Source organism: Carettochelys insculpta, chromosome 14 (genome assembly GCF_033958435.1).
Source record: "Carettochelys insculpta isolate YL-2023 chromosome 14, ASM3395843v1, whole genome shotgun sequence".
NCBI classification, from domain to species: Eukaryota; Metazoa; Chordata; order Testudines; family Carettochelyidae; genus Carettochelys; species Carettochelys insculpta.
The window spans coordinates 1,306,927-1,373,329 of NC_134150.1; the positions used below are offsets into that span (position 1 = coordinate 1,306,927).

A 66,403-nucleotide genomic window follows, 5' to 3' on the forward strand; every position below is an offset into this window, starting at 1 on the left:
TGAATTTGCCTATACAAATTCACAAAGTCCAGGAAGCTCTGAAGTTCTCAGAGGGTGTAGGCTGCTGTTCCCTCCTTCCTTCTGCAGGCTCACAGGACTGCCCTTCGGGCAGATGATGTAGCCTAAAAATTCAGGGCTGGCCTGGCAAAAGGGGTACTTCTCTAGTTCCTTACTCAGTCCCTGGGAAAATAATGGAAGGGATCCTCAAGGAATCCATTTTGGAGCACTTGGAAGAGGGGAAAGTGATCAAGAGTAGTCAACATGGATTCACCCATCTGACCAATCTGATTCATGCCTGACCAATCTGATTAGCTTCTCTGATGAGGTAACTGGCTCTGTGGACGTGGGGAAGTCAGTGGATGTGATACACCTTGACTTTCCCAAAGCTTTTGATACATTCTCCCACAACATTCTTGCCCATAAGTTAAGGAAGTATGAATTGGATACATGGACTGTGAGATGGATAGAAAGCTGGCTAGATGGTCAGGCCCAATGGGTAGTGGTCAATGGCTCAATATCTGGATGGTGGTTGGTTTCAAGCCGAGTGCCGCAAGGCTCGGTTCTGGGGCCGATGTTGTTCAACATTTTTATTAATGACCTGGATGAGGGACTGGATTGCAACCTCAGCAAGTTTGCAGATGACGTTAAGCTAGTGGGAGAGGCAGATACGTTGGAGGGTAGAGATGGGATCCAGAATGACCTGGATAAATTGGAGGATTGGGCCAAAAGAAATCTGAGGCAGTTCAATAAGAACTGCAGAGTCCTGCACTTGGAAAGGAAGAATCCCAAGCATTGTTGTGGGCTGGGGACTGACTGGCTAAGCAGCAGGACAGCAGAAAGGGACCTGGGATTATAGTGGATGGGAGGCTGGATATGAGCAAATAGTGTGCTCTTGTAGCCAAGAAAACCAATGGCACACTGGGGTGCGTTAGGAGGAGCATTTTGAGCAGATCTAAAGAGGTTGTTGTTCCCCTCTATTCTGCACTGGTGAGGCCACATATGGAGTATTGCATCCAGTTTTGGGCCCCCCAGTACAGAAAGGATGTGGATGTGCTCGAGCAGGTTTAGCGGAGGGCAATGAAAATGATCAGGGGGCTGGAGCACATGACCTACGAGGAGAGACTGAGGGATTTGGGCTTATTTAGTTTGCAGAAGAGAAGACTGAGGGGTGACTTAATAGCAGCCTTCAACTTCTTGAAGGGTTGCCCTAAAAGGGATGGAGAGAGGCTGTTCTCAGTGGTGACAAACGGCAGAACAAGGGGTAATGGTCTGAAGTTACAGCGGGGGAGGTGTAGGTTGGATATTAGGAAAAACTTCTTCACCAGGAGGGTGGTGAAGCATTGGAATGCATTGCCTAGAAAGGTGGTGGAATCTCCTTCCCTAGAGGTTTTTAAGTCCCAGCTTGACAAGGTCCTGGCTGAGATGACTTAGTTGGGGTTGATCCTGCTTGGGGTGGGGGGCTGGACTCAATGACCTCTTGAGGTCCCTTCCAGCTCTGTGATTCTGTGATTGTATAAATACATCACGGGGATAGACACCAGGCAGACAGCAACGTTTTGAAGTGATGGCACAAGAACACAGGGCTATAAACTGGCTGTCAACCAATTTAGGCTTGATGTTAGAAGCAGGTTCTAACCATCAGAGGAGGGAGCTTCTGGAGCTGCCTTCAACCTTTGGTAGTGGGGAAAACCCCGCCCCCCACCCCCGGCCCCGCATCTTGATAGGGTTCTGGAGGCAATGGGATGATGAGGTTTCCTACCACGGCTTATGGCCCACGTGTGGTGGCTCTGAGCAACTCTCTCCACTAGCCAGAGATGAGAGGCGAGGTGGGGACCTCTCTGAGCTATGGGAGAAAATCTTTGCCCAGGTGTCTGCATCTTACCCACATGCTCGGGGTCTCACCAATCACCCTAGCTGCCCCCAGCTCCGAAGGCGTGTCCCTGGGCACTCTCTGCCTTCCTCTGCACAGTGGGCCGTGGGTCGCTCGCTGGTTTGGAACCTGGACTGAATGGATGCCTGTAATCTAAGGGCTCCAGGAGCTCAGCCACAGGTGGTCGCTCTTGGGCTACGCTGGTCCGGGGAGAAGGGGACCACCCCTCACTCCCACGCTGGGGGGCGGCACTTCTGGAGGCAGAGGGTGGGGATGGGGAGGGGGAGGAGAGTGACCGCTGCGGGAGGTCCCACCGGACCCGGCATGCTAGGAGTTGAAGTGCCAGAGCCCCAGCTGGTGTGAACTGGGGGCTCTCCTCTGGCGCCAATGGGGCCAGTCACTCTTGGTGTTTCTGGAGCACCATGGATTACACCAGCTGAGGGGCTGGCCCTTCGCTCCTCTGTTGTTCCCCCTCTTGTCCCATTTCTATTGTTGGTTTCTTCACTTCCTCGGGAGCACCCTGTATTTCTGGTTACAGGTGCCCGGCTCCGCGCAGAGTGACAGTGGGATAAGGCCGACCCTTGGCGGCGTGTGGACCAGGCTGCTGGATTCCCGTGTACCGGACTGGGCTTGGCAAAATCAGGGCGAGTCTGGGATTGAATTCAGAGCCTAGGGCAGTGTGGGAGCCAGTGGTTCTCCTTGGAGTTAGATCCCAGTGGGAGAAGCAAAGGAGACAGTTCCCTAGCCCCCTCTTCCTTACCCGGGCTGTAGCGGGTGATGGGCACAGATCTACAGCAATGAAGCCCCTCTACCTGGTAGGTTAACACAGTCATGTGGCTGGAGTACTTAATTACAGAGAGCCAATATAAGCCAGGAGCGGAGGGGAGTCGAGACACAAAGGCACAGCATCTCGCCCAGTGAGATCAGCAGAGCAGAGCACGGTAAGCCCCGGGACGGGGCCACAAGAGCTGAGTTTCGGGCGGGGGAGGATAGCGGGTGGAGGGGTACTCCAGCGCCAGGGGACCGGGCTGTGGGTGCTGTGGTGTGACACTCCCAGGGATATGGTGTGCAGGGTGTGTAAGCACTTCAGGGGGTTGGGTGCTGCTCCCTGGGGGGGCCTTTGCACAGATGGTCCCGAGTGGGGGGTTCCTGGAGGCGGTGCCCAGCGCTGGATGGTCTACAGTGAATGAGGTGGGGGAATTCCAAGAGAACGGGTGAAGTAGCTCTCAGAGCCCTGGGCGCCCCGTGGGAGTCGCATTCCAGCGCTCCTCACCCAGCTAGTAAAACCAGCCCGATCCGCCAGCTCCGTGGGGCTCGGCTGCGGCGGCCGAAGAGCTGGCTGGGTTGTGGTGCCCCACGTGTTTGGCAGCGTTCTCTTTGCACTGCTCATCTGCAGAGACCCGGGGACAAGCCAATCCCTGCCCCCAGAGCCCAGGGTCTAGCGAGCACAACGCGATGCAACCCATGAGTGAGGGGAGCCCTCGGGTGGCAGATGGGGCAGGGTCCCTCTAATTTTCCCCACCCCTGTGCAGTATAAATTTGTTCTGTGCACCAAGGCATGTGGTGATCCACACCCCCAACACAAACGCACGCTGCTGGCTGGGGCGCCTTGCTAATCAGCTGGGGAGCACCCACTGTGCTCCCGTCCCTCTGGCACCTAGGTCATCCGCTGCCCTGCCCTGAGGCGCCTGTCCCTTGGCCTACTGCCCGAACTCACCGACACCAGCCTGGGGGCCGTTGCCAGGGCTTGGCCCAGCCTGGAGCAGCTGTCCATGAGTCACACGCTGCCAGCTGGGGGTTCCCTGCTAATCCGCTGGGTGGTACCTGAATCTCTCTGGTTGGCTGCCCCAGAGCTCAGCTTAGAGGGAACACTGGGCCTGGGATCAAACCAGCATTGCCACTGCTGGGTGCAGATCTCACATCCCAAGTACCTTCCCATTGCACTGAGCAATCCAGGCCTCCCTGTTGGGTCAAGTGCAGACATGCTGACCAACACTGGGGCTCGCCTGTTTGCAGTGCCGCTAGGCAGCCTCCCTCCTCACTCTGCACCGTGTCCACATGCAGTTCAGTGCTTCATGCACCAGCCACTGGTGCGCGTCTAACCCACATGGGAGCCTTCAGCCTGCAGAGCAGCCGTTTTGAACTTTGGCCCTTGTGACCTTCTTGTGCAGGTTCCCAGGGGAATCATGCTGACTATGCTGCTGCTGAGCTGGGGGGTGCTGCAGGGAATTCAGGCCCTCCTCGCCACTGACCTCAGCAGCAGTCACCTGCCAGAGATGCACCCCGGTCTGGAAGGGCCAGACAGGTCCAGCTACCCCAGCCTTCTGCGGGAAATCAAGGAGGTGCCCATAGGGCCTGCAGGTGAGCGTTTCCCTCCAGCCGGCTGTCCCGTCTCCCCGAAGAGCTCAACGAGCTGTGATCTAAGGGGCACATGGCAGAGGCTTTGTACCATTCTGCAAGTGGGGGGGTTCAGACAACATGATCACAATGGTCCCGTCTGACTGTAGTCTAGGAGTCTATGTGATGGGGTGGACTGAGCCATGAAGCCCCCTGATGGAGGTGCGTGGCCTTGCCACACCCTGCCCCCGTAACCACAGAGACTTTCTCCAAAGGAAAATGGAGTGTTGGCCAAATGAAGTGGGCCCTACACGAAGAGCTGAAAGACCAGAGCTAGCTCAGTGGGGTGGGAGTCCTCCAGGAGAGAGGACCTGTGGGACTGGCTGCTGGAGCAAGCTACAGCACCATGGAGAACTCTGAGTGCAGAGCCAGTGAGAGGCACAAAGGGATTCCCATCCTATGGGTTGCCATTAGGTTTTCTAAGGATCACCAGCCTGGGTGGCTCCAAGCTGCATGTGGCTCTTTAAGAAGCCATTTGCAGCTCCCGTCTGCCACCGCTCACTCCTCCGGCTCCCAGTCCCTGCTCTGACGCGCTGAAATGGAACGCGATTTAATTGGCAGGGGGGATCCAGCCATTCAGCCAATTAAATTGAGCCCCATTTCAGCACGGCAGAGCAGGGAACTGCCTGTGCTGCAGGTGGAGGGAGGGAGTAGGAGGGCTGGGGGAGCCATGCCGGAGGGGGGAGCAGCGTTGCTTGTGTGAAATAGGTGGGGGGGCAGTTTGAGGCTGCGAGGGGTTTAAGCCGGGGAAAGGGGTGAATCAAGTTTGTAAAAAGGTTTTCCTGGGGAGCACCCCCACTGGTTTTGAATTGCCTTGGGTCACAACGTCTTACTGAATTGCCAAAGTTGGGAACTGCTGCAGAACTCTTGCTAAGTGTTGTGGGCTGGCAGCAGAGCCCTGGTCCCAGGGCAAGAGCTCTGCCTTCAGGAGGGGAGTCCTTGCAGGCCTCACCCCCTGCCCGCCAGAGGGAGCAGAGTGCAGAGAGACCTGCCTGAGGGCCTTGGGGGGCCCCTGTTCGATGGTTACCCCAGAAGGTTTTGAGTGCTGTGTTCTGTGCGTGACTGAGCCAGAGGGCGGAGTTGCCAAAGAGCCGTTTGTAGAGAAGCAGTGCAGGCACACGCATCAGATCAGACAGAGCCACTGGTGTGAGCTGGGAGCCTCTGTGGTGGCCCCTGTTACAGGCTAAGGAAGGAGAAACCCCTGGAGGAAAGGCAGCCCCTGGGTCTGAGAGCGCCCACCTTCCATCCAGGGTCTGCCGTGCCAGGAGCGCAGGCTCTCCCATTGCTCCTGCCCCAGGGCTTAGCCATTCCCATGGCAGCACTGTATCTGCTAATTAGCATAGCCACGCCCAGACATCTCACTTGATGCCTGCCTGACTCTGCCAGCTTACTGCATGCTGTCCTATGGGATGGACACAGCCCCTGCTGGCTGGTGAGGGAGGTCCCCTTCTCCCGTGCAGCATCTCGCTGGGTCCGTGCCTCCCGATAACCAGAGTGACAGAATTAGGCTCCTTCTCCCTTGCTTGGTTGTGCTGCTCCCGAGTGCGGCGGTTCTGTGCAAGGCAGAGGTCTTGGAGGCATTTTTCCTATGGGACTCAGCCTGGGGCACTGAGCTCTGCAGGCCCCTGCTGGTGAAGGGCAGATGGGAGCTGCTCCAGATGCATCTCAGGCTGGTGAGTCCTTTGCACTTGCAGGCACATCTCTTTGACCAGTCTTCCACCCATGAGGGGATAAATGTTGTTCTGTGCCCGGCGGCGTGTGCACCGCTCGTAGACTCACAGGCGGCCAGCTGGGGACGCTCTGCTAATCAGCTGGGCTTCACCTGCATCGCTCCTGGGCAGCCGCCCGGCGCTCAGCCTGCAGGGAACGCTGCCTGAGACCCTTTAATCTCTCCCTGTCCCCTTCGCTCTGCTTTGCAGAGAAGTGTGTGTATGTGGGGCGGGGGGCCGAGTTCGGCTCCTGGGGGTTGGCTTAGCCAGCGCCCATCAGCAGCTCCTGCCCCGGCTGTATCCACAGGGACTCTTCCCCGGCCTGGGTCTGACAGGATGGCTGTGCAGCTCCGCAAAGCGGGCGAGGACCTCATCCAGGAAGCCAGCGTACTGGAGCCTGAGGTAACCACCAGTGGCCCCCCCAGGGGGCTACCCCCGTCCTCTCCCCAGCTAAGCATATGCCGTCTGTGTCACAGAATCAGGAGGGACCCCTGAGACCGCAGTGCGCGGGCCACTGGTGCACCACTGAGGAAGTCTCTTGTAGCTGCGCTTTTGTGCTCCAGAAGCTGGGGCTCTGCTGCTGCTTTCCATGGGCTTGAAGAAAATCTTCCACACGATTCTCGTGCAGCGGGGCCCAGCCAGGTTTGAAGCAGTAGCCACGGTGATAGCAAACTAGCCACATTATTCTAAAAATATATTTATTGTGCAAGCCAACGAGCCACGCTCAACTGGCCACAGCCCCCCGTGGCTGGCATGTCGCACACCTCGGTTCTAGTGTAACAGACGCACTGTTCTCCGCCTGAGTCACAGAGAGAAGAGTTGTGAGGGGCCGCCCTCTCCACGATGGGTTCATTTCTCACTAAATGCCAGTCCTGCTCCCTGCTGACCCTCTTAGCAGACACACCCAGTGCGGGACTCCCCACCCTCTCCTTGGCCCTGGCATGCCCTGAGGCCAAAACCCTGCAGCTCTCCCAGGCTCGGCAGCTGCCAAGATGTGTTAGGGACTGTCAGCACAAAAGTGCGCAGCACATGGAAAACTAAACTGTGAGGAGAACGGGCGGGCGGGTGGAAGGGGCAGGTGCTCCAGAGCCCAGAGTTTCAAAGGGGCTGGAACCTCAGGCCCTTTTGAAGTGTCATGATGGTGCTGCTCTACCACTGCATGTGGCCTGGGGGCAGCACCACAGCTCCGGTGGTGTTAAAGGCAATTTGCAAGCTCCCGCTGCAGTGCAGACTAGGAGAGGTGGAGAAGAGGAAAAGAGAGTGAAAAACTGCCCCGCGCCCCTCCAGCAGCTACCAACACCTGCCCCTTCTGTGACAAGACCTGCAGCTCCACAATCAGGACCACAGCCATTAACGCACTCACAAATAGGAGGGTGACATGAAGACGTCCTACTTGTTATCAAGTGACAGCCAAGAATTGAAGGAAACATGGTTAACTTATTACATACCTATTACTTGAAACAACCACCCAATGTGCCCGGAAGCACATATCCAGGAGCTTTGCTGCTGAGAACTCAGGGCCTGGGCTTTTAGGCCAGACCCACCTGGTTTATGGGCTCCACCTGGAGACATGGGCAGACCTGGCAGAGTAGCTCAGCCCCTCTGGAAATGGGTATCATTGTCAAGGAATACTTCTTTTCCATGCAGTCTGTGCCGGCATGTGTTTGTGCATGTGCTTCACATCTGGAGATTGGAAGAAGCCCAAGGGCAGTATCTCTAAATCAATCCAAATTGAGTGCAAATGCAGCAAAGGTTGAGTCCTCTACCTGCACAGAGCATGCCGGGGTGGTGGGGCTCCAGGAATAGATGGCTCTCCCCTGAGCAGTTCCCCATTCCTGTGCATCATGGTCCTTTCTGAAACCTCTGTCCTTCTGCTCCTCCTGCAGGTGTGGTCTGCTGCACTGGAGACTCAGGGCCGAGAGGAACGCTCGCCACGCAGGTGCGTCCGCCTGCTGGAGTCATGCCTCGGGCACCAGCTCCCCTGCTGTGATCCTTGTGCCACCTGCTACTGCCGCTTCTTCAATGCCTTTTGCTACTGCAGGAAAATCAATGCCACATTCCCCTGTGGCAAGCACTAGCTTTGGCTCCTTCCCCAGCACCCCATTTTTAGCTCCTTGGGTTAGTAACTGGTTTTCCTTACATCCCTGTGCCCTTTGCACTTCCAATAAACCATCAACTAGTAAATTCTGTTGCTGAGTTCAGTCGTTCCACCCCTGACTTTTTCAGTGCATCTCCTGGGGATAGTCTCCTTTTGCAGGAAACAGCAAAGATCGTTACCTCCCTTATAAGGAGCACCCTACAGAAACTTTCCTGCATCTCATTTAGGGAGAGCTATCTCAGGGTGGTGACTGCCAGTGTTCTCTGTAAGCTGAGCTCTTGGGCAGCTGCCTAGGAGAGACTCAGGTGCTGCCCAGCTGATTAGCGAGTGCCCACGTGGCTCACAGTGGGCAGCATGTGTTTCCGTTGGTCATGCACAGGCTCTGGTTCACAAAACAAAATTTATTCCACCCATGGATACAATAAATTAAAGGGATGCTCAGGCCCATTGACGGGGAAACAAAGGGGACATTTGCACCAGCCCCTTTGAAACACCACAGCTTTTTGAGTGGCACTAAGGGTTGACTGACCGAGGTCCTTGCTTCCACCCTGAGACTCGCCCCTTCTGGGTAGATGGAGTTGGCTGTTCTCCTACATTGCCCAGGGCCCCCGTGGTGGCTGTCAGCCCCTCTGGGGATGCTGGTGACTGCTGGGGAAGGTAGAGGTGATCAATCTTACTGGCGTGCTCAGGGCCATGCCTGTCACACCTGGCATGGGATTTGATGGCATTGCTCAAAGCACTCTCCACACACTGCGGTGGTGTGGCTGGAAACAGCTACCCCACGGCACACAGACAGTCCCATATGGTAATATTTGAAATTAGGCGGCCCGAGAAAACCCTCGCAAGGCCAGCTGGTCTCATAGACAAGAACCTTGCAGGGCACAGAAGCCCACCCTACCACTCCTGACAGAGACCCTGAACCGCTGGCCGGGTTCCTGACATCTTCAAATTGTGGGTCAAAAGCTTCAGATTGCAGAGAACCCACCATTTAATCCAGTTTAAACCTGCGAGTGACCTGGGCCCCCTCAGGCTCACCCAGGGGCAGAGCGGGGGAGTGCACAGGGTCCTGATGGACTTAAGGGGGCCCCGGGCTGGAGCTGTTCGTACAGCTGGTACGGCTCTTCCCAGGGCGCTCCTTTTAAATAGTGCTGGTGTAAGGGCATGGTAGGAGAGTGGGGAGCCCTGGAGCTGGGCTCTGTGGTGCTGCAGGGCAGGAGGGGCCCGGAGGTCGTAACTGTGTGAGTGAGCCGGGCGCTCGGGGTGTCCCTGGGCAGGGGGTGGCTGGTGGCTCTGCCCCAGGGAAGGGAACAACGGGATGGGCGTGGGGGACAGTGAGCTCTAACCCTGGGGAAACACGCTCCGCAGACATTTTTCCCACCAAAAGTTTTCACTGGTTGTTTGAAAAGATGAAGCCAGGGTTATAAATAGCTTCTTAAATGAGATTTCCCTCTTCCGCACAGCTCTGGGCACTACGGGTGTTACAGCCTGGCCGGGAGGCTCCCGGCCTGCAGGACAGCAGCGCTCCTGTGCTCGGCGCTGTACACCTAACACATCGCCCCGCCCCCAGGCTCCCGCCGGGCTGCGCCAGACAGGCCCCGCCTTCGGCCAGCCGATGCGAAAGGCGCAGAGTAACCCGGGTACGAGGGAGGCGGGGGTCACGTGACCCCACGGGGCGCCCCCTATGGCCCGGCAGCAGCGTGCACCCGCCCTCCTGGCAACAGCGGGGGCCACGAGCGGCCCCGCCCCCGCCTCGCCCCGCCCCTCCGCGGCCCGTGACTTTCGCCGGCGCGGTGCATGCCGGGACGCGGCGCGGCGGCGTCTCGCGCTGTGACGTGCGGCGGGGGCCGGGCGGGGGAGCCGGAGCCGGAGCCGGAGCCGGAGCCATGTCGGGCTTCCCCGAGCTCTACTTCAACGCGGACAGCGGCTACCTCGAGGGGCTGGTGCGGGGCTTCAAGGCGGGCGTGCTGCGGCGGGCGGACTACCTCAACCTGGTGCAGTGCGAGAGCCTGGAGGGTGAGCCCGGCCCCGCCCCCCGTACCGGCCCCGCCCCCCGCCGGCCACCGCCCCGCCCCCCGGCACCACCTCAACCTGGTGCAGTGCGAGAGCCTGGAGGGTGAGCCCGGCCCCGCCCCCCGGCACCCCTGTACCCCCCCGCCCCGCCCCCCGCCGGGCCCCGCCCCGCCCCCCCGGTACCGGCCCCGCCCCCCGCCGGCCACCGCCCCGCCCCCCGACACCGCCCCCCGGCACCGCTCCCCGGCACCACCTCAACCCGGTGCAGTGCGAGAGCCTGGAGGGTGAGCCCGGCCCCGCCCCCCGGTACCGGCCCCGCCCCCCGCCGGCCACCGCCCCGCCCCCCGGCACCTCCCCCCGGCACCACCTCAACCCGGTGCAGTGCGAGAGCCTGGAGGGTGAGCCCGGCCCCGCCCCCCGGCACCCCTGTACCCCCCCCCCTGCCGGGCCCCGCCCCGCCCTCTGCCCAGCAGCTTTCCCCTGTTACCCCCTTACCTCTCTGCCCGCCCAGCACCTTCACCCCACTGCCCCCCTCCCGTCTGGCCCTGTTACCCCCTTCGCCCACTCGCCCGGCACAGCTCCGTTGCCCCCTTTTCTCCTCCGCCCAGCTCGGCCCCCTCCCCCGTGCTGCCCCCTCACCTTCCCGCCGCTGTCGACGCGCTCCCTTCGCAAAGCTGGTGGGCAGCAGGTCAGCTTCGTTCGCTCTGCTTCGTGTGAAGCTGGAGAGTCGGACCCCGACAGAGAGCGTGTGGGGAGCAGGGGGTGAGAGACCCCTTCTGCAGCAGCCAAGAGCCGGATTCCTGCCAGCTCTTTCCACCTGTGCGCATCATAAATTTTGTTATACGCACCAGCTCTGCTCCCCGCTTCCCCTACCTGCGGCGCAGGCAGTTCCCTGCCCTGCCACGCTGAAATGAAAATCTAATGGTGACCCATGTTTGGATCCCGACCCGTAGGTTGTGAAGCCCTGGCTTACAGGGATCCCTGTCCGGCAGCATTTGGGGTGGTGGGAGAAAGAGAACCCACCTTCCTTGGCTCGACCAGATGGTTTAGGCAGTGCGGAGGACGGTGTGCTGCAGAAGTGGGACTGGGAGTACCTGGAAGCTGGTGAAATACGCAGACCTCTGAACAGGCTCCAGGAGCAGTGTGCTGAAATGTTGGCTCTTTTTAAAAACTACCCCGCCTTATTCCAGCTTCTGGCAGAAATTCTGCAGGCGGTGTACCCAGGAGTTTGGACCTGATGGTCTTAGCAGTTTCTTCTGGCCCTAGGGTCTGAAGTTGGGAAGAAAAAGCAGAAGAGGCGAAAGAGATGGTGCAGGAAGTGGAACTTCTGGAGTAGCATTTGTCAGAGACAATGTCTGTTGGACTTCCCCAGTGCCTGCTCCGTAATTCATTCAGCGGCCCTCTGGGCAATCGTTTTTACTGATGGATTTATTATGCATCAAATGAGGGAGAAACTTAGCAGATTTATGCAGCGAATGTCTGTCTGACTAGCCCTTTAGCGAGATACCAGGCAGCACCCAGATACGTTACAGAGAATATGGCATTGGGCAGGACATATCCATCCTCCTCCACTCCCATAACTTTGTCAGGGTGTTTGCTTCCCAGGATAGCCCCATGCTGTAAGTTTAGCCCCGGCTTTGGTTCCTAGGGGTGTACGTTCACACTGAGCTGCCTTAAAACACCTGCTCACCAGGATGCCCTCTAATTTTGCCCTCTGTGGGTGGAATACACTTCATTATGGACACGCAGGCATGTGCAGATGGCACCACCAGTAGACACACACGCTGCCCGCTGTGGGCGCTCTGCTGATCAACTGGGCGGTGCCGGACTCTCTCCTGGTTGGCCGCCCAGGAGCTCAGCTCCAGGGAACGCTGACGACGAAGTGGTCGCAATACTCCCTTCCGGCCATTACACCTGCGTGTTAGTGTGTGTGTTTCCATCATGGCCTGCAAAGGGATTCACTTGCTGCAGGACTGCCTGCTACTAACGGCGTCTTTCAGTCCAGTGCCTGCCAGTTAACCAATTAACAGGGATTTTACATTCCTAATCAAATGGCAACAGGAAAATGGTGTTGCTTGGATCTGCGTGTTTGGAGAGTAAGGGACATAGTGAATCCTTTAAGGTGCTACAGGATTCCTCATAGACTCTGCAGCCCGTGAAAGCTTATGTGCTAATAGATTGGTTAGTCTGTAAGATGCTACAGGACTCCTTTTTTTACTGCAGTAGACCAACATGGCGAGCTCCCGAAATCTCGGCCGGTTAAGCGATGCTCCAAGGCGCTCGCTAACGAGTACAGGTGCTTGCAGTGATGCCCATGGAGTCGCTCACAGGAGGGTGAACCCTTGCAGTGCAGAAACAGGGCACTCCAAAGCGGTGATTCTAGGAGGCAGACTCCCCAACCCACGTTAGGGCGCGTTGGAGTGGACATGAGTGGGCTTGTGGGTCTGAAGTGTTACGTGGCTTTGTTTTTGAATGCAGTTGTGTAACGGAGTAGCTAGCTGCACTCTCGGGGCAGAGGCTGCGTTATGGTGCTTCTGTGAGACGAACTGAGGACACTTGGGGGGTTTTGGAGTGCAGGTAACTAATATAAAGTGTGCGCAGTGCGCTTTGCATTCTGTTTTGTGTGTGGAAAGACCTCCAAAATATTTCACCCGTTTCTGTTTTGGACTTGGATCACACTGTGATTAAAATGGCAACTGCATTTTTTGAGTTAATCGCATGAGTTAACTGCGATTACTTGACAGCCCCACAGAAAATCTGCTGTTGGGATCAGTTACTTGTCCATCCAGAGATCTGTTTTGGTGGGTCTGAGGTTGAGCTGGCAGCTGAACTATGGAGAACGGGGTCAGTGGGTTTGCATGTGATGAAGGTTGGTATCAGGGGTAGCCGTGTTAGTCTGTATCTGCAAAAACGAGAAGTCCTGTGACGCATTATAGACCAACAGATATTTTTGGAGCGTAAGTTTTCATGGGCAAAGACCCGGTTCTTCTGGTCCGTGTGTGGAGCAAGACAGTTTGTTTTTTCAGGTTGTTAAGCAAACAAACACCCCTGCATGAAAATAACAGGAACGTTTCAAAGGTGAGCGCTCGGAAGTGGGAGATGTCGGAATTCCGGTTGCCTTTGCTGTTGTAACTCAGTCCCCTTGCACCTTATGGCACAGCTGAGCTACTAGATCGCATGCTGTTTTCACAGGACCTGTGCGCCATTCAGTGCCCAGGTTGGCGCTGCAGTGGGAATCAGGCTGTGTGGGAAAAGACAGGGTCATCTGTAAGACTCCTGCCTCATTTGAGGCTGGGGTTGCAGGACGGAAGGATTGTCTCCTTGTTAATGCAACCGAAGGAGGCTCTGTGGAAGTAGATTCTGCTCTTGGCAGATTTTCGTGACTCTTGTGCGTGGCCTCCCTCCCTAAGAAATGCAGGTGTTTGCTGTTCTGTGGTTTGAGTTGCGCAATAGAAGAGCAGAGGCACGTATCTGAACGGCAGGTGTCACTGTTTGCCATTGTAAGTGGGGGGTAAGGGCTGAGACCAAACCACCGTGTGCTGGATCTTTACCTGTCCGCAATAGGTTAAAAACCAAAACTCACCCAACGAACCTGAATAGCGGTTTCTGTTTCTAGATCTGAAGCTGCACCTCCAGAGCACGGACTATGGGAACTTCCTGGCCAATGAAGCCTCCCCACTGACTGTGTCCGTCATAGACGACAAGCTGAAGGAGAAGATGGTGGTTGAGTTTCGTCACATGAGGAACCACGCGTACGAGCCGCTAGCGAGTTTTCTGGACTTCATCACGTGAGTACGAGCTGCTCCTCAGCAGGCTTTGCTGAGCCTCCCAGCTTAGAAGGGCCTTTCCCATGTGATGGGCACAGCAGCCTCGGGCTAGCAAACGTGAGAGTGAAATAGCTGTGGGACCTCCAACTGTATCCTCGTTGGCTGCCAGCAACGCCGCCTGCTCTGAACTCCCCCCCGCCCCCAGCCCAGCCTTTGTGTCCCTTGCCTGTAATCTGAGTGCTGTTTTGGCCTGGATGCGAAGGCAGAGCTGCACCTCAGTGTTGCCAAATCTTGGTCATTGTTTCTGCACAAGGTCTTCAAGATCCTATCCATCCCTACAGCTAAACCTCTTGTTCAGGTTCTCCTCTTGTCTTTTGATGCACTGCTAGCCTCCTATCTCTCTGGTTTTGACAAATGTCCTGTTGCCTGCTCCCTGCAGAATGCTGCTGCAAAGGTCTGTTTTAACCTGGTGGCTTTAGCTACAGCTCCTGCTGTTTGAATCCGACCACTTGCTCCTGCTGTCCTACTGCATCCAACATAAGTTGCTTCTTATCACTTTCCAGGCCCTGCACCTACCTATAACTTCTGGGGTGTTAACTCCCACCTCCTATTGGCCCAGGGTGTCAGCCTCCGTCACCCCCTTGTTGCATTATCCTGATGTTTTCCCCTCGCTGCCTCTCCTGCTGGAAGAGACCTACCAAAGCGACCTCATTCTGACTAAATCTCTCCAGAGGAAGACCTGTAAGAAGCTTGAGCACTGCCTGTCCTGCTGGCCAAGATTAGACTCTTCAGCAGCACAGAAATAAGTGTGTTTGAAGCAAATTTTAAACTAAGGTCCTGTTGACTAACGCAGAACATTTAGAAACTGGCAGTATATACCTGGGGTTAGCGAATTTCAGTAAAGTGGCTCCGTTACCATTTGAATGGTTCTTTCACAGGTTCAGTTAAAAACAAAAACAAATGAGCAGTCCTGTAGCACCTTAAAGGCGATCAGTTTTCATTATTAGGTAATGAGCTTTCATGGGTAAGACTCACTTTGTCAGGTTCAAGTATCGGAGGTAGCCAAGTTAGTCTGTATCTTCAAAAACAGCAAGAAGTCCTGTGGCACCTTATAGGCTAAGAGAGATTTTGGAGTATAAGCTTTCATGAGCAAAGACCTGCTCCTATACTCCAAAGTATCTGTTGGTCTATAAGGTGCCACAGGACGACTTGTTGTTTTCATCAGGTTCAGCATTTTGCCAAGAGTTCTGACAGGCTTTTACTTTTTAACTAGGTCCCCTCAGGTGGCAGCAAAGCCACAGAACAGTGATAGGAAGCCAGTGGATGGGTGGATAGTATCATGAGTGGTGCAGCAGCGTAGTTTGCATATGGGTAGGATGGCTCTGCAAATATGGGTAATGAATATTTATTTATTGAGCACTTTGGTCTTCCCTGCTTTATTACTGGCAATTTACTATCTAACTAGGAAAGGACTCGTACTAGATTTCATTCTGTGGGTTTTTTGGACTCTACAGGCCAAATATTTTTCACAGAAAACTTTGTGGCTTCCTTTATTAGCTGCCAATGCTGCTTATAATTTATATCCACTGTCCGTTGACTCTTGGTAGCTACAATTTTCCATAATGCTTTGTAATGTGAAGTGCGGGAGAGCAGTTTTGTGACATTGACAAGATGCCAGTTAGAATTTAAAGGTGTGTCATTTGGTAGTGTTATAACCAATATCAAAATGAATCCTCCAAGATAACCCTTTCTACTGAGTCCTGGAAGCATTAGCTTAAGTTCAAAACCAGGTTCTCTTCAGGTGAACTTGGACTTGAAGAGCATTTCTTAAATCAGGACATGTTGTTAACCAATCAGCAACGTGTTAGTGCCTCCAAGCCATGTCAGCACACCGTCATCAACTGAAGTGTAGACCGAACGAAAGGTTTAGGTGTGTAGCGATGGGGAGCACATAGATTGGCGATCAGTTGTCCCACAGTGCCATTGAGACCCAGCTGTTATACCAAGGAGCAATGCACATCACCAAGCATTCTTACTATGTTGGTTACAATAAACCCGCTGATGGTCAGGACTTATTCCGTGCCCACTTTCACTCCAAGGAGTCAGGATGTACATGTGTTTGGTTCACATGTGGACGTGACTATCTGAATGCGTTGGCCCCTGACAAAGGAAAACCCACTCATTTGGGGGGGTGGAAGTATTTGGTCAGCAAAAGTGCCCACAAAAAGGGTTCTCTCTCACTCACACACACACACGCACACACTGATGTTTAGGGACAGGGCTGTGTTGTTGTGTAGACACACCTCACCAATGTAACACTTAATCTTTTCCATCCATGTGGGGAATAAATTTTTTTTGTGCGCTGAGGCGTGTGGTATTTTGCACCACCAGTAGAAACAAGAACCTAGCTGTGGGCATTCTGCCAATCAGGTGGGTGGCCTTTGAATCTCTCCGGGTGGCCACACAAGCGCACAGCTTACGGGGAACTCTGGTCTTCACCGCTGGCATAACTACTGCACCATAAACCAAATGCCATAACCTTACTTTTAGGGATGCCAGCTTCCCAGCACTGCTGTAGTTGCTAATAGCCCTCTGTCAAGCTGCCCTCTTCTGACATGACCAAGTGCAGTACCGAACGTCCATCTCTGCCAGTCCTGAGGAAGAGTAATGCAGAGGAGGGGTGGATTGAGGTGGGTGGAGTTACTAGATTTATGGTTTAAGGCCAGAGGGGATCATTAGGTCATCTGACCTCCTCTCTGTCACAGGGCAGAGAATTTCACCTGCCTCTTCCTGTATCGAGCCCAGTAACTTGCATCTGACTAAAGCATCTACCTGAAAGGCATCCCCTCTGGGTGAGAGGATCTCTTGAGGAGCAGAGTGCACCGCTTCCCTTAGTAGTTGGTTCCCGTGATTGCCATCCTCACTGTTTAAAAGCGACGGCCTCCATTCTTATGTGAATGGATCTGTCTTAAGCTGGCAGTACAGGGGCTGGGGCTGTAAAAATGGGGAGAGATGGAGGAATAGGGGGGTGACCTGCGAGATGGCTTAAAGGTACACTTACCTGCTTCTGCCAGTGTCTCAGGTGTATTGTGTGGGAGCTGGAACTGTTCTGCAGTAGAGTTGTGTGTGTGTGTGTGTGTGTGTGTATATATATATATTACTGTCTAGGTTTCTGTTGACACACAACAAATATAACCAAGTCTTAGTCACCCCTGCTGAGGTGACCCCTGATGTTTAGGGTAGCAATCAGTGTATTGGGAGATGTCAGAACGGGGTTTGATCTTGAGTTGCCCTGTGTTACAAACAGTTTACTTCTGTTAGCAAACTTACCTGGCGTTTGCAGGCACTAGAAGGCCCTGGTGCTGGTGGCAGTGTCTAGGTCTCCAGCGTGTGCCCTGCCTGAAGGCCCCCGAGATTTGCCATTTGCCTTTAAGCACGCGAGATGGCGAGCTCCTCTTCCGTCCCTGCAGGTGGCAGTGGAGTAACGTGCGCTGGTATTTTCCATCTCCAGGACAGCTTACACCTAGGCCATCCCTGGTGGGTGTGTGTTCAGCCTGTTCTGAAAACCCCCCACTGTGGGAGAGTCCACAGCCTCCTGTGGAAGCCTGTTCCAATGCGTAACCAGCCTGAGGGTTAGAGGGTTCCCCCAGGACCTAAGTGAACTCTCCCCTGCTGCAGATGGAGCCTGTCGCTCCTTTTCTGAAGGCTAAGCAGGCCCAGTTTTTAGCCTCTCCTCTGAAGTCACCTGTTCTAACCCGGCTGGGATGTGCAATGCTCTCCTCTGATGCTCTTCTGTTTGGTCCACGTCCTCCCGAGCCTGCAGTGCCCAGACTTCGGCACAGTACTCGAGCTGATGCCTTGCCCCTGCCAAGTAGGGCAGCACAGCTGCCTCCTGTGTCCTTCTGGGGACACCCCTGTCAGTACGCTCCAGAACAGGAGATTCTGCACGGCTGCGACCCATTGTTGGTTCACTCCGTGCGTGATCTACTCTAGCCCCCAATCCCGTAGAGTTGTGACTCTGCCTGGTTGCTTACTTCCCATTATGCCATTTACGTCCAAAATGCAGTAAGTTGCCATTGTCTCTGCTGAATTTGGGCTTGTTGGTTTCAGACCAGTTCTCCAATTTGGGGTGGTTTGAATTCTAATCTCATCCCCAAAGAGCTTGCAACCCCTGTGGCTGTGGGGTCACCCACAGAGGTCGGAAGCATCCTCTCAAGTATCCAAGTCCTTTAATGAAAACGTTAGGTAGGATGAGAATCAGGGCTGACCTGTGTGGGATGGGCCTAATACGACCTCCCAGTTAGACAGTGAACCATTAACTCCTCTGAGTACACCAAAAAACAAGCTGTCCTGTAGCACCTTGGAGACTAATATGTATTAGGTCATGAGCTTTAGTGGGTAAGACCCTGTTAGCCAGTGGCCAGGTAATGTGCGGTGAGGTACCAACTATGCCCTTGTTACCATCCAAGTCTTTAACTGCTAGAGCGCTGGGCTTCTTCGCTGCGGGCAGCCTGGGCAAGGCTCACGGATGCCCCAGGGTCCTAAACTCCCAAGTCTTCAGCTGCTAGGACGCACTGTCCCTTTGCAGCAGGCAGCCAGGATTGGCTGATGGGTGCCCCAGGAGTCTGCCCCATGGAGGTGGCACAACTCTACGCTAGGCTCTTAGCGCACTCACCTATGGCCAGGCTGTGGTAACCAAACGGTTAAAGTTCTTTTGATTGTGCCGGCTGTGTTGCAGTGACAAACAGTAACAGCAGTCAGGCTTAGATGTTAACTAGTTACAAGTTTATTAAGCTACAGTTATAAGCGTGGGGTTACAAAAGGCTATTGTCTACTTCTTATATTCTAGCAGAGTACAGGTGTTAACAGGTTACATTACAATCCAATCCAACGACATCTTAATACAATGACATCTATCTATAGAGCTCTAATTCTTTAACTGTGTACACCAAAAGGAGACCTTAATGTGGGTACACCTTACCCTCCTTAATATGGGTATATCTTACCCTCCTTGCGTCTCTCAATACCAGCGTAGCCAAGCCAGGATTGGTCACTCAATTCCGCGGAAAGACGAATACGAGGTTGGGCGTCCCCAGTTGTGGACCTCGGGAGGCAATCACCTGACCCGACCAGCAGGTAGTTGGTGGGAATGCGCTCAGAATCAGTGTGCTGCTGGGGCCATCTTTATACCCCCTGGGTCACGTATTCTCTTTCTTATCTATGGTGCCAGATCGTACTGGTCTGTCTTTTGTGATGCCAGTTTTTACAAGGAAGAATTCAAGAATTAAGAGTTACTTAATTTGCACTTGTAAGACAGGAGATAAAGAATTTGGGAGTACAGGACATTCTTTAACAAGGGCGGAGATTTTTCTTCTGGGATAGCTGTGTGGGTGCATCACTCCATCAATGCCAGCCAAGGGCAGTTCTCTGAAGCCCTTCGTTAACGGTTAGCCTGCTAGCCCTCTCTCTGTGTTTTCTATTTCTTAGGGTCATGATGAGCCAGCACATCTGGGCCCCTTTAGGAAGGCATCAAAGACTGTGCTGTTTAACTGCTGTTTAGTGCCCTGTGTGCTCTGAGGCACCTTAGAAGGGAGACAAAAGCTGGTCTGTAGTGGGGAGATTTTGTCTGGCTACAGACCCACTTCGGATGACTGGAACAGACCCTTAGAATGCAGGGTTTATACAGTAGGTGTTGGGGTGGGGGGGGCGGGCAGAAGGCAGGAGGGGGAATGGGAAGATTGCCTGTCACTAATAGGACCCGCAGATTAAGTGAATTCTGGTGAGTAGGGTGTGTCCCTTTCCTGAGAACATCAAAGGTGGGGAATTGCCATAAGATAGTGGAGATCTCTGTTAAGGCCTAATGTAAGTGTCAGCTTTGCAAATGAATTCCCATTCAGATATCTCCCTCTGTAACCTTGTGGTAAAGTTCTTTTGTAGAAGAACGGCTCCTTTTAAATCCATCAGTGATGGTCCAGGGAGGTTAAAATGTTCCCCTCTAGGTTTGTGTGTGCTCCACTTCCAGATGTCTGATTGATACTGGCTGAATACTCACCAGCAGCTGTACCACAGAAACAACCCAGGAGCCTGTCCCCGCAGCAAACCCTCTTGCCAGCTCTGTCCACGTGTCTACACTAGAGACACCATCACTGGACCTAACCACATCCGCCACACCATGAGGGGCTCATCCACCTGTACGTCCACTAGTGTGATCTATGCCAACGTGTGCCAGCCATGCTCCTCTTCCCTATGTGTTGGACAAAGCAGACCGTCTGCACCAGAGCATGAATGGACACAGATCTGACATCAGCAGTTGAGATGCACACGCTCCTATAGGGGAATGCTTCAACAGTTTCCCCACCTTTGGTATCTGTAGGAACGGGGCACATTCTACTTAACTTACTATGCTTCATCTGCTAGTAACAGCTAATCCCCTCCTTCCTTTCACCCCTCCCTGCTACGCAAAGCTTGGGTTCTATGGGTCTGTTCCAGTCATCTGAAGAAGTAGGTCTTTACGCGTGAAAGCTCATGGCCTAATACATTTGTTAGTCTTTAGGGTGCCGTGGGACTGCTTGTTGTTGGTGAAGCTACAGACTGGCACAGCTACCCCTCTGAGTAGAGTCTTTCACTCTCCTTATAGCGATCACATCCAGATCACATTTCTCTCGCATGCTTAGGAGAGTGTCACATTGGGCTGTGTCAAAAGTCTTACTCAAATCAAGATACAGCTCATCTACTGCTTCCCCTGTGGCCCCTGGCCCCACCACTGAGCCCGTAGCCCCGTCACGGAAGGAAGTTAGGTTAGTTTGGTCTGATTTGCTCTTGACAGATGGATGCTGGCCAAAGGGGAAAAGCTTGAAAAAGCTTGATGGCATTGCTGATTTTATTTTAATGGCTCTTCTTTATAACCTGTTTATCTTCTAGATGCTTACAGATTTTGTTACCTAGAAAGCTAATGTGTTGCAATCAGACTAATTGGCCTGTAATTTCCTGGGTTCTCTTTGTTCCTTTTTTTAAGACAGGTTTGCCCTTTTCCAGTCCTCTGGGACCTGACCTATTTCCCACGAGTTCTCAGAGATAAGAAATTACTATTCTTTCCTGTTCTGGCTTTGCTTCTCCTTTCTGCCCTTCCCTTCTCCGAACCCGGAGGTAGCGTTCGGAGGGCGTTGTCACCCTTCGTGTGTACGGCGAAGAAAGCAAACTAGGCACTGCGCGCCTCAGCCTTCATGGGGCCATCCGCTGCTGTTCTCTTCCTGCCGAAGTAGAGGACCTGTCCTCCAGTCCTGTCTCTGGCCCCTCACGTATGTAGAGAACCTCTGCTTATTGCCTTTTGTCTCGTGCAAGGCATAACCCATTTCGTGCCTGGCCCTTTTAGAAATGAGCCTGGTGCAGTCCGGATCAGGCCTGATAGTTCCAGATTTTGTTTGCCAAAGAACATTGCAGAGTGTTTCTTTGCCTGGCGGTTGGCTCTTTATTGCTGTTTTGCCTGGGGCGGCTGCTGTGAAAACAAACAGTTCTGCAGTGAAAACATTTGACACTTGACTGCCAGTAGATGTGAAGACAGTAAAACCCATCTCTTTTGAAAGTGAGTTTGCCTTCTCGCCCTGCCTGGCTTTCGTCCCCAGGCCTGCCAGCTGGTGAGCTTGGGAGTGAGTTGGGACAGGAGTGCTGCTGGCCTGCCGCTTTCGACAGGTTTTATCCTGCCCTTGTTGGCAGGGAATTGGACAGCCATCCAGTTGTGTGTGAAGTGCTGCTCGTGCCCTAGGGAGAGAACCGTGCACACACCGCAAGGGTTGCTTTTGGTAGAGCGTCGCTTTGCGGGATGACTTAAAACGTTCATGTTGCTCTTCGTCAGAGTGGAGCAGCTGGAGAGGGGCGTCTGGCGCTCCCAGGAGGAGGTGTGGAGGCTTGGCATGGTCCACAGGTGGTTTGTTCCCCAGACTAACTGCTGGCTCCCCGAAGAAAGCTCTGTCTCTTGCCTAGTTGTGTTTCGCCAGGATGGTCAGTAGGCCCTGAGGTGCCTGAGGAGCAGACATACCAGCCGTGCTCCTCATTTGCTTGCTAAAGAGACAAGGGGGGAAGCTGGGTCACTGATTAGCATATCAGTATGGCCAGCAGAGTGGTGTGTGGCCAAGGATGCTGCCACTGGTCTCCCACATGAGCACTGCATGGTGCAGACACACAGGAACGGGAGAAGCTTCCTGGCAGCAGAACGCTGCAACGTGTTGTTGCAGAGAGTTTTTAGCCAGCAGAAGGCGCTGAGGGAGCAGCGCGCTTTGTACAGCCACTTCTCAGTAAGCTTGGCCCCATGACGCAGCGTGTGGCACTTGAGAGTTGATACCTGGTGGACCTGGCTGGAAGAGCTGAGCCTCTGAGCAGACCACCCTGGCTGGCACCGGGGTGAGTGGGAAGGAAGGCGTGTTTGTTGGACAGGAGATGGTGATGTGACCAGGGAGAGGTGCAGAGCGCAGTGTGGTGAGCGGGTGTGAAGTGCTCTGAAGGAGAGGGCTTGGAGCCTGGGAGCAGGAGCAGGGAGAGGTGCAGAAGTAGCAGGGGAAGAGGCAGACTTGAAAGTCACTCAAAGTGCAGCGCGTCCGTGGGTGGTGCCTGAGCTCCAGTTGTGCCCACGAGGTGAGGAGAAGGGGTGACTGCTCATGCCAGCGTTAAGGGTGCATGGCTGTGGTCAAGCCAAAACCAGCCTTGTTAACAGTACGGTGCGCCCCCGACGAAGCGGAGCCCAGTTCTAGGGACATCAGGAAGAAGGCACGTCCGCAGCCGCCGCCTCTATCCCAAAGTGCCGTATCTGAGGTGGGGCTGCCACTGCGGCTGGGTCCCTGGAGTGGCTGGAGGAGCCCCTGGGACTGCGGCTGTAGCTGAAGGACTCTGGGATTGCCACAGCGACTGCATGCACCACCGCAGCTGGAGGAGCCTGCAGGGCCGGAGAATCCCCTGGCGGTCCCTGTCGCTGCTGGATGCATCTCAAGCTGGCGGAGCTACTGCACCCTGTCCTGAGCGCTGGCGGCTCAGAGCCAGGAGGAGCCACCATGCCCAGGACAGAGCATGGGCGACTCCATGCATCGTCGTACTGTAGAGTAAACCCTCTGATTTAACGCATTTTGGGAGTAATGGGCACCCCCTCCCTGAGTCTGTTAAATGGAGGGTTTACTGTAATTAGGCAGAAGGTGTAAACATCTGGTGTCGCTCGGGGCCCTTTTTCAAACCCTGGCTCTTGCCCATCCAGCAGTAGTTCCCTCCTCCCCCACATCTGGGAGTAGTAGTGATGTGTTTGCGTCTCTCTGACGTGCCCACCTCGGCTGTTTATAGCCGTGTGGCAGGTGGGTCGCTGTCAGCTGTGACGGCCTTTCAGCATGCGGCACACTGGAAAGGTGAGGGAGGTCTGAGGCGAAGAGGACAACAGGAGTGGCAGTCTCTGTTTCGTCCCTTTTTTTTCCCAGAAGGCATTTGACAGTATAGATCAGAAAGTAACTTGGGCGGTGTTGGAGTCGTACGGGGTGAATAGCGGATGGGTAAGGTTGTTGAAGGGTGTCAGTGACAATGCGGAAGCAGCTGAGAGAACGTGTGGAGAGCTGGGAAGGTGGTTTAGAACGCGTAGAGGTACGAGACAGGTCCGATATCACAGAGTATCTTCATCACGCATCGAGAGGGAGCGACAGACAAGATGAAGAAAGAGGTAGAAGGGATATCTGTGTGCGGAATGAGGATTAACTTGAGGTTCACAAATTCCGTAGTTATCACTGGGGAGGTTGAGGAGAAGCTAGTGAGAACGGTGCAGGTGCTAAAAGAGGAAGGGAAGCAGGAAGGACTGATGAGGAACATGGATAAAATGAAACCAGTGGTATTTGGCAATAAGGAAGTAGGAAGGAAGATCAGCGTAGATGGGCTTGAACTTGAGAATGTAGAGAAGTTGATGTGTCTGGGGAGCAACATCATGTAGGATCTAGCCTGGAAGAAGGAAATAGCAACTAGAATAGCGAAAGCAAGAGTGAGTTTGAAGGCGATGGCTAAAATCTTGAAAAGCAAAGCGATTAGCTTAGGAGTGAGGGAAATGGAAGAGTTTTAATTCAGAATGCCGAAGGGAGAAAGAGAAGCGGGAGACTGAACAAACTGTAAAATCAAGCCTCTGAAAGGTCAGGACCAGTTTAATCTGATTAAAAAAAAAACAAAACAAAACAACCGTCTGGGGGAACTAACCGCAAGATTGCGCTAATGCTACTGACAGCTTTATAACCATAAAAGGCAGACCATAAATAAGAGGAAGGGGAGATGTAAACAGGGGCGGAGCAGCACGGGGTTATAAAGGCGAAACGGATAGGCTGTAAACTCCAAGGACCCTAACCAATGGGGGCCTAGGAGGAGGGCTTCTGCGGTCGGGTCAGGGAATAAATATGTATGTGGCTTATGCTGGGGGTGTGCCCATACGGACACCCTTCTCTTGCAATTGAAGTAAAAAAACTCTCTCTGTTCTTGCTGCCTCGGGTAATTAATCCCTTGGAAAAGGGAAATATTTAGTTTATCCAAATTGTTTCTAACAGGAGCGAAGCTGAGCATCTTGAAAACGTGTGTATTCAGCGGCATGTACAGATGTGAGACATGGGTCGTAACGAAAGATTTGCAGAGACGGATGTTAGTGTTCAAGAGGAGTTGTTACAGAAAGATCCTGAGAATAGGATGGATGCAGACGGTCACCAACAAGGAATTACATAGGAAGATACAGCCGGAAGAGAACCTACTGCAGAAGGTTATACAATGGAAGTTACAGCTGTTCGGGCATCTCTGCAGAATGAATGGTGAATGAAAAATGAAGACCCTGGTGTTCAGCATAATGAACTATTTGAATAGGAGAGGCAGACCCCAGGGACAATGGGTAGATGATAGAGTAGACTGGTGTGGAGCTAGTCTACAGAAACAAAGCCACTCCACACTGGACAGAGAAAGATGGAAGGAAACAGTGAGATGGGCTCAGCTGGAAGTTGCCTGTTGCTGAGAGCCCTATGTAATGGAGTGGGGGGGGGTGCATGTGTGAGTCAGGCTGGATGTCTGAGGCAAGCAGCAGCTCCCAGTGGCTAAGGATGACCCTGGGGCTACAACTGGCAGGTGACACCTCTGCCTGAACAAAGAGCAGGGAGGAGCTGAGCTGGGTTTTGAATCGGAGGCGGGAGTTAGAGGCTAGGAAAAGGGAGAGCTGGAAGGCAGCCAGCTGGAGGAGGGGGAAGCTACACCCCAGAGGGGCACCCCTCGGGGTCTTCCCCCCAGGACAGGTTGGAAGGACTGTCTCTGGCTGCTATGCTGTTGCTTCTGTGAGAAACTGGACATCTGTTGCCTAATAAACCTGCTGTTGTACCTGCTGAGTGAGAGTCTCTCCTGCCAGCGGACGGGGTGCAGTGCAGGGGGACCCCTGAACCCCATCACACCCTCGTTCCCATGGCTGGTAGAAGAAGCGTAAACTCCCTTCCCGGCTTCTCTGCGCTGTATTTCACCTTTGTGTTGGGCTTGCAGGTGTGAGCCTCGGAGCCTGGACAGCAGAGAGGAAGGCATTGCCAAGCAGGCAGCTGCCTCTGTGGGGAGTTACTGTATGGACAACGTGGAGTTCGTAGCCTGTAGCGAGCTCTGCTCACGGAGATCCCTGGAAGCTGAGCTCTTGTGTGGCTGCCCAGGAGAGATTCAGCTGCTGCCTGGTTGATTAGCAGGGTGTCTGCCGACAGCCTGTGTTCCTGTGGGTGGTGCACGTCCACACAAGGCTTGGTGCATGGAACAAAATTCATTCTGCCCATGGAGCTGGGGAAATCCAGTAGAAATGCTGGCTCTCTAGCAGGCCTGGTTCCCGCTGCCAGCTGCAGGCGGCCATGGGACGGAGGGAAAAGAACATGCCTTCTGGGCAGGAGGGGGACAAGGCTTTCCCCTGCTGATGCAGGGAGGGCAGGGGTGGGAGTGGGAAGCTAGGGGTAGCAATGAGGCTTTGAAGTTCACCCTGGTAGCAGTTCGTGGGGCGGGGGATGGGGGCGGTGAGAGCACGCAGAGAGCCTGTGGAACCTGCAGAACAGATCTTGGTTGATGGATTGCTGAGAAGCCAGAAGTGGATGCTGGGTCTCCACACTGCCTCTGCAATGATCTTGCACACCTGGGCCAGGAGTGCAGCGGGCCCACACCCACGCAGAATTTCAGCACGTGGCTAGAGCGGCTGCAGCTGGCAGAACTGCAGTTTGTTGGCTCTGTGTCTGCTGCATGCAGAAAGGTGCGTTAGCTGGGCTGGGGAGAGATGAACGAGTTGCTGTCCATGTTGCAAGTGCCTGGCCCACCTTTCTTCCATGTCATACTTGCTTTTAACAAGGTCTTCTCAGGTGGCCCTGCCCTTGGCGGTGGAGTTGAAGTTCCTGAAACGCCACATACCAGGTCTCTTGGCTGAGGTTCTCCAAGGTTGGCTGGAACAGCGATTCCTCTGTGTTTCTGTGGATTCTTGGCTGCCTGCCCAGAAGATGAAAGTGAAGTGGAGATGTGCTTTCCAGTTAGTGCTGTCAACAACATTCGTTGCAACAGTAGAGCTTTACCAGCCAGCAGCGCTGAAAAAGGGCTGCTGCAAGGGGGTGGCGCCCCAGGGCTAACAGGCTGTACTTTGAACAGCCGTGGGAAACCCGGGCTGCAGCAGCAGAGTTGTGTGGCTCCTCTGGCTGCAGGAGTGCGGTGCTCTGCTCATCTTCGAGCTTGAAGCAAAAGCTGCTGTATAAAGTTCACCCTCTCATGCAGGCTTCAGCTCACGCCAGGACTCAGGGTTCATGGTCTGTGCCCATCAGCATGTATGGGATAATGCCTCTCTTAGACTGCATGTCACTGCAGCAGCATTGAAACCTGTGAGTACAGATGTCAATTAAATCCTAGGGCCTCCACCCAGCCCCTCTGTTGCAGCCTTTGTGTTAACACCGGCCCTAGGAAGAGAGGCGCTGCTGTACTGCAAGAGCCGGAGTAGTCTGATTTAATCCATGGGTAACGTTTCACTGGGGGGCTGCACTGAATTGGTTCTCTTGCATAATTGGAGCTGACTCGGGGGTTTGTCCCGCGTTACCATGAGGAAATGTTAGCAGACCACCGCAGTCTGCTAGCAGATGGGCAGTCTTCCTGCATCGTGCCTCCCGCTCCTCCACCTGTGCGACCTGGGGGGAGGGAGGAGGGTCCCACCTCTTCCAGGAGCAAAGGAAGGCTGAAGCTGCAGGCGGCCATGGGCTGAAGCGATACCTCTAAGCTGAGAGATGGCAGGTCTGTGGATGCCTTTTGTGTTCTGTAAGGTAGGGGTGGGGTGTCTGCTGCTGGGGGTGCAGGTGACTCCATCTCAGAGCTTGGCGCCCGGGCCGGGCTCCTGCTCTGTTGACAGTCTTGGCTGCGGGCCGGTGGGTGGGCTCCTGTTGTGTGCTATGGGAATCCCCTTAGGCAAAGGTTCGCTCTGGATTTCTGGAAGGGAAGCGATTTAAATCACGAGCTTCTCTTGGGTCTAGAGTCCTATTCCGTAGTCCCCATCACAGCCCTCCCCCCATAGGGATTCCCGGTGCGCCACAGTACGACATCAGAGCTGAGCCATCGTCTAACAGTCTCTGCGATTTCTTGCTGCTTGTTTGTTTCCCTTTATTTGTGTTCCCTGACTAACTCCTGGTGCCTGTTCCTGTTTCCCTGGGGCCGGGGAGGGGGTGAGGGTCTGTCTTGTAGCTGCCCCATCCCCTTGTCTGCGATTGCTTTCCTGGTTTGTGTCCGTTTGTAGGGAGTGTCTCAAGGCAGCGATCCACTTGCCAGCTCAGGCGGGGGCGGGAGCCTTCCCTCCAAGCCACTGTTAGCCTTGCCGGTTCCGAGCCTCGGTGCCCCTGAACTGCTCCTGCGGAGGCACAGTGTGGTGGGCGTTGTGGAAGGGGAGGCTGGAGGGACTAGTCGTGTGAGACTCTAACGTGCTGCTTCACGTGAGGAAAGGGGAAGGATTACCCTCCCGTTGCAGTTCTCGGGCAGTGTCGAGGCAAAGGTGTGAGCCGCGGTCAGCTCTGTGAAGCCTCGGCGGCAGGAGGGTGGTTGTGTAACGTCCTTCGGGACCTGTGCGTGCCTCTCACCAGGCTTGTGGCAGTGTGGGCTGGAAACCTTCCTCTTCCCCAGAGGTGACCTGAGCCTGACCCGAACATGACACCTGTGCAGGCCCTGAGGGAGCTGGGGGAAGTGGAGTGAGGCTAAACGTGTACACCCGGTTCGATGGGCGCTTGGGCGAGGCAAAGGTGGTGCTGCTGCTTCCCTTCCTCGCTGGAACTGGCGTAAGAAAAGCAGCTGTGTTCATGCCAGAGTCCTGCCCAGGTGGCTCCAGGCACGGCGGGGGAGAGGCTTTGCTGACTGCGTCCCAAGCACTGGGTCAGTGTGATCTGGCTTCGCTGGCTTGTTCAGTCATCACCCTACCTGGAAAGGGAGCCCCTCGGCGCGGCGCCTGGCCTGACATTGGCACGCTCGGGCCAGGAGAAACCCTCCGTGGGCTGGCTAAAAGGGGAGCTGCAGCTCAGCATGAGTGTGCTCAGGGTTGGCCTCCACCAGCTGAGTGGGACCCCACCCCGCTCACGCATCTGATGAAGTGGGACTTCGCCCACGAAAGCTCATGCTTCAAAATACCTGTTGGTCTGTAAGGTGCCACGGGGCTTCTTGTTGCTCTTCCAGATTGTTACCTGAGGTCCCCTACAGGGTGCGGCTTGTCTTGTCTTGGGGCCATGTACTCCCCCGGGAGAGCTGCAGACAAACAGGCGAGTCCCTCTCCCAGCTGCGCTGCTTTACCCCCACTGGGTCGATAGCCACCCTGTACTGTAGTGGTGGATCGGAACAATCGGCTGCTAAGAAGGTTGCCCTCTTTGTGTGAGCCGGCCCCTTGTCGCCCGTGCTCTTTCCCTGCGCCGAGGTGAATCTCACCCGAGCTCCTGGCTGCAGCATTTCTCTCTCCCCTCCCCTTGGGGGTGGTATCGTGCACACCTGTGGCTCTGTGTGCGTGTCCAGGGAGCTGTGCCTGTTCGCCCCGGGTGGTCTCACCTGGGACGAGGAGCACGAGGCAGGCTTGAGTCTGAGATGCTGGATTTGTGTACGGTGTGGGGTGATGGACTTCTGTCCTCGTCAGAGGCTGGTGCTGGAGACTGCAGCAATTTGAGGGACACTGTTACGGTCCCAGCCAGAGTGGGAGGTAGCCTGTCAGCCTCGTTGGTGTCCCCCCGCAAGGGTGGTGTGTTGTTAGAATTGCGGTTGTTCACTGTCGCAGGGGAGTGATGGGGCTGTTCACTGGGGGCGTGGCCTCTCTAGACGGTTACCGGTAGAGTTCCTTATTCAGGGTATAGTGCTGAGTTTGCACATGAGCTCCAGTTCAGCGGTTTCCCTTTGTAATGGAGTTGTGAAGGGTTTGGGGTGCTCTGGGGGAAGGCTGGTTACTTTTAAATCCTTTCCTGAGTGTCCCCCAATCTCCTGACCGATCACCGGACTTTACAGTGGCTCGTACCCTCCTCCTTTGCAGTCATTTCTTACACGTGAACCTGCCTGTGTGTTTCCACTCCGTTCTGTCCATGAGAGCTTGTGCCCTACGTCCGTTAGTCTGCAGGGTGCTACGGGACTCCTTGTTGGTGTTATGGACACCGCCCGGACAGAGGGAGGGCCAACACGTGCACCCAGCCGACTACCCTGCTGCCAGCGTGGGTAACCCGCTCCCCTCTCCTGTCCCCCCAGGTACAGCTACATGATCGATAACGTCATCCTGCTGATCACCGGCACCCTGCACCAGCGCTCCATCGCAGAGCTGGTACCCAAGTGCCACCCTCTGGGCAGCTTTGAGCAGATGGAAGCTGTGAACATTGCTCAGACCCCGGCCGAGCTCTACAACGCCATCTTGGTGGACACGCCCCTGGGTGAGCAGGGGTTTGCTCTCCTGCCATGCGTGGGACCCTGTCTGCCCCATTCACGCCCTGGGATGTGCACACGGCCCTGGGCCTCTGAATGCAGGTGTAGTGGGGCTTTCTGCCGCGGGCATGCTCCAAGTGTACCTACTGCTCGATTGCAGAGTGACCTGCCAGAATGGGCTCCCCGTCGGCTTCCCACCAGCCCTCTAGGGAAGAAACATGAAGGCAGCAAGTTGAGGCATGTTAAGAAACTAGTAACCTTGTTTTAGCACTAGTCGTCTGGAGTGATGCCTGTCGTGCAGATCCCAGTAGCGAGAAATCCGGGTTCTCCCTGGGAGAGGGGAGGGAGGTAATCGTACTTATGCTTGCTGCACAGATTTCCTGGAGCAGTTCCACGTACGTTCAGCAGTCCCCTGTGGGCATCTTCCCAACAGCTGCCTCCGCTTCCAGGCCTGTCTGCCTCTCTCGTACGGGTACAGGCCTCAGGTAGTGGGTGCGTGAGGCAGGCGTGCTCCAAAGTCGGCACTCAGTTGGAAAACCCCTCTGTAGAATGTGGAATTGAGCAGGCGTGTTGCTGTGGCGCGTCGCAGGTTGGCTGGAAGAATGACCAGAGGCACGTTGGCTCTCCAGCCGTGAGATGTAGGAGTAGAAGAGAGAAGTAACTCCCCGCATGGGAGATGCCAACGTGTAATGCAATTTGTGGCAGTTGCTGTGATCTGCGGAGGCAGACTAGTCCGTGTCCCACAGCGAACCAAGTACAGCACAAGCTTTATTCTCCAGCACGCCGGGGGAGCCGGGGGCACCGGGTAATAAAACGTGCCGGTTATTTGAGCTGGGGCCGGGCAGTGGGCCCCGCTCTGCCTTCCTCCGGCCGGGCATGCTGGGTACCTGAGTGCTGAAGGGCTAGGCCTTTGCTGTACTTTAAATTCGTTATCCTGCTGGTACCTGACCCCGGCAAGTAAGAGAGTGAGAGACAGGAGCTAAGGCCAGCAGTGTGCAGTCTGGGAGGGGACAAACAAATACTTCCTCTGGGTGTGGAAGATGCCTGGGCGCACAGCCCTCTTCTACCTGCTCCAGAGAGGGTCCAGTCCCCAGCAGATCTAGACTCTTGATGGTAGAGTGGGTAGCAGCCTAGATTTTTCATCGCATCCCCGGCACAGCCTGGCACAACAAAGCAGGGAAACAGATTTCAAACTGACTCGTTAGACAAGGAGCCAAGAAATGGCCGAAAGCTGAACCGATAGCAGAGCTCTTACTCCACATGTTGAGCATTCAGCTGGGGCAGGACGCTCAGCTGCAAGGCCAAAGCACTGACCTGCGCTCCCTGAACCTGGAGCGTGTGCACAGGTTACGGAACGTGAACCCAGCCGGGGGAGCAGAATGAGTGCAGGGACCTTGTTCCAGACAGCAGCTCCAAGCGTAGCAGGGGCACTGCTGGGAAGTGTGTTCTCCAGCTCCTGGATCTCGTTTCACAGGGTGTGCACATCCCAAAGCTGAAATGCATTTCTACGCCACCGCCTGGGCTGGGCTGGGCATCCCTGGCTAGGCCCTGGGCTTATGGAGAAGGAAAAGGACCTAGACACAAGGCAGCGTGGAACCTGCTTGTAGGCCGGAGTCTTTGATTCCCAAAGCAAGAACATCCTCTGTCCCCTTGAATGTCCTGTCCTGTCCCAGGCACAGGGACTTCTCTTCTCCCCATGCGGTTTGGCTGGCTAGTCGGGGGGGTAGGGTTGCTCCTGTGGCCTGAGTCTGGCCTTGCCGCCCGAGCAGCTGAGGACCTTAGTTTTCCAAATGGTCTGGTTGCCACACCATGAAGCTCCTGGTAAGGCCCGGCCCCTCCTGCAGAGCTCAGTGGGGGGGCGTGGGGCTTTCCTGGCCGTGTGGCAAGCAGAGAAAAGGCCCAGCGGGCTTAGCTACGCTCCTGTCCAAACACTGACATGCCGGTCTGAGTATTCAGCCCTCGGCACCCAAGGCAGGCGCTCTGCACATCCAGCTGTAGGTGTCTGGAGGAGCTGCTGGGTACCTGGCCTCCTGCACGCAAAGGTTTCCCCCTCCACTCCCTCTCCGGAAGGTCAGGAAAGGAGAACAGAAGTGAGGAGGGGTTTGGAACGGGGCCGTGTGAGAAGAGATTTAAGACTGGGACTTGTCCGCTTAGAATAGAGGAGACGGGCGTCGGGGGAGAGGACGGGGTCTGTAAAAACCATGACTGGTGTGGAGAAGGTGACCAGGGACAAGTTATTGACTTGTTCCCATAACACAAGAACTAGGGGTCACCCAGTGAAATTCAGGGGCAGCAGGTTTAAAACAACCCGAAGGAAGTCTGTCTTCAGACAGCACAAAGTTAACCTCTGGAGCTCCTCCCCAGAGGCCGTTGTGAAGACCAGGAGGTTAGCAGGGATTAAAGAGAGTGAGATACGTCCACGGCGGCTCGGTCTATCAGTGGCTATTGGCCAGGTGGGGCTGGGAGGAGTCCCAGCCTCGGTTTGCAGAAGCTGGGCATGGGTGACGGGAGGGATCACTTGGTTCCCTGTTCTGTTCACTCCCTCCGGGACACCTGACGGGAGACTGGGCTGGACGGATCCCTGGTTCGACCCGTAGGGCCGCTCTCCCGTTCTCTGGGAAGCAGCGCGTGGCACTTGAGCAGCAGGAGCGGTCGGCAACTTTGCTGTGTGTCTTTCAGCCGCCTTCTTCCAGGACTGCATCTCCGAGCAGGACCTGGACGAGATGAACATCGAAATCATCCGGAACACGCTGTACAAGGTGAAGGGCCCCTCGGGGAGCAGGAGCCGGCGGAACAGCTCGTGGCGGTAACTGAGCCTGGCCATGGGGCGTTGCCGCCCGCCGCGGGGGAGCTGGGCGGGGCAGCGTGCTGCCAGCGGGCCGGTTCCCGGAGGGGTAAAGGGAGCTGGTGGTGTGTTTGCTGCATGCCGGGGAGCAGTAACGCGGCGACCGAGAACAGAGGCTGGGGGTGCTCGTGGCAGCTGCTTCCCATCTCTGCAGGCTGGCAGTGACCATGTCCCCAAAGTACCTGCTGGCCTCGCCTGTCTGACTGGCCCTGGGTGAGCCCCGGGCGTCTCCCAGGCTGACCCCGAATCCATGCGAAGCAGAGGCAGCGAGGCTGCTCTCCCGGGCCTGGTGCTGAGATCAGGGGCCAGGCCAGGACTGTGCTCTCCTGCTGGGGAAAGACTTCAGAGGTCCCCACTGAGCTGTGGGGGCGGCAGACACCCCCCGTGGGCAGCCTAGAGGAGTAAGGAGCCCAGAGCCCCCTCCCTGCAGGTCAGAGAGGTCTGCAGGCTGGATCCCTTTCCCTGGTGCGTGGCTGGAATAGAATCCCAGCACCGGGAGGGACCTCGAGAGCTCCAGTCCAGTCCCTGCACTTGTGGCAGGGCCCAGCTCCAGCCAGGCCATCCCTGACAGGAGTCTGTCTAAGCTGCTCTCCAGTATCAAGGGGAGCTGTGGGTTTGCACTGAGGGCCCCAGCAGTGCTGCATGGGGCGCCCGGAGGGGATGCGGCAGGTAGAGGCTGGGGGGGCTGTGTAGGGGCGCCCGGAGGGGATGCGGCAGGTAGAGGCTGGGGGGGGTCTGGTGGGGCTGCGTAGGGGGGCTTGGGGGGTGCGGCAGGTAGAGGTTGCGGGGGGGGGGTCTGGTGGGGCTGTGGAGGGGCGGCAGGTGGAGGTTGGGGGGCGTCTGGCAGGGCTGCATGGGCCCCCCCGGGGGGGGGCAAGTAGAGGTTGAGGGGGTAGCTGGGCTGTGTGGGGCACCTGTAGGGGGTGCGGCCGGTCGGGGCGGGAGGGGCCCTGGTGGGGCAGCGAGTGGGGCGGGAGGGGGTGAGGGCCCCAGCAGAGCTCACTGCAGCTGCTGCCCACGGGCTCTGGTTCTAGGCAGGGCTATCAGGAAAACGTCCCTGAGCGCAAAGCAGCTGGTGCCCGTCCCAGCGAGGGCTGCCGGGCGGCTATCGCTCCATCTTCGGCGCCTGCATGAAGGGCGGGGCACAGATTGTATCTGCGTTCCTTGTTGTGACCGATGTGACAAGCCAGCAGCTGGGCTGTGACCTCCATGGCTGATGGGAGAGGCTGAAGGGGGGTTTCAGAACTGGGGCGAGGTAGGGAAAACTGTTGTCCTTCGGCCTGTGCTGAGCTGAGGCGCATGCAAAGGGCTCGGGGCCGTACAAAACACATCTCTTCCCTGAGCCCTGCTGGGTCTGCGCTGTGCTGTGTCCAGCCCAGGACTGGGCCCCGGAGCCGGAGGCAGCTGCCGTAGCACCAGTATAAAGGTGTTAGAATGTTCTCCGAAAATTCTTCTTCACGGGCCTCGGGCCTCTCCTTCACTGCTGTGAGGCAGTGTCTTCCCAGGGAGACATTCAGCTTCCTGGCCCCAGGCGAGAGCCCAGTGTCCCCGAATGTCTCTATCCCCAAAGGCGTGTGGCTCTCTCCAGCTGGCACTCCCACTGCTCGCGGAGGGAGAGGGGCGGGTAGAAAGGAGTGCGAGTGTCTTTCTCACAAAGCTAGCTAGCACATCCTCGAACGGCTGAGCAAGGAGCCTGGGGTTTCGTGAATTACCCTGCCGCTCAGACCCTCGGTGGGGACTTCGTAGCGACCCTGTGTGCCGCCACACAGCTGAATGGCACGCTCCGTCTGTCTCACTCATCCTGCGCACAGTGGGCATTGCAGTCCTAGGTCGGTGTCCCTTTGCGCCTCCTGTGTCACTCTGCAGGCTGCCAGGTGGCGGGCACAGGGCCCGCCCTCAGTCGCCCCACGCTCCAGGGCAGCCTGCCTCATTGCCTGTTGGCTCGAGTCTCAGACGGGTGGATGGGAAGAGACCCATTAGAAGAGGCAGAGATGTACTCACGGCTGCCAGAACAGCGCTTGGATTAGAGCCAGGACCTCTGGCACTGCCAGCGGGCCCATGCTCTCGGGCTGGTTAGCTCTTTGCCGCATGTGAATGGACCAAACCGCAGCCTTTGGCCTCCCTCTGCCTCCTGGGAAGCGTGGCCATTGGCCTGGGCGGAGCGCTGGGGCCCTGCTGGCTTGTGTCGATGCACTGGGGGTCTCTGGCGGGCTGCGGAGAAGGGCCACACTCACCCTCGTCTGCTCGGCTCTCTCCTCAGGCCTACCTTGAGTCCTTCTACAAGTTCTGCAAGATCCTGGGTGGCACCACTGCAGACGCCATGTGCCCGATCCTGGAGGTAGGGCTGCCGACGGGCCCCGCATCCCAGTAATCCGGCTGCATGTGGCTCAGCGCTGCCTGCTGACTGCAGGCTGATTTCTGAAATAACCCCGTGCCTGGGTGCATGCAGCTGGCTTGCTGGGGCCTGGGGGGAGGCAGGGCAGGGGATGTTACCCCACAAGGCCCCACCGGGGGTGGGCACAGCCCTGCCTGAGGCGATGCGTCTTGTGGTTAGTTTGAAGCAGACAGGCGAGCCTTCATCATCACCATTAACTCGTTCGGAACGGAGCTCTCCAAGGAGGACCGCGCCAAGCTGTTCCCTCACTGTGGGAAGCTCTATCCAGAGGGGTTGGCCCAGCTGGCCAGAGCGGACGACTACGAGCAGGTGAAAACAGTGGCCGACTACTACCCGGTAAGTACCGCGGCGGGTGGGGGTGGGGGGTGGGTGTCACAGGAGGTGGCTGCTCCCGGGCTGGATCAGTGGGTTTGGGGCCCATCCGTGGGAAAGGACGATGGGGCTCAGGGCAGGAGACCCTGGTGCGTTATATGCCCCTCCCAGACCTCTTGCCTCAGCAACACTCCCTTCGCAGGGGTGGTTCTGGGCTCCCCCAGCTGCCATCCATGTGCTGGAGGCAGAACGGGGGACACAGTGTTGCTTTAACCCTGCTGGAGAGCTGAGTCATCTGAGCTGTGCAGACGTGGCTGGCTGGACCCCAGAGCGCCCCTGTCTGTCTGCACGGCAGCTCTCCCAGCCCTGCTGGGACCAGGCAGTGACAGGGAGTCGCTGATGGGACCTCCAGCCTTATGACTGGACCCTGGGGCTAGGACGCTGCCTGGCATGTGCCCCAAAGCCTGCCAGGGACCTGCTTGGGTGGCACAAAACCCGTCGGGAGCCCAAGGGTGGAGACCCATCTCTGAGTACGATCCCCCGGGGTGAGAATCGGCAGCCGGGGGCTAGTCGCAGCTCACACTGCGCTGGCTTAACTTTGGCCACGTCTGGACTCATGGGAGGGCCCAGACTCTGGGGGTCGATGAGGGCGTCTGCTAGGGACGTGCTGCATTGGACGTTGAGGGCGCCTCTCTGGGCTCCTGGCGGAAGCTGGAGTTCAGGTACCTGGACTCCAGCTGTGCAGTTCTCAGGGCTGGAGCTGCTCGTCTCAGTAGCGCAGCTAGCGCTGGCCTAGAGGTGCAGCTGTTGGTGGTCTGTGGTTCGCAGGCATTTGCTTGCCCCCATGAGCCGTGTTCAGCCAGGAGCCCGGTGTAAGCCCGGGAGTGTCAGCACAGAGCAGCCCTGGTTTATTCATGGAGTTCCCGGCCAGGCGGGACCACTGAGGTCGTCTCATCTGACCTTCGTGTAGCACGGGCAGAGACCTGCCCCGGCGTAATTCCCAGTGCCATGAAATCAGGGTGACGTTGGCACTTGTCCACTACAAACCAGACCCCCCGTCAGCTGCTGTTCAGTGCAAACCGTGTGCATGTGCTGGCTCCGGATTCAGTGCCCTATTCCCAGCCATTCGGTGGGTGAGAAACGGCCTGCGCTTCCTGCCGCGTGTCCTGCTCCCCTCGCCCCCCCGCCCCCAGGAGCCAGCCCCGCGATCGGCAGTGGGGTGGGGAGGCGTCTGCTCGCTCCTGCCACTCGGCTCTCGCCGGCTGTGGTGGGGACTGCTGGGGGAAGGTGCCCCAGGGCGAGGGGGTCCCGCTGGAGCTGGGGCTCAGCTCCGCGCTGCAGTGTGGGAAAGAGGGCTGCAGCCCAGGGCTGCCACGGCCGTGTGAGCGCTGGAGTGTCTGTTCCCCATGCACCTCCTCTCGCCGTAGGAGTACAAACTGCTGTTCGAAGGAGCTGGCAGCAACCCCGGAGACAAGACCCTGGAGGACCGTTTCTTTGAGCACGAGGTGAGCGCCGGGAGCGGCAGCAGAGCTTGGCGGAAGTCCGCAGGCCTGCCAGAAGGGGAAGTCCGGCAGCAGAGCTGGGGGTGTGCGTTGGGGTGGGGGGCTCAGACGTGCTGTGCTGTACTTGCCCCCTGCACTCCGGTCCCCTGCTCCCTGCCACTGGACTGGAGGCGCAGCCGTGGGGCGTCCCCAGAAGGAGGTTTGCATCACAAACCTCATGGGTAAGCGTGTCCCTGCCCTGCCCCTCTCGCTGCCCCGCCCTGGCAGCCTTCTCCCGTGGACTCGGCTTGCACTGCTGGCTGGGCTGGAGGGGTGTGCCAGGAACTCGGCTACCACAGGGGAGCGTGGCTGGGACCACTCGCTCCAATGGCTGCTAAAAGCTGGACCTCCCCAGCCTGCCACCCTCAGGACCTGACCGGCCGCCAAGGAGGGCGTCCCTGGACCAGTGCTGGTCAAGGCCAGTCTCTCTGCTGTTGGCTCCAGTTCTCCTGGGGCCCAGTGGGCTCCCCTCTGCTGCCAGACTCCAGGCCGGCCCACCCCCAAGGTGCCCGGGCTCTGCTCCAGCAATAGCCACAGGCCTGCTGGGCTCTGGGTGGTGCTGGATCTGAGAGGCTCTCCAGAGCTCTGAGCTGCTTTGCTGGCAGGGGGCAGGCCGTGACCCTGGCGCTCTGCTCTCCCAGGTGAAACTCAACAAGCTGGCTTTCCTCAACCAGTTCCACTTCGGGGTGTTCTACGCCTTCGTCAAGCTGAAGGAGCAGGAGTGTCGCAACATCGTGTGGATTGCCGAGTGCATCGCACAGCGGCACCGGGCCAAGATTGACAACTACATCCCCATCTTCTAAGTGCCCGGCCCCAGGCCTGCCCGCCCATGCCCCGTGCGTGTCGAGTGTGCGCTGCTCCCAGCTCCGGGCCAGGCTCCTCTGGAAGGAGCCCCAGGGCACAGGACAGTCTGTTCCCCAGCTGCCGCTGGGTGCTGAGGGTGGGCTGGGCTGGGCTGGGCAGCGATGCAGCTGGAGGGCTCTGGTCCGTGTCATGTCTCCGTCCCCGTCCCTGTCCCTGTCCCGCTGAGCTGTGCGCTTACCCTGAGGGCCCTGGCTGCCCCTTGCTCTGCAGCAGCTCCTGAGTTCCAGGGCCCCTCTCAAGGCTGACCTGAGCAGCCGCGCTCCCTGAGCGCTGCCCTGGTGTGCGTGTGCTTCGCAGCGGCTGCTGTGCAATGCCTGCGTTGTCGTGTCCGAGTTCTCCTGGGGCAGGAGGCTGGGACAGAGGTCCCTGGTGGCTGCGGCACCCATCTGTCGTTCCCCCCTCCCCGCCCCCGCAGCACTTCTGTGGCCCGGCTTGTGCTGAGCAGCCTGGTCCCTGGCCGGGGAAGGCCCCCACCCCGTCTCTGCCCTAGGGGCCTGCAGCAGAGAGCAGGTGTCAGCCAGACCTTCTACCCCACCTGCCTCTGCAGTGCTCCCCTACCCCCATGCTGCCAGGCTGCACCCAGGAGCAGCCCTCCCCTTCATGCACAGCAGTGAGCCAGGCTGCGTGGGCCCAACAGGTGCAGTTGCGCTGTGATCTAGGTGGGTGTCACTGAGCTGCTAGCTGATTCTGCCTCCTTCGCAGCCCGGGCTCGCCCTGTCCCCCTGACGCTAGTGCTGGGAGGCTGGATGTCCCCTTGGCAGCCGCCATGCCAGCTCTGTGCTGCTCCCATGGGCAGGGGAGCGGGAGTCGCAGCCCAGCTGCTCTGGCTGTGCCCTCAGTCTCTGCACCCTGATTTGCTGTCCTGGCTCCCCTCTCCCCATGACAATAAATATCTGTGGAAAGCACCACGCTGCCTCGCCTGGTCCTTGCTGGCAGCTCCAGGAGCCCCTCCTGCCCAGCCGCCTGCCATGTGCAAAGGCTCTGCTGGGTTGGTCCTGGCCAGGGTCTCGGTAGGCAGCAGCGTCTCCACCTGTCCTGTTTCAGTTCCCTTCGCCTCTTCCCAGGGCCGCCAGCTCCAGTGAGCTCTGTCCAAGGTGCTGCCTTCCCGCACCCACCCACGAGCAGTGTTTACCCTGGGCCTTCCTGTGGCTACTGATTGGCTGCAGCCCTGCGGCTCCCTTTTGTGAGCCTGCTGGGCCCTGATTGGCTGCTCTGTGCGGCTGCTGTCCAATTGGCTGCCTGCTGCACTGCCGCTGCGCTGTCCCACCTGCAGCGCCTGGCCCCAGGCCGGTGCTAGGAGCGAGAATGCTGCACCACAGCCCGTGCTGCACCAGCTGGGGGGCTTGGCATGACAACCTCTCCATTTCCAAATCCCCTGGGTGTTGCTGTCCCCCCGGGTGACCCCTGCCTCCCCAGCAGCCCGGTTAAATGGGCTGTCACAGACCTCAGCCGCTGCAAGGAGCTGTAGCCCAGCTGCTCTCGCCTGGGCCAAGGCGGCCCCCCCAGCAGGCCTTGAGCGACTGGAACACCTGAGCCAGGCTTCCGCCTGGAGCGTGCTGCTGTGGGCAGTGCCGTGGCAAGGGCTGGTACCCTGGCAAGACACAGGCTGGCTCTAACTTCCTCCCCACGTCTGGGCTCCCCCCCGCCGCAGCAGAGGTTGCTGAGAACAATAACTGAGGTGCGTATTGCGGCTGGGAGGGGCAGAACCGCGCGGGGTGGGTGGGTGGGTGCGTGCATGCGTGTCTCCCCCGTGGCCGTTTCCCCAGCGCCGCTCTGCTAGACACTGCAGCCGAAATGAGTTGTGTGAGCTTTGATTCAGACACAGTGGAAAACAGCTCTGCAGTGATTTGATTCGGAGAAAGCAAGCGGGGGTGGGACTGTGCTGATCGGCCCCCTCACCCGCCCACAGCAGCATTGCCCCAGCTGGGCCACATGCTCATGGGGCCTTGGCTTCCCCTGCTCTGGCTCCTGGGAGTATAGAGTGAGCGGATCCCCGTGGCCATTCTTCGCGCTAGCCTGCGGGGGAAGGTCAGTCTTGCTTGCAGCCATCCTGGCAGGGCCGCAAGGCCCGGGGCAGTCCTTGGCTGATGAAGAACTTTTTGAGGACGCAGTCTCTGGTGGCGTGGGGCAGGTAGTGGTGCATGAAGTAGAGGAGCCAGGTGCCCTTCCCCGGATAGTAGCGCGCCGAGGGGCTGGCTAGGAGGAGGGCATCAGTGATGCAGTTCACCACTGGGCTCAGATCCTCGTTGGCCCTTGTAATGAATTCAATAAACTGGTCATTGGCCTCATGGATGTAGTCCTCCCCGTAGGCCTGCAGCAGGGTGGCAGGCAGGGTGGCCAGCAGCTGCTGCTTCTTCTCGTGCCAGAAGGCAGGCTCAAAAGCCTTCCCTGGAAAGAGCCGGCTGTGCGTGAGCTCTGGAACCCCGCTGCCCAGGTGTCCTGTGTACTGGTCCTCCCTCCCCCAGGGCTTCAAGAGCTGGGGAACTTCCCCAGCTCCCTGCCCTGGACTCAAGACTAGGGCCCGCTGGCAGTGCTGAGTGATGCCCCAGGCAGACGAGGGAGCCAGGCCAGCGTTCCCTGCAAGCCAGGAGTGAGGCCGGCAGCAGGTTGTGAGCAGTGAGCCACATCCCGGCTCAGGCCGTTGCGCTACCAAAAGGGGAGCAAAGGCAAGTTGGGTGTGTGACTTTCCAGCGGCCAGGGATGGAGCTTGTGCACCGGCTCTGCTGGCTGAGCCTCACGAAGGTCCCTCCTCTCCCCTCCCCGGCCAGGGCGCTTACCAGTTTTGAAGGAGCCAGGTAGGATCAAGCTCACTTTGACACCCCAGGGCTGCAGCTCGTTGCGGAGCGTGTCCATGAGGTGGGTGAGTGCAGCTTTGGAGGCCCCGTAGGCGGCCAAGCACAGGAAGGGCATGTCACCTGGGGGGGAGCACAGGAAGGGCATGTCACCTGGGGGGGAGCACAGGCTGGTGCCCTACGGTCAGTGCCAGGGCTCTGTGAGACAGCCCTGATGCGTCATTTCTCCCTTCCACCTGTGAAATAAATGGTGTCCTGCACTGAGGCCTGTGGGGCTGTGCACCACCCATAGCAACAGAGGGGTGGCCCCTGACTCTCTCCTGGGCGGCTGCCTAAGCTCCCAGGGAACCCCAGTCAGCACCATAGCCTCGCAAGGCGCTCAGCATCAAACCTGCCCGCCGGGCTGCCGGGCGAGCACCGCCTGTCGTGGTCTGCACAGGGTGTTACGGGGCTAGCGCCGGGCTGGGGCCCAGCAGGCAGATAGGCGCCTCCTCGGGTCGAAGCTGGGGCCAATTCCACCCCCCCCACAACCTCCATTGGAAAATGCTGCGGCGCTGCCCCCGGCCACCCTGCAGGCACCTCCTGCACTGGCTCGGCTGGTGCCTCCCCTGGGGCCTGCTGCCAGCGAGAGGGGCAGCCGCCGAGGGCCCCCTGGAAAGGCTGCAGGAGAGTCGCTCCGCTCTTCCATGTGGCTCCCGAGGGTGGGGGCCCAGTGGCCTGCCCTGGGCGGTGCTAAGGGCTGTGTGCCCTGAGGCCCTGCCCACTCCAGGGGCACGGAGCCGCCCCCCCCCACCTTGCACTTGGCTGTTGGCCTCCACTGTCCCCCCCGCTATCCCACCTTCTCCTGGGGGCGAGAAGGTGCACAGTGGGTCCGTGGCCACGTCGCCTGCCGGGAGGGGTGGTCTGGCTGAGCGCCTGGGGCCATGGGGCCGGGGCAGGGCTCGGCGGCGTGTGGGAGCAGAGCCGTCCAGGCGATCTGCCCGCTGGGGTCTTCCTGGTGCGTGGGGGTGGGGGAGGCACAGGTGGCTTCAGGAGTTGCTTTGGGGGACGCTAACCCCTGGACACAGGGCAGCCAGCTACAGCTGCCGGGAACCCTGGGCCTGGCTGTGGGTGGTGGGAGGGACCGCCAACTCCCTGCCTGTTTGGTTCAGTTCTCTTTGGTCGCTGCCTGGCACGCAGTCCCTCCCCAGCAGGGCCCAGCCTGTACCTGCCGGGCTGCTGACGGTCACAATCCGGCCCCGGGAGGAGCGGAGCGGGGGCAGCAGCGCCTGCGTGAACGCCAGGGTGCCGAAGAAGTTGACGTCCATGCAGGTGCGGAAGTGGCAGAGCTGGGAGAGCTCGGTGTCGGCCAGGTGGGTGTTAAAGCCTGCGTTGTTCACCAAGCCCCAGAGCCCTGCGGGGAGAGGTGCGCCGTGCGAGGGCGTCAGCGGGGCAGCGGTGGGGGACCGCCCCGGCCGGATGCTCCCCATAGTTCAAGCAGCCCTCGCCCTGGGGCGGGGAGGAAGCGCTCCCACTACAGAGGGTCCCCGCTGTGACTGGGCTACCCCACCCAGCGGTGCTTCCCCAGGAGACGGGGACTCTGCCCATAGCGCCTCCGTGCACCTGCGAAGCTGCAGCTGCAGCGACAGGGCGAGGGGAGCGCGAAGCAGGGGTAGCCCCTGCCAGGAAGGAGCTGGGGAGCCCACAGCAGACTTCCCGGCAGATCCCGCTGGGACCAGTCTAGCAGCAGGGCCAGGGCAGGGCTCCCGCTCGCTTTTTCCATCCTGGGGCAGAACAAACTGTGCGTGTGGCCGGACGCCACCTACAGAACCAGGCTGCTGGCTGGGGGGTGCTCTGCCAATCGGCTGGCTGGCACCTGAATCGCTCCTGGGCAGCTGCCCCAGCACTCGGCTCACAGGGAGCTCTGGTCTGGGATTCTCCTCCACAGTCCAAGGTCATGGCCCTAGGAGAGCATGGCTGGGGGCGTGGGACGGGCGCGCCCCTTTTCAGTGCCCCCAGGGTTGTGGTTTGGAGGGGCCTGAGCAGCCAGGCCCCTACCTGTGCCGGCTGTCTGCAGCAGGATTAACTGCTGGGCTTTCTGGATGTCATCGGGCTTGGTCAGGTCCATCTGCAGCAGGGTGAGCCTGGGCGAGCAGCTCTGCCGGAGCTCCTTGGCACCAGGGCCCTCCAGGTCCAGCACGCTCGCGAACACCTTGAAGCCCAGGGAGTCCAGGTGGTGAGCGGTCTGCTTGCCAAAGCCAGAATCGCAGCCTGGGGAGAGCCAAGGGAGGGGGCTCAGCGAGCGCGCGGGAGGCCCGGCCTGGCCCCCAGCCGGCCGAGGGACACAGACGGGCACCGTCTGGCGGGGCGAGAAGCCGGCACTGCAGCGCGTACCCCGGTAGGCAGGGCCTGGGCCAGGCTGCGGAACGGTCTCGAGCCACCAGCGTTTGCAGTGAGACCCTGGGAAGAGCCCTCGCGGTTCCTGGGGCGGCTCCTGCGCAGGCCTGTGACTTGAGCGGCAGCTTCTGCCGCGTCAGCAATGGTGCCACGAGGCTGCTCTCATTGAGTCTGCCAGTTGCAAAGAGCTCTGCAGCTGCCCAGCACCCAAGCAGGCTTTTCCTGGGGAGCCGCCCAACCTCCGCGAGGCAGCCTGCCCCTGGCTGTAGCACGCACCATGGCACCGAGCCCTAGCCCATGGCACCAGGCACAAAGCCAGCGGTGCAGTGAGCGCGTGCACAGACCTGGCCAGCCCGCCCCTCGCCTCCCCACAAGCGGGTGAACCTGTTTTAGGCCCTGGAAACTGGCACCTCTACTCCTCGAGCGCAGCCTGAGGCCCGCGGGTAAGGCAGCACCCGGTCTGGGGCCTGGCTGAGGCCTTCAGTAGGCCCCTGTCACCACAGGAGCGCTCCCCACACCAAGGCACGCTCCTTTCCCACCCCTCAGCTGCCAGCGGCCCTCCTCCCTCTTCCCACGCAGCCGGGCCTTGCTCAGGCATGCGTCTGCCAAGAGGCAGCAAGGCGAGGGCCCGGCCCCACAAGGCCATGACCTGGCACAGGGATTTATTAGCTCGCTTAGCTGGTGCTTGTACCTCACGGAGGAGGGAAAAAAAGGCTCTTTTATCTCCAAACCCATCACACGGGCACCGCTCTAAAAATAGCCACAGCTAAACACACCCTCGAGCATTCATGGAGCCAAGCCAGGGGCCGGCTGGCTGGCCAGGTGACACCACCATGCAGAACCTGTGCCCTGCCCTGAGCTGGTTTATAGAGGTTACCGCATCTCCCCTCACCACAGCCAGCCCCAAGCATGCAACTCACCGAGGCAGGCGGCCCCGTCAGCTGATCTTCAGCACAAGGTGGACATTGGGGGGGGGGGTTAATTAACCTGGCTTTTCAGCCCCATTTCCACCCAGCCCTGAAGGCTGGAAGCTTTCATTTTACGAAGCATGAGGGGAGAGCCTCCCTGCCTCACCTGACTCCTGAAGCTGGGGCTTGGGGCCTGGCACCACGTAGCACAAGGCCAGCGGTGAACGCCAGCAGCACCGCCCAGCTGACTGGGCTCTCCCGGTGGTCAGTCGCTGATCAGACATGCCATCGCACCAGGCCAGGCAGCACAAGGCTTGGCCTGGATGCAGAGGCTGGCTAACAGCTGGGGCTGACAGCTGAAAGCCCAGCAGCAGCCATGCGAGGGCTTTGCAACCCATCCTGGCCTTTCAGGGGCGAGCGCCTGGCTCCAGTGGTTGACAAGGCAGTTGCAGCCTGGAAAATGCTTCCGTCCCTGGCTGGTTTTAGCTGTCTGGAGCTCGAGTCCAGTTCCAGCCCCAGCCGGGGGCGGGGGCGGGGGCGCGACCAAAAGGCTCCACAAAGGATCTCTAGCGAAGGAGGGAACCCGCTGGCCAGAGGGAAATAGCGCAGCTCTCCAGCACACGTTCAGCGAGTCCGGTCGTCCCACCGTGCAGTGCGGGGAAATACGGCCAGCGAGGAGTCGCTCCTTTCAGCTCAGCTCCCTCCAGACCCGTCCAGCAGGCCGGCATTAACCCCAGCGCAGGGCAAGCGGGCGCCACCCATTAGCGTACGCCGACGGGCGCGGCTGCTGCGGCGCAGCCGTGTTTGACAGTGGGGACGCTCCCTGAAGTTACAGCCTTGCTAGGGTTGCCGACCTCAGTGCGCGCTGTTCTGCCAGCGGGCGGCTCATGCGCCTCCCCAAGGAGCAGGGAGCCCGCTATTTTTTGCAGCCAGGGGAAAAATAAATGTTGTTCTATACACGGAGGCGTGTGCTGACGGACACCACCCATAGGGGCACAGGGTGTCGCCGGGGGGCTCTGCCAATCAGCCGGGCAGCACCTGAACCTCTCCTGGGCGCCTGCCCCAGCGCTCGGCTGACAGGGAAGGCTGCCCAGGAGTAGGCGCTCGTGTGGGCTGCTGCCCAGCACCGGCTACGCTGCACCACGGAGCCGTGTGGCCCTGTCACACCCCTGCGAGACGGCCCTGAGCGCAGACCAGCCCAGCAGTGCCAAGCAAGAGTAGCACCTGCTTCTCACCAGGCAGCTGCGTCCTGCTGAAGCCAGTGGGATTCCTCAGGGGCGTCCGTGAGGGGGGCAGCGGCTGGGCCCGAATTCCCCCGTACCAAACAAGATTCAGTAGCAATGTCAGACTGGCCCGTATCACTGCAGCCACCTGCCAGGCCAATGCCCTGCTCCAGTCCTTGCCGGGCCCGCAGCCTTCTCCTGGGCCGTGAGCGCATTCAACCAGCACCTTGCTCGGGGCGCTCTGGGGGCTTCTTACAGGGCACGGGGCAACCCTGGCGCAGCAATTCTCTGCCTGCGTGGCCTCCACGAGGGTTGGCCTCTCCCTGCCCGAGCCCTGCCAAGCCAAACAGGCCAGTGCCTCCTTGTTAGGCACAGGCTCTGCCTTGCAAGCAGCCCAGATGAGACCCTAACTCCCAGCTGTGCGCCCCCCCCACACCATCCTGATTTCACCCCAGCAACACCAGCCTGCGGGCTGGTGGGCCGGCACCTGGGCCAGGGGTGCTCGGGCACAGCAGCTCACATGGCACAGTCACTGCACCCTCCCTGTGATGTCACACCAAGTCCTTCTGGGGGGCCGGGGGCGGCTGAGTGGCGAGTACTGGACTCTTGGGGCGGTGATGCGGGACAGGCAAGCTGCCAGCATCGCCCTGTGTCCAGGAGCCCAGACAGAGCCCTCCAACAGGCAGGCCCGGCGACCTCCCCGGACGCAGCAGGGCCCCAGCTCGGCTGGCTCCCCAGCCTGCGTGGAGCACGGCGCGAGAGCCTGGTGCGCTGGGCAGGTGAGGGCACAGAACACAGGGCTGCTGAGTGACTTGCAGCGGTCCGGGGGGTGGGGGGTCACCTGCTCCCCGCCTGCTCCACAGGGCACCTTCAGTCTCACTGTGCTGCCAGGGGACGTAGGTGCACGAGGCAAAAAGCAGGAAAACCAAGAGCCAACCCCGCCCCCCCATTGGCCCAGCTCAGCCATGGCCCCGCAGAGAGCCCAGGGCCCCACTGCCGGGCAGGACGCCCACCCTCCCCAGCGCCAGCAGCAGCGCCTCACCAAGCACCGTCCCACGCTACTGCCTGGCCCCGGGGGGTGGGGGGCGTCTGGTCAGAGGGGCACACCCAGGAGCTGGGCCCAGGCCCTGTGGGACAGCCACGTGGCCCATTCTGCTGAGCCAGGGCCTGGCTTGTCGCCCAGCACTGGCTGCGGCACCAAGGCCGGCTCCGAGGCGGCTGCCCGGGACCAGGCTGTTGGGGGTGCCAGGCAGGCAGGGCGGTTTCTAGCACCCGCTAGAGGCACCGCTCGGCGCTGCTGGACACCCGCATGCAGCCCCACGCGCTGCCTCAGCCGAGCTGCGCCCAAGGGGCCTCCCTGGAGCAGGGCTGTGCTCAGGCCCAGGCCCCAGCGTGGGGTGGGGAGGACCTGGTGCACCTGCAGGTAGCCTGTGCGGGGGGGTGGGGGCAGCAGCCTGGCAATAAACAGCAGAACAGGCTGTTCTCCAGGCTGGCGCGGCCCTGAGAGCGCCTGGGCCAGGCTCCGGCAGCATCAACCCTGACCAGCGCGGGCCGGGCCTGGCAAAGGGCACAGCTCCTGTTCTGCGCTCTGCACCCCCCTTCCACCTTGCGCATGCCCCCCCCGTGCCCCTCCAGCCTGCCCCCTCCCCTGTGCCCCCCCGCCTGCACGCTGCCCCCCCGCTGCCCCCTCCCCTGTGCCCCCCCGCCTGCACGCTGCCCCCCCGCTGCCCCCTCCCCTGTGCCCCCCCGCCTGCACGCTGCCCCCCCCTGTGCCCCCTGCCTGCACGCTGCCCCCCGCTGCCCCCTCCCCTGTGCCCCCCCGCCTGCACGCTGCCCCCCCGCTGCCCCCTCCCCTGTGCCCCCTGCCTGCACGCTGCCCCCCGCTGCCCCCTCCCCTGTGCCCCCTCCCCTGTGCCCCCTGCCTGCACGCTGCCCCCCGCTGCCCCCTCCCCTGTGCCCCCTCCCGTGCCCCCTGCCTGCACGCTGCCCCCCCCGCTGCCCCCTCCCCTGTGCCCCCCCGCCTGCACGCTGCCCCCCGCTGCCCCCTCCCCTGTGCCCCCCCCGCCTGCACGCTGCCCCCCGCTGCCCCCTCCCCTGTGCCCCCTCCCCTGTGCCCCCTGCCTGCACGCTGCCCCCCGCTGCCCCCTCCCCTGTGCCCCCTCCCGTGCCCCCTGCCTGCACGCTGCCCCCCCCGCTGCCCCCTCCCCTGTGCCCCCCCGCCTGCACGCTGCCCCCCGCTGCCCCCTCCCCTGTGCCCCCCCCGCCTGCACGCTGCCCCCCGCTGCCCCCTCCCCTGTGCCCCCTCCCCTGTGCCCCCTGCCTGCACGCTGCCCCCCGCTGCCCCCTCCCCTGTGCCCCCTCCCGTGCCCCCTGCCTGCACGCTGCCCCCCCCGCTGCCCCCTCCCCTGTGCCCCCCCGCCTGCACGCTGCCCCCCGCTGCCCCCTCCCCTGTGCCCCCCCTGCCTGCACGCTGCCCCCCCTGCTGCCCCCTCCCCTGTGCCCCCCCGCCTGCACGCTGCCCCCCGCTGCCCCCTCCCCTGTGCCCCCTGCCTGCACGCTGCCCCCCCGCTGCCCCCTCCCCTGTGCCCCCCCTGCCTGCACGCTGCCCCCCGCTGCCCCCTCCCCTGTGCCCCCCCTGCCTGCACGCTGCCCCCCGCTGCCCCCTCCCGTGCCCCCCCTGCCTGCACACTGCCCCCCCGCTGCCCCCTCCCCTGTGCCCCCCTGCCTGCACGCTGCCCCCTCCCTTGTGCCCCCCCTGCCTGCACGCTGCCCCCTCCCTTGAGCTCCCCCGCCTGCACGCTGCCCCCCCGCTGCCCCCTCCCTTGTGCTCCCCCGCCTGCACGCTGCCCCCCCCGCTGCACTCTCCCCTGTGGCCCCCCCCCGCCTGCACGCTGCCCCCCCCCGCTGCACTCTCCCCTGTGGCCCCCCCCCGCCTGCACGCTGCCCCCCCCCCGCTGCACTCTCCCCTGTGGCCCCCCCCCACCTGCACGCTGCCCCCTGCCACGTGCTCCCCAAAAGTGCATGGCCAGTGGGGCAGCCAGGCCCTCAGGAAAACAGATCCCCACCCCCCCGGGCCCCTGCCCCTCGGGGACTGGGCACCCCATTTCTGCCCCAGGCCAGCCAGCTGGCCCGGAAGTCAGCCAGTGTTCAGGGGTTGCCAGGCAGAGACACCGGGGGCTGCAGTTCCGGAGCGGCAGGGGGCACCCGGCCAGGTGGGCAGCACCCCACACTGAGGCGCACGGTTCTGGGGCGCTTGGTCCCGCTGGCCGAAAGGAAGGCTCAGCAGCCCCATGGACAGAGCACCCTTCCTGGGTGCGGGGGGCCACAGTGGCTGGGCTCCGGCTTGCGGAGCTGCCCTGCTCATGCTGCCAAGAGGCAAAGCGCTGCCCTGCTCGCGGCGGAGCCGAGGGCTCCCTCCCACCGCTGCCGGGCTGGGCACAGGCCTCTCCCAGCCACTGGCCCACTTCTCATGGCCTGGCCCAGCCGCGGCAATGCGGAGCCGCAGCAGCAGAAGCCAGGAGATGGCGGTGCACCTGGGAGAGGAAACCCATGTGTGGCTGGGCCTGAAGGCTGCCTCACGCCTCCCCGCCGGGCATAGCTACAGGTTCCCCACCCTCAGCCAGTGTCCCACCAGCTGCCAGCCCTGCGGCCTGGGGCAGGTTCTAGGACAGTGACCGCGAAGGGCCCTGCCTGTCCCTCACTCCCACCCCTGAGCTCCGCACATGCAGCTCTGTCCCCCTCACTTCCAGCCTCAGTTTGTGGCCCAGCTCTCCCCGTGTCCGGCACCGCCAGGTCCGGTCTCTGCCTGCACAGCAGCACCCCCTCCCTGCCAGCCTCACTGGGCATGTGGCGCATGGGGGGATAACCACTAACGAGGCTGCAAGCAGTGACCGAGGGTCAGGGCCTGGAGGCCTTTGCTCATGGAAGTCCACAGCTCCCTCCACCGGGACCCCACAGGTGCAGGAGGGAGCGAAGTGGGGCAGAGACCTGGCCCCCACCAACCGGATGGGTTCTCCGGGCCCTGTCCTGGAGCAGAGGAGGAGCCAGTGGGGGGAAAGCTGGCCTCAGCCACACAGCAGCAAGGGCAAGCATGCAAACACAGCACCCCAGCCCAGCAGGCGCCCTCCCTTCCTTGGGGCTGGCGAGATATGAGCCGTCTGCGGCTGGCGTAAACTGGATTTCCTTCCCGCTCCACCCACTTCAGCACCACTTGTAATCCTGCCAAGGACTGGGCTGGATGAATTCCTGCCAGACACGGGCCCTGAAGTTCATACCCAGGCGGAACCAGCTCCTGAGGGTAACCCTGACCTGTCCCTGCCAGCTGCGGCGCCTGGGCCCTCACAGCCACTGCCACGCGGCCTGTGGCCCCTAACCACAAAGCCACATATTTGGAAATGCGCTTTTGTGGGTAGATCCCACGCCACTGGGGCCTGTGCCGTCCGTCTCACTGCTTCCAGCTGGGCCGGAATAAACTTCCCACGCGCTGAGGCAGGGCCGACGGGCACCACTAGGAGGGAGGCATGTTAGTCTGGCGCTCACAAGGCACCAGCCGCCCTGCAGCACCTGCAAGCCTAACACAGGTAGTCATCGGGTGAGGCGCTCCCCTGGCTGAGCTGCACACCCCTGGCCGGAGCAGAACTCCTCGGTGGCACTCCTGCAGCGGAGAGCCCTGCGGCAGGCTGCAGCTGGGGCGTGGCTCTGGCCCAGCGGGTGTTGCGCACATAAATGTTAGTCCCCACAGGGTGCTGGACAGAGGGAGTGGGGTGCAGATGGGAGGGGCCAGCCAAGGGACCAGAGCCCTGCCAGAATGCTGCAAGCTGGCGACACGAGGGGTCAGCTCTCCCCACTCCCCGGGCAGGAAAGCAGCTACTCCCCAGCCCAGAAGGTGGGAGGACAAGGAGGCCCGGCTGGAGGAATTTCCAGCCGCCGTTCTCAGGCTGCTGACACCGGAGACGGTCGGGGACCCACACCCGTCATTGAGCAACCCCGGGCGGGAGCAGCCAAAGCACCTGGGCTCCCCTCCTCGGGCAGCAGGGGCCAGAGACAGGAAACGGAGCAGGCCGGGGCCTTGCAGAAGGCGGCAGAGCTGCCTGAAGGGCTCAGTTAACCTCTGCAGAGCCCCCAGCCTTCTGCAGCGAGAACTGACCCTCAGCGGGCCCTGCTGCCTACAGGGCAGGTGCTCAGGCAGCCCCAAGCTGACCATCCCCCAGAGTAATGGCTACTGTACCCCTACATCCACACTCCCCTCCTGCCAGCGGGGCATCCTCAGCCAGCGCACTTGCAGCCGGGACCTCCCTGCATGCGGATGTAAGGCCAGACCCGCACAGGGGCAGGCTCCGACGCTGCAAACCCAGTGCCAGGTGCTGTTCACCAGGGCCTCTCCACCCCTGTGGGCAGATGAGAGAGAGCCGGCCAGAGCCTGCCAGATAAGGTGCAAGGTGTGTTTCCCAACAGGCGGGAGAAAGCAGCAATAAAGATAAGATTTACTGGGCCATGTCCCCAGGGCTCCCAGCTGCCTTTTATTGGCCATTAGCTCCGCAGCCTGCCCACCCACTCCTGGCACTGCGACGGCAGTGAGGCGCCAGCACCAAGGTCCTGCAGCCCAGCTGCAGCTGCCAGCAGAGGCGCTGGTGGGAGTAATGGGCCACGCGGCTGCCCAGGCTGGCTCCCAGCACTCCCAGGAGGGCCTCTACCGTGCAGGAGCAAGAGCCCCATTCGCCCCTTGGGGAGCAGCTTGAGCCCCCCAGTCCATACTCCCCCCCTCCAGCATGTCAGCGGGGCGGGGACTGGCCAGCACAGCTCAGCTGGCCGGGGGACGGGCTGGCAGGGTCTGAGCCCAGGCGGCTCTGCTTGGCCCGCAGGCGCAGCCCGGTGACGCTGGTGAGAGGGCTGGAGCAAGCCCGTTTCTGTGGCTAGCAGGACAGCCAAGCGCGGCGTGCGGGTGGCTGGGGGGTGGAAAGCTGTGAGGCCGGGGCCTGGCCCTGGGGGCTACACGGGCACCACTGCAGACAGAAAGCTCCAACACAGCCGGGCCCGGGGCTGGCCAGCGCTCCGAGCCCTGCTCCGCGTCCGCTCTATCACCAGCTCCCTCCGCTGCTCTCCTGCCCGCCACCCGCGGGAGGCTGGAACGGAGTCACCACACCAGGCTGGTCCCGCTCTCATGGCAGGCTCAGCAGTACCCCCGGCAATGTATTCCAGTCGGGCCGCCCCAACAGGCAGGACGTTCTTCCCAACGGCCGACCTCAACCTCCCTGGCTGCAGTTTAACCCCATTGCCCCCTGGCCCAGGAGAACCATCCCTCTGCCTCCCCTTGGGGCACCGGAGAACCGCTCTCAGCCTTCTCTTTTCTAACCTCAGCCACCCAGTGGGCCGGGACCCGGCCTGCACCCCCGGGGCACAGGCATCTATCTCCCACTCACCCAGCTGGGAGTGCAGCCTACAGCCCAGGACGGGTCTGGGGGCAGCGCAGCCGCCAGGCCCCACCGGCTGGGGGAAGCAGGTTGCCGGTGTCAGGTTGGATCCTGGGGAGGGGAACAAAGGAGCGTCTCTGGGGGCAGTGGCCGGCCAGCACCACCTGGGTGTGGCACGAACTTGGGGAGACGGGCAAACGCCTGGCACAGCCCTGGGGCAGGGCAGGGCGGTGCTTCTGTCCCAGCACAGGGAGCTGAACCTGCCGGCAGGATGGGCCCCGGGGGGGGGGCGGGGGCTGAAACCTGGGGGCAGGGGGCCTAGGTCAGCAGCTGGGGCTGGACCGCCCAGGACGTGAAACACCCCCGCCCATCCCCTCTGCCCCCCCCGCTGCCCTCGAACGCCAGGCCTGATGCTGCGCTACCGTCTATGGACGCTCCAGCAGCCCCTGGGGCTGGGGATACGCCGAGGTGGCCAGGGCACACAGCCTGCACCGGGGCTCTACGGAGCCATTGGTTAGGAGCCCCACGGGAAAACTGGAGCCGTTCCGCAGAACAAGGGGCCCCCGGGGCAAGCCCCAGCGGTAGGGACCGAGTTATTCGGTTTCCGGGGAGGGATGTTTGGCCGACGCACGAGCAGCAGAGCCAGAAGTATATGGACCACAAGTCACAACTGGCCCCTGGCCAAGTGTCCTTGGTACCCTTCTGGAGGTGGGTGACAGAGGTGACAGTCGTTTCGCTCTACTTCATTTTCTGGGAGGCAGCTGATTTTGCACCATGAATTGTTTCGAGGAAAACATGAGGCTGCTCCTAACCCGGTTAATAAGTCACTCTGGAAAAATACAATCACTCTGCAGCTGTTCGTGGTAACAGGACATTTACCTGGGAGCCCTGCAGAAGCCTGTCCTTAGCTCCTTCCACTACCAGTGACCAGGAAGATGAGATGACAACACCGCTGAGAAACTTTACTGCTGATACAAAGCTTGACAGGGTGACAAAGTAGGATAAGGCCCAGCCTGGCCACCTGGCCAGCTTGGTACAGTACATTCAAAGGCATGTTTTGGTGTTTTGGCCAAATGCCAAGGCCCATCTCCAGGACCGAGGAGCAGCTAACAGGTGGGGGGACCATCAGGGACAAGAATCAGAGAACAGGGACACCTCGAAGTCATCGGGTCCAGTCCCCTGCCCTCGTGGCAGGACCAAGTGTGTCTAGACCAGCTCCGGAGCTGCACATGGCTCTCTAAGGAGTCAGTTGCGGCTCTGGAGGCTTCCGCCCCGACTCCGCCCTGCCCTGCCACCTCTTAGCCAAAAACCTCCATTGGCAGGGCTGGAACTCACTCAACTGAAGGTTTTGTTTGAGCAGCAGCAAGTGGGGAGCAGGGCAGGGAGCCAGGGAAAGCTGCAGGAGGGGGAGCCCCAGAAAAAGTAGGGCTGGGCCTGGGGAGCCCCAGAGAAAGCTGCGCCAGGTCTGGGGAGCCACGCCGGGTCCGGGGAGTTGCGCTGGGTCCAGGGAGCCACGCCGCATCCAGGGAGCCCCGGGGAGCTGAGCCGGGTCCAGGGAGCCCCGGGGAGCCGTGCTGGGTCCGGGGAGCCGCGGGGAGCCACGCCAGGGGCCGGGGAGCCACGGGGGAGTCGGCAGCGTGCACGGTGATGCCATGCGCCCGGGGAGAGTGGGCTGTATGGCCCCAGAGGGGGGAACTGGGGCACTGTCCCTTAGGCTCCCCCACCACTTGCGTCTTTCACAGTGGCCGGCTCTGGCCAGCTCCCTCCCTGTGCCTGGAGCAGCTGAGCAGCGGTGCCAGGTGAGGCTGGCAGGCTGGGCGCTGCAAGGGGAGGGGAAGGGGGAGCAGGTGCAGGGGGATGTGGGCTGCTGGGTGTCTCTCAGGGGACTCCCTGCCCCTCTTGCAGGCAAGGCACAGCCCCGGGCAGGGCCTGGCCGCAGAGCGCACAGGAGCACCCGACGCTGGGTGCAGGAGGAGCACGTGCCCAGATCTGCTGCCTCCACAGCCGACTCCCTGCCCCACCGCGGCAGGAATGGCCCCAAGCAGCCACACAAGGCAATAGCGACCATTGCTGCTGCGCCCGCACGGCTCCTTTCCGGAGAGCGGGCGCCGCGCGCTGGGAGGCCGGCAAGGCCCACTGCGTGTGCTGCGCCCTGTGCCAGGGTGCGCGGGAAGGGCAGCGGGCACCCTGGGGTGGGGGAAGGGACCCGCGCTGTGACAGAGAAGTGGCAGCAGGAAAGCGGGGCTGGCAGGGGCGGCCGGAGCCGTGCAAGGCGCTGGCACCCATGAGGGGCTTGTGAACAGGCCGCACTGAGCACGTGTGGCCTCAGGAACCAGCGCGTGGGCGCGAAGCTGCAACATCCGGCATTGCCGCGGCTCCGGCAGCGCCGTCTCCCACCCATGGGCGCTGTGGCTCCTGAGCTGCCAATACTGCGAGGAATTTGGGACACGGCTCTTCTTGCTGCTGCGCTTTCAGAGCCGGGTCTGCAGCACCCCGAGAGGCACCTCCAGCCCACTCCTACCTCTCCCCGGCGCTGGCCATGCCACGACCTCCCCAGGCAATTCACACCTGCTTGTGCGCCCCATGCAACGTGCTAAATCCCCCGGCTGTGGCTGGAGAGCGCCGGGTCCCGGCCTGTCACCCAAGGCTGTAGTAGTAGTAGTAGTAGCATCCTTCAGTCTACGTAGACTATGGATTGTGCCCTTCGTAGTTCCATTTGGGATCATCGTTTGCAGCATCGACTGTGACTGTGAAAGCCCACACGAGTGTGACAGTCCTTGCTGCATCTGTTGCATGTGTAATGGGTGTCTGGCACGTCCTTACTGTGCTTTCTGTGCACTCGCTTCTCCTCTGCTAGCTGTCTCATCCTCATCTCACCCTTCTGAAGGCTCTTGTGTAGTTCCTGCCTCCATCTGCTGCGATCGTCTGCCAGCTCCTCCCAGCTGTCCGGCTCGATGTCTACCTCCCTGAGGTCCCTCTTGCAAACATCTCTGTAGCGCAACTGGGGGCGTCCGGGAGGTCTTTTGCCAGACGCTAGCTCGCCATACAGGGTGTCTTTTGGGATCCTTCCCTCGTTCATCCTGCGGAGGTGGCCAAGCCAGCGGAGCCGCCGCTGCCTGAGGAGGGTGTGCATGGTTGATTCCAGCTTGCTCAAAGATGGTGGTGTTGGACACTCTGTCCTTCCACGATATTCCAAGGATGCGCCTGAGGCAACGCAAGCGGAAGACGTTCAGCCTCTTTTCCTGGCGGGCGTACAGCCTGTTCTGGTCTGGCTCTGGTCTGCAGAAGTGGGTCTGTCCCACGAAAGCTCATCACCTCATAAACTGTTTTGCTAGTCTTTAAAGTGCTACTTGACTGCGTTTTGTTTTGATAAGATCTGATGGGAAACTGTTTGATCCTGCAAGGCTGAAAGCTAAATCCAAGGTGCCGGAAATGCTCATCAGAGATTTGCTGCTCGCAGATGACACTGCTGTAGTGTCTCACACAGAAGACCAGCTTCAGACTGCTGGCTCGGTTCTCCAAAGCGTGCAAGGACTTTGGGCTTTCCATCAGCCTAAAGAAGACAAATGTACTTGCTCAGGACGTTGCTGACCCTCCATCAATCAGCATTGACAACTATTCGTTAGGTCGTCCACGAGTTCACTTACCTCGGGTCCACCATCACTGACCCCCTCTCGTTGGAGTCTGAGCTAAACAGGAGGATGGGAAAAGCAGCCACAACTCTGTCCAGACTCAGCGAGAGAGTGTGGAGTAACAGCAAGCTGTGCACCCACACCGAAATGGAAGTCTACAGAGCCTGCTGTAGCCTGGTCCGGCCCTGGTCTGCGGAAGTGGCTCTGTCCCACCAAAGCTCATCACCTAATACACTGTTTTGCTAGTCTCTAGAGTGCTACTTGGCTGCTTTTTGTTTTGCTCGTGTGCAGACTAGCCCGGCTCCCGCTCTGCTACTAGCCATCAGCTCTTGGGTGCGAAAGATGCCCGCTGGCGAGGATCCCCAGGCCTGCGTCGGGGGAGCGCGAAGATGATCCCGGCCCATGTCGGAGCGGGGACGCAGCCTTGTTTGACGCCGCTCCTGACGCTGAAGACATCCGACCATGTGCTCTCATGTTGGATGGTTCCCCTCATGTCTCCCTGGAACGCCGGATCCCCTCGAGTGAACCCGAGGCTGCGGACAAAGGTTTCTCCTCCCTCCCCCCCGTAACGCCCCCGGCGCGGACCGAGCCCGCCTGGCCCCTCACTCCCGCCCTCCGCCCTCCCCGCTGCTCTTCCCCGGCCGGCACAGCCCGACCTTCGCCTGCTTCTTTGGGCCGGGAGGGATTCAGGGCCGCCCGGCGGCTCGCAGAGCGCCGCAGCCGCAGCCGCAGCCTGTTCCCCCCGGCGGGGCCCGGCGCGGACCGGCAAAGTCCCGGCGCTGCTGCGGGGGCTCCCCCGCCGTGGGAGCGGGCGGCCGGGGTGGGGGGCGCCTGGCCCAGACACGGGCTCCGGCTCCGGCTCCGGCTCCGGCCCAGGCGTGGGGCTGCAGACGCGAGGCCGCGTGTGACCCTGCCGGGGGGGTCGGGCCCCGGGCGGGACTGCGGCGTTTGCTGCCGGGGGGGGTCTGTGCACCGCCGGAGACCCGCGGGGCAGGGGCAGGGCGCCCCACCCCGGCCGCTCGCTTCTCCCGGCAGCGTCCCAAGCCCCCGAGCTGCGCTGGGACCCTTGTCCGAGGGGAGCGGCAGCTGCCCCCGCCTCTCCGTGCCGCGGCGGAGCCCGAGCCGGGCCCAGGCCCAGGCCCAGCCGGGCAGCCCGCAGGCTCGGGAAGCCACTGCCCGGTCAGCGAGCCCCGCTGCACCCAGGGGCAGAACCGCTTTTCCGCGCGGCACTGGCCGGCCTCGACCTCACCGCCGGGGGCCCGGCCCGGCCCGCAGCCCCTGCTACGCCCGCGGGCACCGCGCGATCGGCGCTGGCGATGCCTGTCAGCGTACAGCGCCGAGCACCCGCAGACTGCGCTCCGCCTCCGCCGCCCACCTCCGGCCGCTGGGAAGCGCAGAGGGCCGAAGGGAGAGCGGCCGGGCGGGTGCCGGAGGAGCGTCCCCCGCCTCGGGCTGCCGCCCCCCGGCGCACGGCAGGGACCGGCTCAGGGCACCAGCTCCGCGCACAGCCCGGGACTAACCCCCCGGGAAACGGCGCCTGCTCCGCCGAGGGCTCCAGCGCCCGGCCTGTGCCTGCCGGGAGCGCCCAGTCATCGGGCCGCTGGCCCAGCGGGGAGCCGGGCAGGGCCGCAGAACGGCGCCCCGCGCTGAGCCCCGCTGCCCCCCACGCCGCAGCGCCCGACCCGAGCGGGAGACGTGCGCGCTGGGCGCTGAGACGGGGCCGGGCTGGGGCAAAGGCAGCGCGGGGCACCCAGAGCCCCCGGGCCCGCGCCTCGCCGCACGGCTCTTCCCCGCCCCGCCTGCGGGCACTCAGCGCCCCCAGCTCCCGCGCTGCGGCCCTGCGCGGCTCTGCCACCGGCCGCGCCCCGGCCAGCCCCAGGGCGAAGGCTCCGCCGGCGCCTGGTGCGACTTTCCCAGGGGGTCCCTGCAGCAGCCGGGCCGGAGACTGCTGCGCCAGGCGCCCCCGGGCAGCGCGCTGCGGCCTGGCCCCGGGCACCCCCGGACACCCCCGGGCAGCGCGCTGCGGCCGGACTCCGGACACCCCCAGACACCCCCTGGAAGCGCGCTGCGGCCGGGCCCCGGGCACCCCCGACCACCGAGCTGCGGCCGGGCCCCGGACACCCCCGGACACCCCCTGGAAGCGCGCTGCGGCCGGGCCCCGGACACCCCCGGACACCCCCTGGAAGCGCGCTGCGGCCGGGCCCCGGGCACCCCCAGACACGGAGCTGCGGCGGGGCCCCGGGCACCCCAGGCGGCGGCGGGCGCTGCCAGCCTCACTCACCGGTGACCACCACGGCTTTCCCCGCCGCCGGCAGCCGTCGGGGCTGGGCCAGGCGCGCCAGGGCCAGGCAGGCGGCGGCGGCCAGGGGCGCGCCCAGCGGCAGAGGCAGGCAGGCCTGGCACAGGCAGTGCAGCAGCGCCAGCAGCGCCAGGCGCAGCAGGGCCGGGGCCGAGGCGGGGCGCGGCCGGGAGCGGCCGAGCTGCAGGAGCAGGTGGGCGGCGGAGAGGCCCCACAGGGCGCCGTACACCCAGCACTCCATGGCGCGGCCAGCGGCCGGCCCGGCCCGCCGGCTCCTTATAGCGCGGCGCGGGGGGCGTGTTGCCGGCCCGGCCAGGCCCCGCCAGCTGGAGCCACACCTGGCCCCACCCCGGGGAGCCTCACCGCGCGGCCACACCCGAGCTGCCAGCGCCGAGGAGTCCGCCCAGCCCCAGCCCCCCCGGTTCCCTCCCGACCCGCAGGGGGCCGCGCCGGGGCACAGGTGTCGGCAAAGGGGGAGAGCGGTGGGGGGAGGCAGCAGCGGGGACAGGTGTGGGGGCAGGACAGGTGTCGGGGGGTGTGGGGACAGGTGTAGGTACAGGACAGGTGCTGGGGAAGGTAGCAGCGGGGACAGGTGTCGGGGGGTGTGGGGACAGGTGTAGGTACAGGACAGGTGCTGGGGAAGGTAGTAGTGGGGACAGGTGTTGGGGATGTGGGGACAGGTGTAGGTACAGGACAGGTGCTGGGGAAGGTAGCAGCAGGGACAGGTGTTGGGGGTGTGGGGACAGGTGTAGGTACAGGACAGGTGCTGGGGAAGGTAGTAGTGGGGACAGGTGTTGGGGATGTGGGGACAGGTGTAGGTACAGGACAGGTGCTGGGGAAGGTAGCAGCGGGGACAGGTGTTGGGGGTGTGGGGACAGGTGTAGGTACAGGACAGGTGCTGGGGAAGGTAGTAGTGGGGACAGGTGTTGGGGATGTGGGGACAGGTGTAGGTACAGGACAGGTGCTGGGGAAGGTAGCAGTGGGGACAGGTGTTGGGGGTGTGGGGACAGGTGTAGGTACAGGACAGGTGCTGGGGAAGGTAGTAGTGGGGACAGGTGTTGGGGATGTGGGGACAGGTGTAGGTACAGGACAGGTGCTGGGGAAGGTAGCAGCGGGGACAGGTGTTGGGGATGTGAGGACAGGTGCTGGCTCAGGACAGGTGCTGGGGAAGGTAGCAGCGGAGACAGGTGGTGGGGATGTGAGGACAGGTGCTGGCTCAGGACAGGTGCTAGGGAAGGTAGCAGTGGGGACAGGTGGCCGCTGGTCCTGGTGGCCACCTCCTCCTGTTACACCCCACCTGTCCCAGCCTCCCTCACTACTCCCTGCTCCAGGTGAGAGGTTCTTAAAACCTGTCACCAACACATCACAAATTCTTCCAGTCCCCAAAGAGTGCGGCCACAGTCACAGATCAATATATGCTTGGGTGTTGCCCCCGTCACCACACTGCTTGCCAGTCCTTCAGATCTAATACCTAAAGGGTTATTAACAAGGAAAGACAGACCAGGGTGCGAGAGAGAGAGAGAGATGGTTAAAGCGACACTTTATATCCATCAATGACAGCTACTGAGGCAGCCAGCGATGGTCTGTGCGCATTCTTGAAAGTCGCGGAAAGTCCACCCGTGAGGGGTAAGATTCCAGGTGACATAGTCTTAGTTACTGGAGAACTGGCCAGCTGGAACATGGAACGCTGGAACAGGACCAGGACCAGGCACAGGCACAAAGACAAAGGCTCTTTCAACAGAGATGCTGCTCAGCCCCTTTTACTGTTTTCTCCTGTGGAGGGAAAAAGCCCTGAGAATGTGGATCTCCTGATTTAGGTGGGCTGTTGTGGCAAACTCCTACTGGACAAATCCCAGGAGACTGTCCCAAACCCATCCCTCCCAGTTCTAGTGCTCTCTGAGTCTCTGGCCACCTGCATAGCACAGGCCAGAGCCCTGCCCAGTTCCTGGGCAAAGGAGATCGGACAACCACTTATTTTGCCATGGATGGCAAAGATGAGGCGGACCGCTGCCCTTGGAAGGGTGCCCACCCATCTTCCCCTTTGCTCAGCTCCCTGGAGAGCATCCTGCCTTTTTAAAAAAAAACAGGCTAGTTGTCCCATATGCTGCAAAGCAGGGACCTGACTTTCGGAGCTGACTGGCACAGAGCCGGCTGGAGAGGTGGGCAGGCTCTTTAAACAGGTTGTTTAAAACACACTGTTGCCAGCAGTGTTCCAGGGTGCTGAGGGGTGGGGTGGAGGATGGGCGATGGTACCAGGCTGTGTGGCTGCTGCGCCTTCTTTGCTCACCCATCGGAGGGTAAGTCTCAGGTATTCCCCCCACCCCAACACTGCTGGCGGGTACCAAGGAAGGTGAATCATAGAGGAGGGCTGGATTTGCTCTTCTGGAGGCCACGGTGATTAGGTTTTGTGGGGACCCCCAGATGTGGGGGAACACAGAAATCATAGGTTCAAAATCTGGGAGGAAGAAGGCTCCAGGCTGGGCTGGGCGACGGGGTGAGGGTGCACAAGCTAGGAGTGCATGCTCTGAGGTACAGCCTGGGAAGAAGGGCCTGGGGTGCAGCATGAGGAGCTCCAGGCTAGGGCCCAGGGCTCTGAAGTGTGGGAGGGGGCTCAGCCTGACCCACTGACAGATGGGGGCCAAAGGGAGCAAATTCCTAAGACCCCTGATGATTTAAAAGGCTCTGGGAGCCCCAGACCCTTCCTCGCTTCGGGGAGGCTAGCCCCCCTGCTCCATTCCTTCTGCCTGTGCCTTCCCTCAAAGGCCAGAGCCACTGCCCCACACCCATCGAGAGGAGGTAGAAAAAGGGCAGGGGTAGGGAGCTTGGTTGCCCCACTTGGCACAGGTGTTAATGGTAAATAAGGGAAAGAATTCTTTTTTTAAAACATAGTTCTGGAGTTTCATAATGAGCTGAAAACTGATTAAAAAAAAAGTTAAGTATCCCATGTTACTTTACTAATTGATGCATGGGAAATTAAAACCAGGAAGAACTTTACCTTAGATCCTGTTTGTTTGTTTGACTTTTGAATTAGAGTTGGAGTTAATGGGAGTTGATCCTGCCTGAAGCAGGGGGCTGGACTTGATGACCTCCTGAGGTCCCTCCCAGCCCTATGACTCTATGATCAAGTTTTAGCATTTGCTTGGAAGGGGTGTTTGAACCAGTAGGCTGCAGTCCTTATTGTGATCAGGCCCTGCCCTGCGGAACGGGGGAGCTAGCTAGGCCAGGACTGCAGAGCAGGGCAGGAGAGGATGGCCCAGAGGCAGTGTGATGGGGTTCAGGGGTCCCCCTGCACTGCACCCCATCCGCTGGCAGGAGAGACTCTCACTCAGCAGGTACAACAGCAGGTTTATTAGGCAACAGATGTTCAGTTTTTTACAGAAGCAGCAGCATAGCAGCCAGAGACAGTCCTTCCAACCTGTCCTGGGGGAGAAGACCCCGAGGGGTGCCCCTCTGGGGTGTAGCTTCCCCCTCCTCAGGCTGGCTGCCTTCCAGCTCTCCCTCTTCCTAGCCTTTAACTGCCGCCCCCGATTTAAAACCCAGCTCAGCTCCTCCCTCCTCTTTGTTCAGGCAGAGGTGTTACCTGCCAGTTGTAGCCCCAGGGTCATCCTTAGCCACTGGGAGCTGATCTGCTTGCCTCAGACATCCAGCCTGACTTACACAGGCACTCCCCCCACTCCATCACAGGCAGTAACTAGGAAACAGACACCCTAATTTATCTATTGTAAATACACTGACTATAGTGAAATTTAAATGGGGGAGGGGTAAATTAGCCTAGTAGGTTTCATTCTCTTTTTATACTGCTTCAAAAATATCACATGGTTTACTTTGATCCCGAACCCAGCCCCATGGCTCCTCCCTGCTCCCAGCCTCCTTCCCCCTCATCCCTGACTCCTGCCCTCCTGTACACAACCCCACCCCTGATTTTCTGTAGCTCACTCACATACCTCAGCCCTCCCCCAGCCTCCTGCACCTCTCTTTCACTTCCAGTCCACACTCTGGAGCACAACAAGATGACGACAAGCCAGGCACTTCTATAGAGCAATAACTACTTAATTGTAGGCATAGGGTTTTGAAATATAATAACGCAGTATATCATAGAATCCTAGGTCTGGACAGGACCTCAGGAGGTCATCTAGTCCAGCCCCCTGCCTGAAGCAGGATCAACCCCAACTAAATCATCCCTAGCTAGGACTTTGTCAAGCCGGGACTTAAAAACCTCTAGGGATGGAGACTCCACCACCTCTCTAGGTAACACATTCCAGTGCTTCACCACCCGCCTGGGGAAATAGTTTTTCCTCATATCTAACCTACACCTCTCCCTCTAACTTCAGACCATTGCTCGTTATTCTGCCATCTGTCACCACTGAGAACAGCCTCTCTCCATCCTCTTTAGAGCCCCCTTCAGGAAATTGAAGGCTGCCATCAAATCCCCCCTGACCCTTCTCTTCTGCAAACTAAATAACCCCAAAGCCCTCAGCCTCTCCCCACAGGCCATTTAGACAGGAGCTTGCTCAGCTAATGTTCTATCGACTGTTTGCACGGTATGGGTCTGACGGACCACCACGGAACTTGCTTAACTCCCGGCACTATTAGCAGGCGCCCCGTTTCTCACGTAGGGAAATCTGGTCACCCGATGGCCATTGAGCTGGAAGTGAAGATACATCAGCTGCTGCTAAATTGGTGGATGACCCGAAGAGTAAGTGATGAAGATATGCCATTGCAGGGGATCCAGCCCCAGTCAAAGACAGTGAGTACAGACCGAGGGCAGCCCCCCCGTGCAGGGGCCAGGCATGAAGGCCACCCCGGCAGAACAAGGGGCCGTATTCTAGAGAGAAGTGACCCTGACAAGGACATAGCACACAAGCAACTCGGCATGAGCCCTCAGTGGGACAAAGGGCTTACGGGCCCCTTGGACGGCTGGATAGGGGAGCCATGAGGAGGAGGAGGAGGGGGCAGGCACGTTACTCTGCATGCTGAAAACCCGCAGCTCGTACTGGTGGCTGCATTTCCAACAAGACTCTGAAAACGCAAAAGGGATGCGAAGAACCACAGAAGTGGCCAACGTCTGACTTCGTTTGCTCACTGGGTTTGAGCTTAGCCAAACGGAGCCTGGATTAGGGCGCTCAGGGTGAAACTACTGGATACAAACAGGATCTGTTGGAAAGGCGGAACAAGAGCCAGTGGCTGGAAATTAACACCAGACTGATTAAAGTAGCAAGAAGTCTAAGTCAGGGAAGAGGATTCTCCATTGGAAGAGGTGACCAAGGGAAGCAGTGGACCCATTGTCCCTGGATAGCCACACGTCCCACCTGGCTGCCTCCATGGGATGGCTGCTTTAGCTAAGGTCCCACTACACAGGTCCCGAGGTCCCATGCATCCTAGAACGTGAGCACTGGAAGGGACCGAGAGGCCCTCCAGCCCAGTGCCCTGCCCTTGCAGCAGGACCAAGCACCTTCTATGTCATCTTTTTAAAGTCTGCAGCATACGTCCCTCATTAGGGTGGGTCATCAGTGTGATGGAGTGGGGGGGGGTGCATGTGTGAGTCAGGCTGGATGTCCGAGGCAAGCAGCAGCTCCCAGTGGCTAAGGATGACCCTGGGGCTACAACTGACAGATAACACCTCTGCCTGAACAAAGAGCAGGGAGGAGCTGAGCTGGGTTTTGAATGGGGGCGGCAGTTAGAGGCGAGGAAAAGGGAGAGCTGGAAGGCAGCCAGCCGGAGGAGGGGGAAGCTACACCGCAGAGGGGCACCCCTCGGGGTCCTCTCCCCAGGACAGGTTGGAAGGACTGTCTCTGGCTGCTATGCTGTTGCTTCTGTGAGAAACTGGACATCTGTTGCCTAATAAACCTGCTGTTGTACCTGATGAGTGAGAGTCTCTCCTGCCAGCGGGCGGGGTGCAGTGCAGGGGGACCCCTGAACCCCATCACAATCAGTCCTTCAGGAGCATCTTTGCTATGAATTGAGCCCAGAAGTGAGGGGCTGGAATGAAGACACAGATGGAGGAGCTCTCAGGGTCCTCTTATACCCCCGCTCACGTGGAGGGAGTTCCATTGGTCTTGCTGGGCAAAAGCACATCCCAGGGTGGAGCTTGTCACATGAGCAGGTCGCCTGCCCAGGCACGACTCAGTTCTCTTGTCGGCAGCAGGCGTGGCTTACTTGCTGGTCTGAGTGTTCACAGCAAAGTCCCTCAGATGTCAACTGGCAGCACCTAAGGCCCCTTGTCAGTCAGGTACCCCAATCCCCTTTCACTCCAGGCTGCCAGACCTGCTGCCGCAGTCTCCCAGGAACAAGCATTTGCAATACAAGCACAGAGTCTGTACTCATCACCCCGAACACAAACCCGACACGTGCCCATGAGCCGAGCGCACAGGCTCAGCGAATCAGCAGCTTTCTAGACATTTCACGTCACCCACTTTGAGCAGGGGTTGCAACAACGCTTTGCATGTTCACCTCAGAATCCAAGAAGGTCACAACTGAGAGCTCGGCAGGCAACAGTGAAAGGTCATAAAGTGTCAAAATGCCCCAGTGTGTTGATGGGGCCGGAGCAAGAGGAAGACATACACCGAATTAGTTCAGACAAAGAGGTCTCTGATAGACCTGCGTGACTGTGTCAAGGTCATGCTTGGCAAACAGCCAGCCCTCAACCAAGGCGTGCTGAGCAGAGCTCGCTTTGCTCCCAGTCACACAAGCACCCCTGCAAATCAGACCAAGGTGAGTTGCAATCCAGCACCGGCCAACCTTAACCACTTGGGTAAAACTGTGCCACCCTCCGGCTCACCTGGGGCCCTGGTACGCAACCATGGTCAGCTCACCTGGCATCTTTGCCCTCAGCTCAGCTCTAGGCGCCGGGACGGGACAGCACAGCACGAGATGTCATTCGGATCCAACTAACACGAGCGAATGCAGGTTGTTAGATTCTAGGTCTAACAAATAAATGGAACTCTGACAAGCTGGTAAGCAGCCCTCCCCCTCCACGCGCACGGAGCGGAACAAGCCTCCTCCTCGCAGCCCCACTCTGCCTCTTGTGAGATCCCCTTCGGCTGCAGGATCTCCTCACCAGCCACTCTTCGCTACGCCCGGAGAACGTGAGCTTGGCAAAGCTCCGCAGCGGACAGGCTGGACGCAGCGCTTGGCAACAGTTTGAATTACTCCACAGCTCTGCCCGGAAAACGGAGACGCGCGTGTCTCTTCTTTAATGAGGGAACAGGCAGAGCACATCTTAAACCCTGGGCTGACAGCAACCCCAAAGATGACTGTTACAAGGTCCTCGCTGGGGTTGATGTGTACCTAGCCAGAGCTCCCCCAGCCCTGCTCACTGCTAGGCAGCCTCCATGCTCCCTGGAAGCCAGATCCCTCCTCCTCCTCCTTCTCCAGAGCAGGAGCCCTTTTCAGGGGCTCAAGGAGCCCTCTGTTTATACAGCCCCAGCTGGGCCCTAATTAGCTGTAGCTCAAGTTGGCAGCTAATTGCCACAGCTGCCGGCTCCTCAGCCATACCCCTCCCCCAGGGCTGTTTAGCCCTTTCTCCTCCTGGCTCAGGGTACCTGCCCTGCTACACAGGCAAAGAGGGACAAATTCCAGCCTATATGCCCAAGGTGAATGGCAAGGAAATTGCCATATCCCCAGAGATGACGCATGTCCCACCAGATGTGCGTAGGATGGAAATTCCTGAGGCAGGTTATGGTATTCTGCTAAAGACCCCCTGTTGGACTCCCAGAGTCCGGAGTAGGCCTAAGACCTTACAGTTCACCAACCCGGTTACCATGAGTGGAGGGTTATCCGGGCTTGACCACCCCATCTCACTCACAAGACCCGGTGAAAGTTGTCCCAACTTGGACAGGGCCTTGGAGTTGGGTGGGAGGGATAACTGCCCCGGCAACCACATTCCAAGGAGAGGCCATGGAAGTGAGACCCGGGACACAGCACCATTTGCTATGCCAGGCTGGTACCCAAAGCACATGTGTTATTCCTCTGTGCTGTTACTATCGCTTTTGCTTTAATCTTCTAGCAAAGCGCCCCTGGATGTGCCATCCCTGCTCTTGTAGACACGTCCTCCCTCCAATCAGACACATCGTTGTTATTACGTCTGCTTTCTTTAAGTAACTTGTTAAGGAAAACCAGTTGTACTGGAGAGAAGACGTTCTACAACCGTGGGCGGGGCCACTCTGTAACCTTTTTAGATTATTGGCTTATTGTGCTCATGTGGAGGATACGGGGTGTCTGGGGTAGAGGTGGTACCTTTGACTCTCTGGCAGCTGTGCCTCTTCAGGAGGATGGAAGCACCGGTCCTCACCCACCACTCAACTCTCACTGTTGGCTCCTAGCAGCTGTTGTGCATTACAGCGACACCATCCCCCGGGCAACTGCGTCAGCTCGCAGGCGAAACATAGTGAGTGGGGTCTGGTCTATCTCACATACCGACCTTATGGAGGGACTTGTTCCTTCTCCCTTCTAATGCACAGTCTCAACGGTGGACCAGGAGGTGTGGTACTGCAAATTGACAACTCCTGTGAAGGTGGAGGAGGATGCCCCACTGCCTTGTGAGTTATCCTGGGAAGGAGCAAGGCTAAGGGAGTAAACCCTGACAGAAGATTTGGAGGGGAGTCCTAAGGCAGTTCTTTGACAACTTCTGGCACAGTCCCAGCAACTCCTGCAGCTGAGCTGGTACCAGACGTAGAAGTTATCCTTCCCTTTGGACTATATCAGTAAAGCTGAGGGGGGCGGGCCCTGGTGTCTGGGCAGCCCAGGGTCTCCATAAAATTGCCCAGGCTTGCGCCTGGAGAGGTACTCCAGCATCACTTAAAAGCATTGAACCAACATGAGAGGCAACAGATACCGGTTATAAGCTCTTGCTCGATTGGCGTAGAGAATGAGCGCCAGAGGTTGCTTCCAACTGTGGGAGAGATCATTGCATCTCACTGGACAGTCACCTCCCGCCTTAAGCTGGGCAGCCCCCAGCCACTAGGGTACTGTCCCGCCACAGTTCACTTGCCTCACTGGGTGCAGGAGGCTAAAGGTTCCCAAACCTGACAAGTGACTGAAATGAGCACCAGACAAA

The 66,403-nt window shown here is 59.7% G+C and overlaps 3 protein-coding genes and 1 long non-coding RNA gene across 8 annotated transcripts; 2 read left to right on the forward strand and 2 right to left on the reverse strand.

The window, feature by feature from the left end:
* Positions 1–4,056: 4,056 nt before the first annotated feature.
* On the forward strand, positions 4,057–8,296 carry AGRP (agouti related neuropeptide). The gene is made up of 3 exons (XM_075009203.1): positions 4,057–4,231; positions 6,284–6,378; positions 7,863–8,296. Exons 1-3 carry the CDS (start codon positions 4,057–4,059, stop codon positions 8,052–8,054), a joined length of 462 nt encoding a protein of 153 aa, XP_074865304.1. The 3' UTR covers positions 8,055–8,296.
* A 1,586-nt stretch (positions 8,297–9,882) lies between these two features.
* Positions 9,883–39,026, forward strand: ATP6V0D1 (ATPase H+ transporting V0 subunit d1). 3 transcript variants are annotated; one of them, XM_075009198.1, is made up of 8 exons: positions 9,883–10,087; positions 13,701–13,872; positions 29,581–29,759; positions 32,431–32,510; positions 34,857–34,934; positions 35,151–35,327; positions 36,731–36,808; positions 37,486–39,026. In XM_075009198.1, exons 1-8 carry the CDS (start codon positions 9,958–9,960, stop codon positions 37,645–37,647), a joined length of 1,056 nt encoding a protein of 351 aa, XP_074865299.1. In that variant the 5' UTR covers positions 9,883–9,957; the 3' UTR covers positions 37,648–39,026. The 3 variants fall into 3 exon arrangements, with proteins under 3 accessions (XP_074865299.1, XP_074865300.1, XP_074865301.1); XM_075009199.1 differs by lacking the exon at positions 9,883–10,087 and adding an exon at positions 10,156–10,187 and having other exon boundaries at positions 37,486–39,022; XM_075009200.1 differs by lacking the exon at positions 9,883–10,087 and adding an exon at positions 10,457–10,482 and having other exon boundaries at positions 37,486–39,022.
* LOC142020920 (uncharacterized) lies at positions 10,678–16,542 on the reverse strand. 2 transcript variants are annotated; one of them, XR_012647538.1, is made up of 3 exons: positions 16,396–16,542; positions 11,108–11,353; positions 10,678–10,901 (listed from the first exon to the last, which is right to left on the reverse strand). It is a non-coding gene; the product is annotated as an uncharacterized LOC142020920 (long non-coding RNA). The 2 variants fall into 2 exon arrangements; XR_012647537.1 differs by lacking the exon at positions 16,396–16,542 and adding an exon at positions 13,668–13,759.
* A 477-nt stretch (positions 39,027–39,503) lies between the features above and the next one.
* Positions 39,504–57,615, reverse strand: HSD11B2 (hydroxysteroid 11-beta dehydrogenase 2). Of its 2 annotated transcripts, none has more exons than XM_075009202.1 (5): positions 57,331–57,615; positions 42,538–42,750; positions 41,708–41,893; positions 40,486–40,623; positions 39,504–40,096 (listed from the first exon to the last, which is right to left on the reverse strand). In XM_075009202.1, exons 1-5 carry the CDS (start codon positions 57,587–57,589, stop codon positions 39,738–39,740), a joined length of 1,155 nt encoding a protein of 384 aa, XP_074865303.1. In that variant the 5' UTR covers positions 57,590–57,615; the 3' UTR covers positions 39,504–39,737. The 2 variants fall into 2 exon arrangements, with proteins under 2 accessions (XP_074865303.1, XP_074865302.1); XM_075009201.1 differs by having other exon boundaries at positions 40,486–40,653.
* Positions 57,616–66,403: the final 8,788 nt, after the last annotated feature.

Bases quoted from the DNA above. Each gene is read 5' to 3' on its own strand.
- HSD11B2 (XM_075009201.1), bottom strand. From the start codon at position 57,589: ATGGAGTGCTGGGTGTACGGCGCCCTGTGGGGCCTCTCCGCCGCCCAC. The intron at 41,894-42,537 runs GTAGGGGCCTGG...CTCTCCCCGCAG, and splicing joins GCTGCAGACAGCCGGCACAG to GGCTCTGGGGCTTGGTGAAC. The intron at 40,654-41,707 runs GTACAGGCTGGG...GCTCCCCCCCAG, and splicing joins GACCGTCAGCAGCCCGGCAG to GTGACATGCCCTTCCTGTGC.
- ATP6V0D1 (XM_075009198.1), top strand. From the start codon at position 9,958: ATGTCGGGCTTCCCCGAGCTCTACTTCAACGCGGACAGCGGCTACCTC. The intron at 35,328-36,730 runs GTAAGTACCGCG...CTCTCGCCGTAG, and splicing joins CAGTGGCCGACTACTACCCG to GAGTACAAACTGCTGTTCGA. The intron at 36,809-37,485 runs GTGAGCGCCGGG...CTGCTCTCCCAG, and splicing joins ACCGTTTCTTTGAGCACGAG to GTGAAACTCAACAAGCTGGC.
- AGRP (XM_075009203.1), top strand. From the start codon at position 4,057: ATGCTGACTATGCTGCTGCTGAGCTGGGGGGTGCTGCAGGGAATTCAG. The intron at 4,232-6,283 runs GTGAGCGTTTCC...CTGTATCCACAG, and splicing joins GGTGCCCATAGGGCCTGCAG to GGACTCTTCCCCGGCCTGGG. The intron at 6,379-7,862 runs GTAACCACCAGT...CTCCTCCTGCAG, and splicing joins CCAGCGTACTGGAGCCTGAG to GTGTGGTCTGCTGCACTGGA.